Consider the following 72,089-nt stretch of genomic DNA (forward strand, 5'->3'; position numbering starts at 1 on the left):
TGCAAGATAAATTTCCCCAGAGCTTAGTGGATGAGGTGAGGCTCTGCTGACTTCCATCATCTATTCGTGTGCAATCAAAAATATATATTTTTTTATATTTTGCTTACACTTGATTGAGCAAAATTTCATCAGACTTATTAAGCTCTAGGGAAAACGCCCTTCCAAAAGGAACAGTCTTTTTGCCTTTAGTAAACTAACCCCTATTGCCTATTCAAGGGCAAAGTGACAGTCCCGTCTCTCAACATGGTAAACCACCCAACCCATCAACACCTCCTTACCTCCCCGCCACCTCCTGGTTCCATTGGAGCCATCATTGCCCTAGTTATGACCCAACAAGTGACTTCCTTCATGTGATAGTGCTCAGGCTTGAGTCGCCAACTGGCACTCCTGAACAGTCAGTTACGCTACTATCCTGGAGAGGTAAATAAGTATCTAGATGGAGGAATATCAGGTTGGAGTAGGTTATGAGCTAAAGGGTTTTTGTTGAAAACTTGAACTTGTCCTTGAATATAAAAATGAATACAACCAGAACAGAAGCTCTTACCAGAATTAAAATGTAAACCCATTGACAAGCTCCACGTACACTTACTGCGGCAGGGCGGCCGCTCTGTGCCAGATCACATACCTAGTACCTGATCTGACACTTCTGGGTCTGGGGACCCGGCATAGTGCTAATATTTGGGACCCTTATACTGATATCTAATTGCTGCAATTTTTTATGAACTGCAATTTTTTATGTACTGCTATGGATGCAGGCGATTTTCAATTTTAATTTGGTATACTTATGGTAATGTGTTTCTGGTGCAACTTATGCAATATTAGTAGTGGCCTTTCAGTAACTTCCATCCACTGATGCACATTTGTCTGTGTGGTTATGTAGTCTTCATATAGGCAGTTAATTATGTATGGGGCCGTTTGAAGTACATGGGAAGTTTCTTTGTATAGTGCACCTATTGAGGTATAACCTTTAGCTCCCCTAGTGGCTGCTTGTTTATATCCTTCTAATATAGTGCATAGTGCTATATATTCGTACTGATCCTAATATTGCACATAATAGATTCATTATATCAGTGTGGATACACCTATATCACTCATCACATCCCTACACCAACAAACTTTATGGGGAAGTGATTCCATGATATATAATGCTATGTAGACTACCAGAATGCAATGATACCTTCACCCTATAAGGCTATTCCTGCACACGCCTAATATTTGGGTTATTAAGGTAGCGCCAACTATACCCACTATTTAAGATTTGATTTATGATTTACAGAGCACCTAACGTGGGTACTCTGTGTTAGGGTGGCAGCAACCTGTGGTTTCGTGCCATATAGACCTATCCTAAGCGCAGTTTCATATACGTGTTACATGCACGCCGCCAGTGACCCACTCCCACTGTGATTATACACAGCAGGAGCCCAGCGGCAGGTACCATGGACTCAATGTCCTGCCAGTGCCTGCTGATTGGGTTGTTATTCTGTCAGAGTACCAAACAATTGGCGGGTCCCGGCGGACATTGGGTCTGCTGGTCTCACTGTATAAAATCACAACGGGAGCAAGCCGCCGGCGGTGCGCGCTCGCGCCCAAAACCTGGATGTGCAGAATCGGGTATATACACGTGATTCTGCACAGAGCGGCCACCCTGTAGCAGTAAAACTGCTATGGGGCGGTCGAAAAGAGGTTAAATATCGAGAAGAATTATATTGTAACCCCTTCACGCCGACCGTACGCAAATATGTGTTCATGGCTTGAAGGGGTTATACCGTGGTATCGTTTTTTAGAGCCAGCGGTTGGCTTTTTAGTGATAACTGATGTGGCTAAAAGCTGCTTGACTGTTATCCTAAAGGAGCGGGAGGGGACATCCCCCCTCCCGCCGCCTTCCGCCGCTCTTCCCATCCACCAGCTAGGCTGAGACCCGAACAAAGCCGGATTCGGCTCCGAACAGGTATCCGATGTAAAATCCTGGAAGCGACGTCACAACGTCGCAACGTCACAACATCACGACGTTGCATTGTCACGACGTCACTTCCGGTTTACTCGGCTGCCAATGGCGCCGATTTAAAAAAATTGACAGTATTCAGAAATGCAGATTTTGGGGGATCTGAATACTTTGAAGTGCAAAGGAGGGATTTGGCATCTTTTAGACCCCCCGATCCCTCCATAAAGAGTACCTGTCACCACCTATTACTGTCACAAGGGGTTTTCATTCCTTGTGGCAGCAATACAAGTGATTAGATTTGTATTTTATTTTTTAAAGTGACAATGTTAAAAAATAAATAAAATAAAATAAATAACAAAAAAGAAAAACATTTTTTTAAAGCACCCCCCTGACCCTGTGAGCTCGCAAAGCAAAGAAAAGGCACACATAAGTCGCGCCCGCAAATGTAAACGGTGTTCAAATCACAAATGTGAGGTATCGCTGCAATCATCAGAGTGAGAGCAATAATTCTAGCACTCTGTAATTCTAACCTGGTAACCGTAAACAATTTTTAAAGAGAGATTTTTTAAGTTTGTCGCCATTCTACGAGTGTCAAAGCACAAAAAAATTGGGCTAACTTTAAAGTTTTGTTTTTTTTTAAATTCATGAAAGTGTATTTTTTCTCAAAAAATTGGTTTGAAAGACCGCTGCGCAAAAAAAGTGTGACAAAAATTTGCAACAATCGCCATTTTATTCTCTAGGGTCTCTGTTAAAATATATATATATATATATATATATATATATATATATATATATATATATATATCAAAATAATACAGATTTAATACAGGGATAAACAACTATCAAGTTGTGCTCAACATGTTTTGTTTAACCACTTGCCGCCCGCCCTATTACAAAATGACGGCGGCAAAGTGATTTGATATTTCTGACCGGACGTCATATGACGTGATCAGGAATATCGAGCCGCTGCGCGTCCCCGGGGGTTGTCGCGGTGTGTCAGCCTGACACCCTGCAACACCGATCTAGGTAAAGAGTCTCTGACGGAGACTCTTTACCACGTGATCAGCCGTGTCCAATCACGGCTGATCACGATGTAAATAGGAAGAGCCAGTATTCGGCTTTTCCTCACTCGCGTCTGACAGACGCGAGTAGAGGAGAGCCGATCGGCTGCTCTCCTGACAGGGGGGGTCTGTGCTGATTGTTTATCAGCACAGCCCCCCCTCGGATCCTGCCCAGGACCACCAGGGAAGCCATCCACACTGGACCACCAGGTATGCCCCAAGACCCCCAGGGAAATACCACTATGTGCCCAGGCAGCTACCAATCAGTGCCCACTCCAATGCCTACCACTGCCAGTGCCACCAGGGATGCCTATCAGTGCCTCATATCAGTGCCGCGTATCAGTGCCCATCAGTGCCACGTATCAGTGCCCATCAGTGCCCAGCAGTGCCGCCTATCAGTGCCCAGCAGTGCCGCTTATCAGTGCCGCCTATCAGTGCCACCCTATCAGTGCCCATCAGTGCCCAGCAGTGCTGCCTTTCAGTGCCCATCAGTGTCGCCTATCAGTGCCCATTAGTGCCAACCAGTGCCACCCAGTGCCACCCATGAGTGCCCATCAGTGCCGCCTATCAATGCCCATCAGTGCTGCATATCAGTGCCACCCATCAGTGCCGCCTACCAGTGCCCATCAGTGCCGCATATCAGTGCCCATCGTCAGTGCCTGTCAGTGCCCGCTCATTGGTGCCACCTCATCGGTGCCGCCTTATCAGTGCCTGTCAGTGCCGCCTTATCAGTGCCCATCAGTGAAAGAGAAAACTTACTTATTTACAAATTTTTTTAACAGAAACAAAAGCAAAACTTTTATTTTTTTCTAAATTTTTGGTCTTTTTTTATTTGTTTAGCAAAAAAAAAAAAACGCAGAGGTGATCAAATACCACCAAAAGAAAGCTCTATTTATTGGGAACAAAATGAAAAAAATTTAATTTGGCTACAGTGTAGCATGCCCGCGCAATTGTCATTTAAACTGCGACAGCGCTGAAAGCTGAAAATTGGTCTGGGCAGGAAGGTGTCTAAGTGCCATGTATTGAAGTGGTTAAATATAGTTTGTAATAAAGTATTAGGCCATTTTTAATACAATTTAATAGTAAAAGAGATTTTTTTACCTCTTACTCCAAAAGTCACTAGAAAAAAAGGAAAAGAGTGTCGATTAAATGTTGTCATGGTCTTTTTTGTGAAGGTTTTCTCTGTCTCTCTTTATAAATGTGTTTATTCTAATCTTTCTCTCTATAGGGGAGATTTACGAAAACTTGAAAGTGCAAAATCTGGTGCAGCTCTGCATAGAAACCAATCAGCTTCCAGGTTTTATTGTCAAAGCTTAATTGAACAAGCTGAAGTTAGAAGCTGATTGGCTACAATGCACAGCTGTACTGAATTCTGACTTCTCCAGTTTAGGCCAGGTTCACACTGGTACGACGCGACTGTCATCCTACTTTGCCCTAGGACATCGGTCCTACTTCCATTTTTTGTTCCAACTTTGAGATAGCAAGACTTGTCCTTTGACCAGTGAAAACAATCCTAGTGTGACATAAATTTTTACTGCTGCTGTAATCACCATGTTGGATGTCATAAGTCGGATGGTAAGGACAAGGGTCTTACTTTGATCTGACTTCAGTGATATTCAATGGGCTGAAGTAGGATCAAAGTCAGACCAAAGTAGTGCAGGAACCTTTTTTAAAGTTGGACCGACTTGTGTCAGACCAATTAGGATGACTCTCAAAGGGAACCATTGATTTATACACGTCATGAGACTTGAGCTCCCAATGTCAGAGTGTTTGTTGTACCAGTGTGAACCCAGCCGTATACATCCGAGGGATGTTTCCATGGCCACTCTCCATAAGACACACTTGAGGCGACTTTAAGGGACTACCTACTCCATCATCAAGCATGGATCTTTTCCTCTTAGTGATATTTATCCAAAAGAGAAACAGAACATCTCCACATAGTATAAAACTGTAATATTGAGGATTTATTTAAAAAGTCAAAACACTTACATTCAGCTGGTAGAAAAGCACTTATCAAACAGCATCAAACAGCCTAAAAGACGCAATGGCCTGGATAGGACTCGATCTGACATGTTTTGTCTACTTAGACCTCATCTTTTAAAAGGTGGTGGATATCCTTCACCGTGGTGACCTATCTATGATTATTGGGATTGCCAGCCATTACCATTGGATTACTATCTCTGTTAACATCGGGACTTTTCTGCAACACTCCTATGGATTTTTTCAACTCTCTTGTTCTAGTATTGTTTATATAATGATAATTATTTGCAGTATGATATGAGCAAATGAGGATATAGTGTTTAAACAACTTTGTTTGATGGCTTCTTTAATTGCATTTTAATTGCACTTGACACTTTATTCATGCAATTTTTTGGTTATCAAATTTTCTTTTTTATTTAATATTTGTGTGCAGATTTATACAAGTGACTTTGTTACACCATTAAAAGACCTATAAGGGTCCCCATCAGAGGAGATCTCCATATGTCCTCCTTGTCACCTTATTAGAGCTGCACATTTACTATAGGATTTTTAACACAAATGTATTTGTCCTTTTGTAGTGCTAGCAGCTTTTTAGTACTTTCAGACTTGAGCACTGTATTCTTTTATATACAAGTTTTGGCATCCTGCAAAGGGAAGTGACGATAAACATGCTACAGAGATATAAAGAACGATTTGTTTAACAACTTCCCGACCGCCCCATAGCAGATTTACTGCTACAGGGTGGCCATGCTGGGCAGAATCATGTATATAAAAGTGATTCTGCACTTCCCAGTTTTGGGCACTACAATTGTCCTATGGTTGAATATTCTCCACTCATACATTGTCATTATTTAATATAGACGTCCATCCATTTTTGCACATCCCCCATAGCCGCCGTGGGGGAACCCTGGTGGTGCTTTGACTCCGGCTAGGCTTGGGTCCTGGGTAAGTGACATTGCTCTCCTTCTCCCTCCCTCTCTACTTTATTATTGAGTTGTTGAATTTTTTCATATATTGTGATACTGTGATATTTGGTGTTTACTGTCATAATGATTTACTACAGATATTCTCCTGATGAAACGGTATAACTCCACGAAACGTGTTGAGAACAATGATATCCACCATATCCTAATCCTCCTTAACAGGAGACATGAGTGTTGGTGATATACATGGATTGTTAACATGCACTTTTTATGATGTTTTTCAATAAGTATTTGGATATCCTGTTTTTATAGGTTTTTGTATCAAAAAATAATTGAATATTTTTTATCAAATCTTGAGTATACGCAGTGTAAGTTAGTACCGAGATAGTCTTTCAGAATTTCCTTTTTATGGGTGACCGGGTGGGGACCGAGCTCCCAGTCTCTTTCCTTCTAATTGGATGATGGTCCACCATATCTAGTCTATATGTAATCTATACCAATAGAGGCTTTAGCTTCTTAACAACACAATATAATACAATACAATACAATACAATATAATACAATACAATATAATACAATACAATGCAATACAATATAATACAAAACAATGTGAAAATGAATACAGTTGGCACAAAAGCCACTAAAATCTGACATTCCTTCCAAACCTCTGAACTGTACTTTGGCCTTCGAGTGACCAATTAAGCTTGTATTAATCTACTAATGCAAGATGCATGGCATACTGTGAGATTAAAATATAAAATAAATATAATTTACTTACAGACCAACAGCACCAGTAATTCAGGATACATGTTGACTGGAAGGTGAGTATACAAATGATGCCTAACATTTTGAAAGAATAAGATACAATCTTTGCTCTTTCCTGTACATTGCAAGCAGGAAGGTACATCAAACTCTATTGCAATTCCACTGAAATGTATGAAGCATTGGGATTGATTTATTAATGGCAAATAAACTGTTCACTTTGCAAGAGAATTTGCACCCAGAGCTTAGTGAATGAGGTGAAGCCCTGCTGACTTCCATCATCCAATCATGTGCAAGTAAAAAATGTTTTTTTTTTTAATTATTTTTTTTATTTAGATAAAAAAAAAAAAAGAATTGGTCCAGACTTTAAAGGCAAAATGGAAAGGATGATATAAATATGATCCCTATTTTTAATGGTGTACAAATTTCATAAAAAACACATAAAGTGCACATATTAAAAAAAATAGTCACATACAAATGCGTTAAATGGCTAATGTAAGCCCAGTTTGTAAACAGAGATATTGTTACATGTTATCAGGTGAGTAAGCCCTTGTGTGTCAATGCGTTTCGCTGATCCGCTACCTCAGGACACACAAAAAGGGGAAAAGGCAATGATTGCACTGATTGCACTCTCCTGCGTGATAGGATGCATATGACACAGTCTCCCTGAGCGGGTACTGGAATAGAAAGAGAGCAGGCCAGACTTATCCCACACTAGGTGGACCCATGTTAGATGGTGAATAGGCAAGCCACTATGGTGAACCTTGGGTCCCAGCTACAGTCTCCCTGGGATGCTATCACTCAACGCTTTATTGGGATCTTGGGATTCCTGGGACAATTCCATATGGAAGATAAAATGCCTTTCCCTGTGCACTTTTATACTTTGTTTCTTTGTACTGATTATCATTATAACCCTCTCTTTCTATCCAAAATGAAAAAAAAAAGTTTTGCCTATAGTTCTACTTTAACATTCCCTAGTTCGACACTTACCACCTCCTCTACCCTAAGACTTGCCCCTTCCCTTTACACCTCAATACTTACCCCCTCCCCTTCTCGCCTGTACACTTAACCTCATCCTTTCCCACCTCAACACTAACCTCTTTTTCTATCCCCTTCCTACCTCAACACTTACCTCCCCTATCCCTACCTTATAACTTGCCCTCTCCCCTTCCCACCTCAACACTTACCCCCCCTACCCCAAAGCTTGCACCCACCCCTTCCCAGCCCCAACACTTACCCCCTTCCCACGTCAACATGTACCTCCTTTCCTACCCCAAAACTTACCCTCTATCCTTCCTACCTCAATATGCACCTCTCCTACCTTATAACTTATACCCTACCCTTCCCAGCCCCAACACTTACCCCCTTCCCACCTCAACATGTACCTCCTCTCCTAACCCAAAACTTCCCCTCTCCCCTTCCTACCTCAACATGTACCTCTCCTACCTTATAACTTACCCCCTCCCCTTCCCAGCCCCAAAGCTTACCCCCTTCCCACCTCAACATGTACCTCCTCTCCTAACTCAAAACATACCCTCTGCCCTTCCTACCTCAACATGCACTTCTCCTACCCCATAACTTACCCCCTCCCCTTCCCAGCCCCAACACTTACTCCCTTCTCCTACCCCAAAACCTACCTTCTCCCCTTCCTACTTCAACATGTACCTCTCCTACCCTATAACTTACCCCCTCCCCAGCCCCAACACTTACCCCCTTCCCACCTCAACATGTACCTCCTTTCCTAACCCAAAGTGTACCCCCTCCCCTTCCCAGCCCCAACACTTACTCCCTTCTCCTACCCCAAAACCTACCTTCTCCCCTTCCTACTTCAACATGTACCTCTCCTACCCTATAACTTACCCCCTCCCCAGCCCCAACACTTACCCCCTTCCCACCTCAACATGTACCTCCTTTCCTAACCCAAAGTGTACCCCCTCCCCTTCCCAGCCCCAACACTTACCCCCTTCCCACCTCAACATGTACCTCCTCTCCTATCTCAAAACATACCCTCTCCCCTTCCTGCCACAACATGCACCTCTCCTACCCTATAACTTACCCCCTCCCCTTCCCAGCCCCAACAATTACCCCCTTCCCACCTCAACATGTACCTCCTCTCATAATCCAAAACTTACCCCCTCCCCTTCCTAGCCCCAACACTTACCCCCTTCCCACCTCAACCTGTACCTCGTCTCCTACCCCAAAATGTACCCTCTCCCCTTTCTACCACAACATGTACCTCTCCTACCTTATAACTTACCCAAATTCCATTTGGGAGTGCTGTGAGCCTTTATTCCTAACATCTGCTTACAACCAGTACCACTCTTGATATAGCTGAGGCTTTTAAAAACATTGCACTCTGACGACGAAATGCGTTAAGCTGACTCTCCTGTGCAGCAACTTCCAGGCCCGGAGTGTGGAATGCACGCCAGGTAACCGGCAGCATCCATCACTCTTAATAACAAGGGGCTGTTTTGCAATATTTTTGTGGCATTTTTTCATTTTATCTTTGTCCTCATCTATTTTTACTTTTACGAATGTTTGTGAAAAACCTATAAAGAATAAATATCAAAAGGATTTTATACTATGAGGAGCCTTCTCTCCATTTGTTATATACCTGCCTAAACGGCTGTGGAATTCGTGGAACATCATTGGAGGTACTTTGCACCAGTGGGAGCCATCGGAGGACACCACAGTGCAATAGGTCCCCCATAAAAGACCTACAAGCCCAGCAAACTTTCCTTACTGTAAGGTAGGGGAGTCAACAATATCTGGTGAGTGCTGAGTGTTTACATTTTCTCATGTGGTGGACGCACAGTCATCATATTGGGAAACGTGTAGTTACGAGATTACGAGCCAGGTCGTCTCATCCAACATCAGTACCTTACGTCATAATTGGTGGCCAGCTCCATAATGACATTGTTTAACCAGTTTGGTGTAAAGGAACTCAAATGTCCTGCACAGAGCCTTGACCTCAACCCTTCTCAACCCCTTTGGAATGAATTAGAAAATTGTTTATGACCCAGGTTTTCTCACCCAACCTCAATACCTGGCAACATAAGTGGTGGCCAACTCCATAAAGACACGGTTTGACCAGTTTGGTGTGGAGGAACTTGAATGTCCTGTGCAGAGCCCTAACTTCAAACACCTTTGGGATAAACTGAAAGGCCAATTGTGAGCTAGGTCTTCTCACCAACATCACTCCAAAGAGATGCTGGTAGGTTAATTGGCTTCTAAGTTGGCCGTAGTATATGAATGTGAGTTAGGGGCCTTAGATTGTAAGCTCCTTGAGGGTAGGGACCAATGTGAATGTACAATGTATATGTAAAGTGCTGCGTAAATTGACGGCGCTATATAAGTAACTTAAATAATAATAATAATATCAGTACCTGACCTCACCAATCTTCCTTAACTAAATTAGCACACATCACCATAAATAACACTTTAATACCTTGTAGAAAGCCTTCACAGAAGAGTGGATGGTTGTTATAGCTACAAAGGGGGGAAGTCATATCAATGTCTATGGGGTTGGAATGGTATGTTTACCTAGCTCATATAAGTGTGATGGTCAGGTGTCCACAAATGTTTGGTCACTAAGTATATATTATAATTGTGATCATTACTAATACAGAAAAGGGAAAATTAAGCAACCTATCATTTTTTTTTTTTTTAAGAATTAGCTACAGCCTAAGGACTACAAATGTGTTTGACAAAAATAGATATTCATTTTTTTGAAGATGTAAAATAAGATGTAAAAAAGATAAATAAAAATAAAATCTGACAAGCTGTCAAAACAATGTAAGGTGTCTTCCAAAGAAATCACATGGCAAGTTATTACTTCAGTCCATAGAAGTAAAATTGTCATGGTGACTGCATTTATCTGGAAAGGTAATTCAGCTGAAAACTCTTGCTACATATCTTTGTTAGGTACAGAACATTTCAACACATACTGTAAGCAACTGCATGTGGCCAGGTAAATTATACTGTATACGTATTTATTCATTACCTAACAAATTCCCATAATGTGCATTAATACATCATATAGGTAATATTAAAGTTAGAGTACTATTAACCTCCTTGGTGGTATGATTATTTCAGATTTTTGATGTTGAAAGCGCTACAATTATTTTGCATGAAAATTTGGCGTTTTATATTGTAGGCTTGTAATTCTTAGGAATAACTCACTTAAATCTGTCCAAGCAAGAGTCTATTAGACATCCTGGGTATGAGAAAGTTTGAAACACAAAATCATAAATTATAATATAATAAATAACTATAAATAATTATAACAAATAATAATATAATGATAATAAAAATTATTCAATAATGTAATCAAATCAAAAACACTGAAATTTGCTCAGTTGCAGAATTGTCGCTGTCATTACTTTTAGTGTTTGATGACGGATTTCCCCACAAATCACTATCGCTCAATTCTGCAAGTGATTCTAATTTATTATCGCTGTTTTCTAGTTGGTCTAAAACCACTTTTGATGTAAAGGGACGGTTTTGGTTGCTGTGGACAATCTCCAGTTTACAGACAGAAAGAACAGTATTTATAATATAAAACTGTATGCAGGGCACTGGACAAAGCACTAGGGACAAAAGGGATGTGAAATAAACTGATACAGCAATGTAATCTGTAAGATTACAGTGTACTGTATATGTATTGTGTTTTTTACTTTTTGAATTTGACGCCGTTCTCCGTCCCCGTGCATCGCAACGCTTGCAGGGAACAGAGCCCGGCTCTGTGATAGATCGAGCGGAGGACGGCTCGCACACAGAGCGGGGAGGACATCGCAGGATCCTGGGGACAAGGTAAGTTTGCTGTACCTGGATCCTGCGATGCAATCCCGAGTCTGGCTCGGGGTTACTGCTTTTGGTGCTGAAAATCCACCCCGAGCCACACTCAGGAATACCGCCAGGGAGGTTAATATCTAGCCACCAGTAGCCAATTCCTGTTCCACTGACAATGTTCATTGCAATATGGCAGGCGTAGCCAAAAAGTAAGGTTGCAGCTTCTTGAGCTACAAATCCCCACCACACATGCCTGAAGTCTTGCCTAAAATTGTCTCCCCTCCTTCTGAAATGAGAGACTTCCAGAGCTGTAGATGTGCTAGACCTCAGAGGCATGTGAACGTCCATCCAAATTATTAGGTTCAGATGTTTCCACTGAATGGCACTGTTAATGCTACAGCATATAAAGCCATTTGGGACAATTGTGTGCTGTCAGCCTTGTGGGTATAATTTGGGGATGAACCCTTTTCTTTTCCAAGCTGACCGTGCCCCTGTGTACAAAGCCACCTCCAAAAAACTTGGTTTAAGGAGTATAGAGGGGAGGAACTTTGCACAGAGCCCTGACCTCAACCCTACTGAACACCTTTAGAATGAATTGTAACACTGGTCGCGAGCCAGGTCTTCTCACCCAACATTTATACTTGACTTTGTAAATGGTGGCCTGATCTATTTAGACACAGTTTGCCCATTATGATGTGGAGGAACTCAAGTGGCCTGCACAGGGCCCACACAAAATCTTGTGGAAGGCTTTCCCAGAAGAGCAGAGACAAAAGTGGGCTTACTATTAATGTAATGGTTTTGGAATGAGATGAACTATAGGTGTGATGATCCAATAAGGTTTTCTTGGATGAATGAGCTGAATTTGACTGAATAGGCACACTTTTCCAAAGACATGATTTTACCTGTTTGGTGTGGAGGAACTCAGGTGTCCTGCAGGGAGACATGACCTCATCCCTACTGAACACCTTTAAGATAAACCGAAAGACCAATTGTGAGCCAGGTCTTCTCATCCAACATCAGTACCTGACCTCACAAAAGCTTCTTAACTGAAGGGGCACAAATTACCATAACACACTTTAAAACCTTGTGGAAAAAGCCTTCCCAGAAGAGCGGAGGCTGTTGGGGGAACCATATTAATTTCCATAGATTTGGAATGCAATGTTTAGTTAGCTCATATAAGTGTCATGGTCAGGTGTCCACAAACGTTGTTATTATTATGATCAATAAACAGCCCATCTTTGTTTTTTTGTTTTTTTTTTGTTTTTTAAAAATTAGCAAGAGCCTAAGGACTACCAATGTATTTGACAAAATTAGATAATGGTTTTCATAAAGATGTAAAAAAAAAAGATAAATAAAATCTGACAAGCTGTCAAAATAATGTAAGGCATCTTCCAAAGAAATCACATTGCAGGTTATTACTTCAGCCCATAGAAGTAAAATCTTTATAGTGACTAGGGATGAGCTTCGATTTCGAGTTGAATGTGAGTTCGACTTGAACATCGGCTGTTCGATCGTTCGACGAAGATCGAACATTATGGGCCGTTTGTGACAAATTCGAGCGGCGCTTCACAGGCCATAATGCACTGCCTCATCGCAGTTGTTTGCTGGCTGATGATTGGCCAAGCATGCACTATGACCTGCATGCTTTGGCCAATCACAGCGCTGTAAGCAAACAGAGCCATAGTTGGCCACAGGCGGGGTTTTAAGTACACGCCCCACACTATATAAGGCCTATATAAGTGTGTTCCGGCGTTGAGAGAGAGTGTCATTTAATTTCATTTAGATAGATTGAGCAGACAGTTGATTCAGTTAGCTCCAGTATATTTAGTATATATATATAGATTCCAGGCTTTGAATATATATATATATATATCATTCAGTTAGCTTCAGTATATTCAGTATATATATATATATATATATATATATACATCCCAGCTTTGTGCAGCTACATCTCACTGCAGGCCATTCCTGGTGTACCTATTCAAATACATTACAAATACATCAAATACAGTATGTCTGGAAGGCCAACAAGGAGAGGCAGATGCTAAAAGCCACTTAGGCCACTAAAAGAGAGCAAGCAGGCTCTGTGTCTACAGCCAACATTGTTGGTCGTGGACACAGTGCATCCTCAGCACGTGGCCATGGGGCACGTTAGTCCTTTTTTTCGGCAGCTGGCCGTGTTGAGCCACAACATACAGAAGAGTTGGTAGAGTGGATGACCAAGCCGTCCTCATCCTCCTTATCCTCTGTCACCCAGGCTCAGAGTACTTTGGCTGCCAATGCAGCTGCCAAAGTGGCCTCTTCCATCGGCTCAATGTCATCAGTCACTCCTTCCCTAGCCCCACCATCATGCCCTGAGGAGTCCCCCGAACTGTTCGACCACAGTGTTGGGAACATGCTGCAGGAGGATGCGCAGCATTTTGAAGGCTCTGATGATGGCACCCAGATTGAGGAAAGTAGTAACGTGAGCCCAGAGAGGTGCCCAAGAAGGACAACAAACTGGCAGTCATGTTCCCCCAGCTGCAGCATACTGCCAGGTTTGCTCCAGTGACGAGGAGGGAGGGGATGATGAGGTCACTGACTCTATGTGGGTGCCTGATATGAGAGAGGAAGAGGAGGCACATCTCCAACAAGGCAGGATGCCTTCCAGGGGCCAGCTTAAGGTCAGCCAACCAACTGCATCACACCACAGAGCTCCGCATGTGCAGGGAGCTGCTGACTGTGCGTTTTTCCAAAAGTTCTTTGGTGTGGGCCTTTTTTGAGATGTGTGCAGCAGATCGCACTGTTGCTGTTTGCAACATATGTCTGAAGCGTATCAAGTGTGGCCAAAACAGCAGCCGCTTGGGCACCACATGCTTGACCAGACATATGTCAAACTCCCATGCAGTCCGTTGGCAAGCGTACTTAAAAGACCCACACCAAAGAACAAGGCAGAACTGTCCTTGCTCCTCATTAGCTGGATCTCCAACCCCACTATACCTTCAGATCTCTCAGAAACCTGCACTGAGAGGAATGAAGGTGTAGAATTAGGTGTGCCAAGTACTTGCGGGCAATCTGCTATCGCTACACCAACGTCTCATTGTAGCAGGCAAATTTCCCTACCCCAGTTGCTAAACCGGCAAAAGAAATTCTGTCCCAGCCATCCACATGCCCAGCGGCTGAATGCTAGCTTGGCTAAATTGCTAGCACTCCAATTGCTGCCTTTTCAGCTGGTAGACTCTGCCCCCTTGCGTGAATTTGTGGTACCTCAGTGGCAGGTACCATTTTTTTTCACAGAATGCGATTCCGGCTCTCTACCGGCATGTGGAAAGCAATATCTTGGCCTCGCTGGACAGAGCGGTCAGCGGTAAGGTGCATATTACCACGGACTCATGGTCCAGCAGGCATGGACAGGGATGTTACCTATCTTTAAGGGTGCACTGGGTGACCCTGCTGGAAGCTGAGAAGGATGCAGGACAGGGTGCAGTATTGTTGGAGCTTGTTCCCCCACCACGCCTCCAAAATGCTACTAGTGGTGATTATGAAACACCTCTCTCCTCCACCCCCTCCTCTTCTTCCTCCATGGCCTCTTCCTCTATAGATTTGTCCTCGGAACCAGCGGTGCTCCGTAGGCGTTCAAGGGGCTATGCAAGCACTCCATGCTGTGCTTGAGCTGGTGTGCTTAGGGGTCAGGAGCCACACTGGGGTAGAGATTCTGTCAGCTCTAAAGGGGCAGGCTCAGAGGTGGTTAACGCCACTCCAGCTTCAGGCAGGAATGGTAATTTGCGACAATGGCACCAACCTCCTCTCCGCCTCCGACAGGGACACTTCACCCATGTTCCCTGTTTGTCTCACGTCATTCATTTGGTGGTGCAGCGCTTCTTGTGCAGGTACCCGAGCTCTTGGCTTTTTTCGCCACGCCATTGGCTCCTGATCAAGGATGCATGCACTGTCCTGTCACCATTTGAGGAGACCACGAGGATGGTGAGCAGTGACAGTGCATGCATCAGTGATACTGTCCCTCTTGTCTACCTGTCTACCTGTTGGAGCACACGCTCCATGGAATAATGGACAGGGCACTTGAGGAAGAACAGAGGGAGGAAGAGGAGGACTTCCTTACCTCTCAAGGCCCCCTTTATCCAGACAGTGTTCCTGCGGGCCCGCCAATCACACAGGAAAAGGAGGAGGAGGATTGTGTCAGCATGGAGGTGGAGCCTAGCACTCAGCATCAGCAGCAGTCTTCAAGGGATCGTTTACAGTCCCCAGAAACCCATGGACTAGTATGTGGCTGGGAGGAGGTGTCTGCGGTTCAGGTGGTCCTTAGTGACCCAGAGGACTGCAGACTGAATGCCTCATCAAACCTACGCTGCATGGCCTCCCTGTTCCTGCAAAGCCTGCGAAAGGACCCTCGGATTCGTGGTATCAAGGAGAGGGATCATTACTGGCTGGCAACCCTCCTTGATCCACGTTACAAGGGTAAGGTTGCGGAACTTTTCCAGCTGTCACAGAGGGAGCAGAGGATGAAATATCTTCTGGAGGCCTTGCAGAAAGGTTTGTGCAATGCATTTCCAGAGCCTGGGAGGTTACAAATTCCTGGTCCTGGACAACGTATTGCTGAGGCTTCGGTCAGTCACAGAAGGAGCGGTGGAGAAGGTGGCCGTCTGACAGATGCATTCAGACAATTTTTTAGTCCACAGCCCCAAGGTCTGATCAGTTCCAGCAACCATCGCCAGCGTCTGTTTTACATGGCGCAGGAATACCTAGGGGCAAGATCAGACTTGGAGACCTTTCCAACCGAAAATCCTCTGGGTTACTGGGTCTTGAGGATGGATCACTGGCCAGAGCTTGCACAGTATGCAATTGAGATACTGGCCTGTCCTGCATCCAGCGTTCTTTCAGAACATACATTCAGTGCTGCTGGAGGCTTTGTAACCGATCACAGAGTGCACCTGTCCACCGACTCGGTTGATCGGCTCACCTTCATAAAAATGAATCAGTCATGGATCACCAGCTACCAAGCACCTGATGCTGATGAAACCGATTACTTTTTTTATTAATGTGAGATCCCTTGAAGACTGCCTATGCTGATGCTGAGTGACTATCCTATTCCTCCTCAATGATCATGTTGATAGCTTGTAAGAACATTTTTAGTTCTGGGCACCACCACCAGTGGCTAAGACCCAATTTTTCTGCCCCTGTTTAACAGGGGCGTGTGATTACAATTTTTGCTGTAATATTTTGCAGCAGGGCTTGTACCTGTGCTCAACTAGAGTATCTGTGAGGGGTTGCAGTGTTGTGGCACCAGCACCAGTGCCTAAAGCCCAATTTTTCTGCCCCTGTTACAAAAGGGGAGTGTAATTACAATTTTTGCTGTAATATTTTGCAGCAGGGCTTGTTCCTACGCTCAACTAGAGTATCTGTTAGGGGTTGCAGTGTTGTGGCACCAGCACCAGTGCCTAAAGCCCAATTGTTCTGCCCCTGTTACAAAAGGGGCGTGTAATTACAATTTTTGCTGTAATATTTTGCAGCAGGGCTTGTTCCTGCGCTCAACTAGAGTATCTGTGAGGGGTTGTAGTGTTGTGGCACTAGCACCAGTGCCTAAAGCCCAATTTTTCTGCCCCTGTTTAACAGGGGCGTGTATTTACAATTTTTGCTGTAATATTTTGCAGCAGGGCTAGTTCCTGCGCTCAACTAAAGTATCTGTGAGGGTTTGCAGTGTTGTGGCACCAGCACCAGTGCCTAAAGCCCAATTTTTCTGCCCCTGTTCAACAGGGGCATGTAATTACAATTTTTGCTGTAATATTTTGCAGCAGGGCTTGTTCCTGCGCTCAACTAGATTATCTGTGAGGGTTTGCAGTGTTGTGGCACCAGCACCAGTGCCTAAAGCCCAATTTTTCTGCCCCTGTTCAACAGGGGTGTGTAATTACAATTTTTGATCTAATATTTCTCAGCAGGGCCCGTTCCTGCTCCCACCAAGAGTAACTGTGAGGGCTTACAGTGTTCTGGTACCACCAACACCTAAGGCCCAAATTTCTGCAGAGTATATAGGGCAGGCCCCTACTTTCAAACAACCGACTTACAAACAACTCCTACTTACAAATGGAGGGAGACAACAGGAAGGGAGAGGAAATCTACCCCTAGGATAAGAAATTCTCTCCTGTAAGAGTTATGGGAAAAAAGGTGTCTCCTCCACTGATGCTTTATCACCAATCCTTGTTTCCCTAAAAAACACAAATTTTCAAAATCCAATTGTCATTGGGACAGAAAGTGAGGTGAAATCTTCTGAATAGGGGCACAGACAGCAAAACAAATGTTACAGGGGTGATAACCCTTCCCTATGTTTTCCAAAAAGCTTAAAAATAGATTTTTTGGCTGGAGTTACACTTACAAAATGTACCTGTTCCAAATTACAAACAGATTCAACTTAAGAACAAACCTACAGTCCCTGTCCTTCTTGGGACCGCCTGTATACTGCTGTTCAGAGTATGTAGGGCCTGGGGGCCCCACGCCTTTTCTTTTTTTAATTTGGGTACGGGGTTCCCCTTATTATCCATACAAGACCCAAAAGGCCTGGTAATGGGCTGGGGGGTTACCCATGCTGTTTTTCTCAATAATTTTCATCCATATTGCCGGGACCCGACATTACATTAAAGCCGCAAGAAGTTTTAAATGACTTTTATTCCTTTAGAAATGTCATTTTGTTCAGGGACAGTTCTAAACACAGGAAACACGCGCCACTTTACAGGCATACTATAGACACCCCCCAGGTACTATATTTAAAGGAATATTTCACTTTTATTTTTTCACTTTAAGCATCATTAAAATCACTGCTTCCGAAAAAACTGACGTTTTTAATTTTTTTTTGCATTGATACATGTCCCCTGGGGCAAGACCCGGGTCCCCAAACCCTTTTTAGGACAATAACTTGCATATTAGCCTTTAAAATTCGCACTTTTGAATTCTTACGTTCGAGTCCCATAGACTTTAACAGTGTTTGAAAGTTTGCACAAACTTTCGGTCCGTTTGCATGTTCTGGATGCGAACTGTGAAGATATGAAATATATGGGCCATATCTTGTTATGTATCTAGAGTTCCTCTTTTAAAATGAAACTGTATTTCTTATAATTTTGAGTAAAATGTTTCTGAATTCTTTTGGTATTGCAACACATGTGGCTGTCTTAGTTGGCCTCCAGTTGACATTAAATGTTCTGCCAATGACATGACAGTTCTCGGAAAAGATGTTGATATGGAAAGATGTTGATATGGAAAGTCCCTGTTTAAAAGTCAAATTAAATCCCTTTTTGTCAAACTAACTGTCACCTATAAATCAGAAAGGTCAAGATGACCAAAAGTTATGTTGAAATACTTAGTAAAATGCGTACTTTGTGATGTGTAACTTTGGGCTTGTGCCCGCCATAGACTACTGTATAATCATTCTCTATAAAAGCTGTACTGCCCTGTAACCTGTATCACATTCTCCTGAAAGATGTGATCCGCTGTATGTACAGTGTATATTCTGAAGTAAACATACATGAGACGAATGCAGATCTTCTGGCGTTGATGTCTTTTATTTCAAGGCTCTACTTAACAGAACCGAACCGGGGGGTGTTCGGCTCATCTCTAATAGTGACTACATTAGATATGATAGACCTCAGATATCCCTCCAAATGATTAGGTTTATGTGTTTCTACTGAAAGGCACTGTTAACACTATAGCATACAAAGATATTTTGGACAATTGTGCACTTTCAACCTTGTCTTAACAGTTTGGTGAAGATTCCTTTTCTGTTTTAGCTCAAATGTGCCCAGGTACACAAAGCCAGCTCCATTAAAAAAATGGTCCCATAAGTTTAGAGTGGAGTAACTCAGGTGGTCAGCACAGAGCCCTGGTTGCATGTCAGGTCTTCTCACCCAACATCAGTACCCAACCTCATAATGGTGGCCTGATGCATTTAGACATGGATTGACTAGTTTGGTGTGGAGGAACTTAAGAGTCCTACACAGAGCCCTGACCTCAACCCTACTGAACATCTTTGAGATAAAATGGAACACTGACTGAGAGCCAGGTCTTCTCACCCAACATCAGTACTGGACCTCACAAATGTTCTTTTGGATAAATGGGCACAAAATCTTTGTGGAAAGACAAAATAGGGCCAACTCCATATTAATATCCATGGTCCCACGAGTGTGATGGTTCAACAAGGCTTTCTTGGCTGAATGGACTTGAAATTTGACTTGAATGGACACAACTCTAAGATCTTGGAGAAGTAACTGCCATAATCCATACTGTCTGTCTCCATACTCACTTCAGAAGTAATTGTGGGGATTGTGCCTCTGCAATTTCAACTGATCAGCAAGAAATTATATGAATTTAATTTAAAGGAGAGGGTCTATTAAATACATACAGCAGTTTTTGAAAGTAGGTTTAGCATTTTTTGGTGAATATATGCTGAAAAAATGGAGGATTCTTAATTACATTTATTTTTTCATTTATTTTTAATTTAGACCATAAATGTAAAATGTATTGCAGGAAACATGGCAAGGCAACAGCATTAGAGAATGCAATTAAAGAACTAGCAATATAAGATTATGCCATCACTATATACTCAGCTGTGGTAATACAATGAGATCATCCGGTGTGTAATAATCCACCATGATTTATCAGTTATAGAGCAGTTGAATATTCATTCACAACTTCAAGTGATTTTATGAACTTTATGTGATAAAAGATAAAAAGGATAGTAAATATCAGTATATATCCTGATAGTACATGCCGTATCATGATCAGCTCAGGGGCTAAATTCTTTTGTTCTGAATTTTGACCTGAAAATAGATAACATATATTAAGTTGTGAAAAAAAACATATATAACATGCTGTTTCTAAGGGCCCATTCACACCCAAGGGTTTTCAATGGCTCCTCAATGCACTAAAGCAATGCACCTGTAATGCAGTTTATTAAGCCCATTAAGCCACGCATCTAATTGGTTAGGTGTAAATGGGCCCTCACTGTTCTAAGCTGCTCGAACAGCTCTGTTAATTCATGAAATTTCTTGTGTCACTATATACTGCTCTGTTACATCATGTGATGTCCTGTGTCTGTGTATACCATTCTACTATGCAAAACGAAGACCCTGCTGTACCATATAATTGAGACCCTAGAACCATTTTACTGATTTTACTGGTCTGGTCAACCCAGATCTTGGCAGAAAACGCAACCAATCATTGCAACATTTTTGGAATAATTATAAGAAATAAAACCAGAGATTGGGAATTTATTTCCACCCCCACTGGATAAAGTTGAACCATACTTTGTTAGGTGTTTTGCCTTCTTCTAGATCAGTGGTTCTCAACCTGGGGGTTGAATGATGATTTGCCAGGGGTCACCGAATCCTGGGCTGTTCCTGAAGCCCGCACCGCTCTCCCAGCCTCTTTGTATCCTGGGAGCCTGTGGCTTGGAGCCCACTCAGCCTCTTCGCAGCCGCCCATTCAGTTCATGGCATGGCTGTTGAGCAGAGACTAAAGGTCAGCTGACTGGTGTGGAATGTAAAGTTGGAGGGGCTGGAGGAGACCCTATTTCCTGATTGCTGCATAGGTGTCACCGCTACGAGACACCACAAAGTCTGAGACAGTGAGTAACACTACCTGGGATTAAAGTTGCCATTAAAAGTCCCCACTACAGTTCTCAGATCAGCAGATGACCTTGATTAAGAGCACCTAAGATGGCTGATCAGAACTCCCCCCAGCACTGCCACTCATCCCAACTCCCCACCAACATTGCCACTCATCCCATTCCCCCCATCCCCCTACCAAGGAGTAAGAGAAGGAATAAAAATAGAGAATACATGGAAGGGAGAGGAAAAGAGAAGGGAGGGACAGGGGAAAAGGGAGAGAAAGAATAAGAGAACAAGAAAGACGGCTAGAGAGAGGGATGGGGAAAAAAAAGAAATTAGGATAGAGAGAAGATAAAAGGGAAAGAAAGGAGAACAAAGAGAGTGGTACATCCTAAAATGTACTGTACCATAGGCGTTTTTAATACTGTACGAGTGGAAAGGAACCAGGGAGCGCTAAATGTCCATGGGTTAGGGGCGCAAATGACTTGTCTTGCCTTGGGTGCTGACAACCCACGCTACGAAAATAATTTTACTTTTAGGGGTCCCCACAACTAGGGAAATTTTATCAAGGGGTCACGGCATTAGGAAGGTTGAGAACCACTGTTCTAGATCAACTCTGGGTATAGAGTACTGTAGACAAAGGTTTTCTATTTATTTTATTCTTTTTTTTTTCAATTGGTTGAACTGGATGGACCTATGTTTTTTGTTTTTTAACCAAACTATGTAACTACACTATATTGCCAAGAGTATTGGGACACCTGCCTTTACACGCAAATGAATTTTAATGGCATTCCAGTCTTAGTCCGTAGGGTTCAATATTGAGTTGGCCCACCCTTTGCAGCTATAACAGCTTCAACTCTTCTGGGAAGGTTGTCTGCATGGTTTAGTAGTGTGTCTATGGGAATGTTTGACCTTTGTTCCAGAAGTAAATTTGTGAGGTCAGGCACTAATGTTTGATGAGAAGACTTGGCTCGCAGTCTCTGGTCCTAATTCATCCCAAAGGTGTTTTATTGTGTTGAGGTCAGGACTCTGTGCAGGCCAGGCAAGTTCCTCCACCCCAAACCTGCTCATTCACACTATATTGCCAAAAGTATTGGGCCACCCTTCCAAATTATTTGGTGGTGGGGGGATTATGGTGTGGGGTTGTTTTTCAGGGGTTGGGCTTGGCCCCTTAGTTCCTGTGAAGGGAACTCTTGAGGCGTCAGCATACCAAGATATTTTGGACAATTTCATGTTCCCAACATTGTGGGAATAGTTTGGGGTGGAGGAACTTGACTGGCCTGAAGAGAGTCCTGACCTCAACACTGATAGAACAGCTTTGGGATGAATTATACTGGAGACTGCGAACCAGGTCTTCTCGTCCACATCAATGCCTGACCTCACAAATGAGCTTCTGGAAGAATGGTCAAACATTCCTATAAACACACTCCTAAACCTTGTGGACATCCTTCCCAGAAAAGTTGAAGCTGTTATAGCTGCAAAGGGTGGGCCAACTCAATATTGAACCCTACAGACTAATGCCCCGTACACACGGTCGGATTTTCCGACGGAAAATGTGCGATCGGAGCATGTTGTCGGAAATTCCGACCGTGTGTAGGCTCCATCACACATTTTCCATCGGATTTTCCGACACACAAAGTTTGAGAGCAGGATATAACATTTTCCGACAACAAAATCCGTTGTCGGAATTTCCGATCGTGTGTACACAAATCCGAAGCACAAAGTGCCACGCATGCTCAGAATAAATAAAGAGATGAAAGCTATTGGCTACTGCCCCATTTATAGTCCCGACATACGCGTTTTACGTCACCGCGTTCAGAATGATCGGATTTTCTGACAACTTTGTGTGACCGTGTGTATGCAAGACAAGTTTGAGCCAACATATGTCGGAAAAAATCCTAGGATTTTGTTGTCGGAATGTCCGATCAATGTCCGACCGTGTGTACAGGGCATAAGACTGGGATGCCATTAAAGTTCATGTTCGTGTAAAGGCAGGCGTCCCAATACTTTTGGCAATATAGTGTATATAACTGGTAGTAGGCAAACCATAGCTCTGGTTAGCTAGTATGAATAAAAATAATTCCCAAACAGAGGGCGAAAGAAAAAAGTAGGGGCTTATTGAATGACTGTGAACACATACTGAATAATATAAAAAATAAACATTTTATTGAATAAATATAAAAAAATGCAGCCAATATGGGTGGACTAGGTCTTGTGTCATAGATCTGGGTCATGTTATCTACATCAGAAATGTATTTCCCCTCTTAAGGCAGATTTGGGTAGCCTTATCCAACTTTTTCATGGGCTGAGAAAGGTGGTTCAAACACAAAATTTACTGGATTTCCAACCTGGAAATGATAAGCTAATTATTTGCATGTCCCCAAACAACTATTTGCAGTACAGGATTTCCCACATTTCCAAGAGCATTTTGAAATCTATTGAGTTAGCTTGGCAGTATTTTTTTTCTTGGGGGGGGGGGAGGGTATTTACTAAAACTGGTGCAGACAAAATCTGTAGCAGCTGTGCATAGTAACCAACTGGTCGGAGTCCAGGCTGAGGCTGCCCTTCACCTTTCCACACACGGGTCTGCCATTAATGTGCAGCACATGGACTTCTTTACTTGATATTACCAAAAATGTACTTGTTACCATATTAGACTAAGTTGGTATATTTTGAAAGTCACGGAAAGCCAGCATAATCTAAAGCTAAGTCCTCTGTTACCACAACCTGCACCACTTCTACCCACCTCGTATCGGGACGTATAATTTTTTGCTCCTCTTTGTTAAATTTCTGGTTGACATTTCCACCTCACAGAAATAATTGCCAGAATCCTTCACCTCCGCATGGCTGACTATGTATTGTTTGGATAAACTGAGATTCTGAACATTCCGGACATCCTTGAAGAAAGCAAATTGCAGGTCTTGTTGTGTGCCTGGGATAAATCTTGTGTTACAAGTCAATGTCATCTCGTCTCCTTCTATCATTAGAGGCAGTTCTGGTTTTATTATTGGTTCAGTGAAGACCTCTGATAGAGAGAACAACAGATGTAAGATACATTGCTGGTTCCATATGTCCTGAAATAACGTATTTTGCATAGTCACAAATACATGATGAATATGTATTATTATGGTTCAAACCTCATTTTTTGATGATATGTTCATTTGGCTATGTGCCTGGTTCCAGTGGCGGTGCCAGGTGGGTGCTTGGGTGTGCTGAAGCTCCCCCAAAAAATCTTCAAGCACCCTCATAGCACCCCCAAAATTTCCACAGAGGTATTACAGTACAGTCACAGGATTTTATACAAATTATTTGGTACTTGCTGTGAATCCTGTCTGCAAGAAGCTAGGGACTCTTTTGTAAAGTGGAGGGATACAGCCGAATAAGCTGCTAATAATCAGTTAGACCCGGCAGGGGTTGGGTGGTGAGGAGCCTGCATCAGTGGCGGATTGATACAGTGCTGGTCTCCTGCTTTTGCCGCCAAAAGAAGAATTTGGATGGAAGCAGCAGAGAGAGCCCAGCCCTGTGCAGTGCCCCAGGAACCTGGAGGAAGCCGGTATTCTAAGGAGAGAGGAGGAGAGAAGCTGTGTTTACATATATGGTGGGGGGAGGAGTGAGGGAGGAGAACGGAGCTGCTGCACTCAGTGCATTGCAGTCCGCAGGGCTTACTGAGCCTGTCAGTGTCAGAGGACAAGAGGGGTGTGTGTCACATGGTGTGTGTGTGTCACATGGTGTGTGTGTCACATGGTGTGCTCCGAGGGGGAAGGCCTAGGAGGAGCGAGGCTGATCACTGCTGCAGGCATCCTTCTGTTTTTAATGTAGCTGCTGAGCCTGGAAGGGAGGGGGGCTTTCCAGTCCTCTGATCTATAGCAGTGCTGCATTACACTGATTGAGGGGCCTGATCTGGACTGAGCAGTGGACACTCTGAGGGAAATCCTCTGATATCAGCCCTCTCATTGGGCTTGGAGACATGTACTGCAATCATTAGAATGCCACGCAGATCAGGAGTGCCTGTGCCTGCTACTTACAGTGCCCAAATGATGATCAGGTGTCCCCATAACAGTGCACCATTGGACTATGGGGTCACTCTCCTGCTGTGGGCACTGTGTATGGGGTCACCCTCCTGCTGTGGGCACTGTGTATGGGGTCACTCTCCTGCTGTGGGCACTGTGTATAGGGTCACTCTCCTGCTGTGGGCACTGTGTATGGGGTCACCCTCCTGATGTGGGCACTGTGTATGGGGTCACTCTCCTGCTGTGGGCACTGTGTATAGGGTCACTCTCCTGCTGTGGGCACTGTGTATGGGGTCACCCTCCTGATGTGGGCACTGTGTATGGGGTCACTATCCTGCTGTGGGCACTGTGTATGGGGTCACCCTCCTGCTGTGGGCACTGTGTATGGGGTCACCCTCCTGCTGTAGGCACTGTGTATGGGGTCACCCTCCTGCTGTGGGCACTGTGTATGGGGTCACTCTCCTGCTGTGGGCACTGTGTATGTGGTAACTGTCGTGTTGTGGACACTTTGTACGGGGTCACCCTCCTGCTGTGGGCACTGTGTATGGAGTCAGCATCCTGCTATGGGCACTGTGTATGGGGTCACTGTTTTGTTGTGGGCACTGTGTATGGGGTCACCCTCCTGCTGTGGGCACTGTGTATGGGATCACCGTTGTGCTGTGGGCACTGTGTATGGGGTCACCGTCTTGCTGTGGGCACTGTGTATGGGGTCACCCTCCTGCTGTGGGCACTGTGTATGGGGTCACCCTCCTGCTGTGGGCACTGTGTATGGGGTCACCCTCCTGCTGTGGGCACTGTGTATGGGGTCACTCTCCTGCTGTGGGCACTGTGTATGGGGTCTCCGTCGTGCTGTGGGCACTGTGTATGGGGTCACTCTCCTGCTGTGGGCACTGTGTATGGGGTCACTCTCCTGCTGTGGGCACTGTGTATGGGGTCTCCGTCGTGCTGTGGGCACTGTGTATGGGGTCACTCTCCTGCTGTGGGCACTGGGTATGGGGTCACCCTCCTGCTTTGGGCACTGTGTATGGGGTCACCGTTGTGCTGTGGGCCCTCTAAAGGGGGCAGTCTCCTGCTCTGGGCCTCTAAAAGGGGGCACTCTCTTTCTCTTTGCACTCTAAGGGCTCACTCCTAATCTGGGAACTCTAAGGGGTCACTCCTGCTCTGCACTGTATGCTGTGTACTGCTCACTTTTGTGCTGTGCTGGGTGTTCTGGCTGGCCCTAACATGTACTAGGGGTTGTCATTGCTGGCCTTTATACATGTTGCGGTTTATCATCGCTGGTTCCATTTGGGCTTGTTTTACTCCCACAATCAATTATGTGTGCCTTAAGGTCCTCTTTTATCTATACAATGGGAGAGACAATGAAAAAACACCCACTTTTGGCCACACCCACTTTTGACCATGCCCACAAGAGGGCGACGCGTGCCGCATTAGCACCACCACTTATACTTTCAGCACCCACACAGCACCACCCAAAAAAAATGTCTGGAGCCGCCCCTGACCTGGTGACATTCATTTGCTCTTTACGTATTTCTTGAGCCATGATTGTTCTTCATTCCTCCTATCTTATCACAAGTCTTTCACTCCTATAGTGAAAACAAATGTGTCCCTGAACAAAACCATAGGACAGAAGGTGGAAATGTGACACATCGGAGACCAGTCACTCTTCTGTAGACTTGTGCGGTTTGTTTCGTTCCGAATTGCCGAAGGCCTGGCTCGCAGTCTCCGCTCAAATTCATCCCAAAGGTGTTCTATCGGGTTGTGGTCGGGACTCTGCGAAGGCCAGTCAAGTTCCTCCACCCCAAACTCACTCATCCATGTCTTTATGGACCTTGCTTTGTGCACTGGTGCTCAGTCACATTGGAACAGGAAGGGGCCATCCCCAAACTGTTCCCACAAAGTTGGGAGCATGAAATTGTCCAAAATGTCTTGGTATGCTGACACCTTAAGAGTTCCCTTCACTGGAACTAAGGGGTCAAGCCCAACCCCTGAAAAACAACCCCACACCATAATCCCCCCCTCCACCAAATGATTTGGACCAGTGCACAAAGTAAGGTCCATAAAGACATGGATGAGGGAGTTTGGGGTGGAGGAAATTGACTGACCTGCACAGAGTCCTGACCTCAACCCGATAAAACACCTTTGGGATGAATTAGAGTGGAAACTGCGAGCCAAGCCTGACTTCACAAATGCGCTTTTGTAAGAATGGTCAAACATTCCCATAGACACACTCCTAAACCTTGTAGACAGCCTCCCCAGAAGAGTTGAAGCTGTTATAGCTGCAAAGGGTGGGCCAACTCAATATTGAACCCTACGGACTAAGACTAAGTTCTTGTGCATTTACAGGCATGCGTCCCAATACTTTTGGTAATATAGTATATGTTAATAGTAATATATATATATGGATGACCGCCGGCATCCGCTGAGCAGCGAGGAGGAAGACAGAACACAGCTCTGTCAATGCAAACAATACAGATCTGTGTCCTGTCAGCGGGGATATACCGGGCTTTGTTTCCCTGCGAAGCAGGGGATAAAAATCGGCACATCCCTTAGTAAAAGCACCTCACAGTACACACATAAACACTGGTTAGGCACACATTTAACCCTGTGATCGCCCTGCATGTTAACCCCTTTCCAGCCAGTGACATCAGTACAGTGACAGTGTATATTTTTAGCACTGATCACTGTCTTAGTGTCACTGGTTCCTAGGGATGGGCGAACAGTTCGATCCGAGCATGAGTTTAGGCAAAACATTTGCCTGTTCGTCGGTTCGCTGAACACCCGAATTTGCAGAAAAAAGTGGGGCAGATCACAAGTTAACAATCACTGATATAGATATTGTACCTATCTAAATATTTTTTTTCTATTTATTTAGCAAAAAATAGTTTTGTGTGAAAAAAATGATAATCATTTCATTTGGGTACAGTGTTGCATGACTACGCAGTTGTCATTCAAAGTGCGACAGCGCTGAAAGCTGAAAACTGTCCTGGGAAGAAAGAGGGTGAAAGTGCCCAGTATTGAAGTGGTTAAGAATAAATACTTAGATATAATTGTTTTTTTTTGTTGTCAATTTAAAGTATCTCCAAACTCAAGAACAAATATGTAATGTACTGCAGTTTACTGGTTCTTAGATGTGGTGATTTTCATTTTTTAGCCTAAGAACATTTTCGACAAGCAGGGCTGGATCTAACCTATGTGATCTGGGGGTGCATTAAAAAAGGTCAGGAGGCACAATGTCAACACTGTGTGATTTAACAGAAACTGTGCCCCCTTATATCATATGTTTCTATCAGAGTCCCCCCTTACATAAAGGGTCCTTATCAGAGTCCCTCTTGACATCATGAGTACTCAGAAGAGTGCCCCTTACATCAGGGTCTCCATCAGAGTCCCCTTACTTTAGGGTCCCCATCCGAGTGTCCTCTTACATTAACTGTCTCCACCAGAGTCCCCCCTTACATTAGGTGTCCCCATCAGAGTGCCCCCTTACATCAGGTGTCCCCATCAGAGTGCCCCCTTACATCAGGTGTCCCCATCTGAGTGCCCCCTTACATTAACTGTCCCCATCAGAGTGCCCCCTTACATTAACTGTCCCCATCAGAGTGCCCCGTTACATCAGGTGTCCTCTTACTTCAGGTGTCCCCATCAGAGTCCCTCTTATTTTAGGGTCCCCATCTGAGTGCCCCCTTACATCAGGTGTCCCCATCAGAGTCCCCCTTACTTTAGGGTCCCCATCTAAATGCCCCCTTACATTAACTGTCCCCATCAGAGTGCCCCCTTACATCAGGTGTCCCCATCAGAGTGCCCCCTTACATTAACTGTCCCCATCAGAATGCCCCCTTACATCAGCTGTCCTTTTTAGAGTGTTTTTTTATGCCAGGTGTCCCCATCAGAGTGCCCCCTTACATCAGGTGTCCCCATCTGAGTGCCCCCTTACATTAACTGTCCCCATCAGAGTGCCCCCCTTACATCAGGCGTCCTCTTTAGAGTGCCTTTTTACACCAGGTGTCCCCATCAGAGTGCCTCCTTACATCAGGTGTCCCCATCTGAGTGCCCCCTTACATTAACTGTCCCCATCAGAGTGCCCCCTTACATCAGGTGTCCTCTTATGTCAGGTGTCCCCATCAGAGTCCCTCTTACTTTAGGGTCCCCATCTGAGTGCCCCCTTACATTAACTGTCCCCATCAGAGTGCCCCCTTACATCAGGTGTCCCCATCAGAGTGCCCCCTTACATCAGGTGTCCCCATCAGAGTGCCCCCTTACATCAGGTGTCCCCATCAGAGTGCCCCCTTACATCAGGTGTCCCCATCAGAATGCCCCCTTACATCAGGTGTCCTCTTTAGAGTGCCTTTTTAAGCCAGGTGTCCCCATCAGAGTGACCCCTTACATCAGGTGTTCCCATCAGAGTCCCATATTACATCAACTCCCCATCAGAGTGCCCCTTTACATCAGGTGTCCCCATCAGAGTGTCCCTTTACATCAGGTGTCCCAATCAGCGTGACCCTTATGCTAGGTGTCCCCATCAGAGTGTCCCCTTACTTCAGGAGTCTCCATCAGAGTTCCCCCTTACATCAGGTGTCCCCATCAGAATCGCCCTTTACATCAGGTGTCCCCATCAGAGTGCCCCCTTACATCTGGTATCCCCATCAGAGTCTCCAATACATCAACTGTCCCCATCAGAATGCCCCCTTACATCAGGTGCCCCCATCAGAATCCTCCTTATGTCAGGGGTCCCCATCAGACTGCTCCCTTACATCAGGTGCCCCCATCAGAATCCCCCTTATGTCAGGGGTCCCCATCAGACTGCTCCCTTACATCAGGTGCCCCCATCAGAATCCCCCTTACATCTGGTATTCCCATCAGAGTCCTGTATTGCATCAACTCCCCATCAGAATGCCCCTTTACATCTGGTGCCCCCATCAGAATGCCCCCTTATGTCTGGTGCCCCCATCAGAGTGGCCCCTTACATTAACAGTCCCCACCAAAGTTCCCCTTTACATCAGGTGTCCCCATCAGAGTCCCCCCTTACATCAGGTGTCTGCAACTGAAACTTGGGGGAACGGCCCACCCCAACACTTCCCTAGATCCAGCCCTGTCAGCAACTGCAGAAAATACCTGTTGATCCTGCCAGAATTGCAGTATCCCTGTCACCTCCTGTGTTGGAAAACACAATGTTATGTTTCTTCCAATCTTTCTTCTATAAACTATAGAGTCCCCTATCCCCACTATGTACTGTAATTGAGAGGAAGACATGTTTGTAGTCTGAATTGGGGGGAGGAGCCTAGTGTGACAACCATGAATCCAGTAATGTACAGTAAGTAAGTGTAGTCACCCTGGGACAGGAAGTGTGTTACTAAGGGCTGGAAAACTGCAGCATATCACATTTTTGAGGCTTTCATTTATACTTACTGTTTATTTCAATACTAAGTACTTTGCTTCTTTTTCTCACTCTGCCACCTGTTACTTCACAGGAAATATTCTTAAAATCCTCCAGCTGATCGGTCTGACCATAATAGCGGTCTAATTCACTGAATTGTTTAATTGTCTCTCCATCATTGTAGAAAGCATACCGCAGGTCCGTAAGCTGCCCAGAAAGACCATAACTTGTTTTACAATGTAGAGTCAACGCATCCCCTTCTAATACCGGAAATGGGGACACTGAAATTTCCGGGACAGTGAACAACTCTAAAAGGGAAAAATGATCAATAATTAATGAGTAAACATGAACTACGTTGTCTTTAATAAAGCCATTTAACACTTTTGCTGTCACTGACGAATGGCTTGACAAGTGGATGTTCTTAGTCCCGAAACGCGTAGCCATGCCCACCACACTAGCCTAGTGACATCATCGCCGAAGACAGCCGAGTAGAGCCGAACCGATCCTGGAAGCCACCTAGCCACATCGAATGGAGCTTGCACTCTAGCTTAACAGCAATCATCTTTTCTTTTCCAGGAGCTTCCTGATGCAGCTCTGCCTTCACCAGCCGCCTTCTTGCTGATCTCTGCAGATAAGGTTCGCTGCACAATCTTGAGTTAATTGATATGCTGACCTATTAATTATGCAGTGAGTCCAATCTTGCATCTTTATTATTATTTTTAATAAAGAGTTTACACTTAGACGGTGGAGCCCTTTTCTGCTTGTTCTTAATTGTTGCCACCGACATATGGCATCAAGCTATCTGTCAGCTGTCAGATGAAAGCAATCGAGAAACTATACTATCACCAGAGCTTTTCCACACACCCTGGGGACATATTGCCCCACCCTGCTGCACAGGGCCGGGACAAGGGGTGGGTAGGAGAGGCGGTTGCTCTGGGCACAATGGTTTACTAGGTGTAGGCAGTAGTGTATTTAGGTTTGGTGCTGCCCTAGGCCTGACTAAACTCGTGCACCCCCTAATTTAAATATGACCCACCCCTTCCTGTCAAGGCCACACCCCTTGCTGTTTAAGACCTGCCCTGAAATTTTCGAGTGGGGACACTTCCTGTTTGGCTATGGGGCAGGAAGTGAAGGGAAATCTCTGCAATGGGACAGGGATAGTAAAAAATAAACTGACAGGGGTTATAACCCTCCCTTATTTTATTCTATCCAAAATTAAAAAAAAAAAGTGTTGCCTATAGTTCTACTTTAAGCACAAATTTCTGATAATTTCATGGAGAGGACTATGAAGATAACCATGCCAATGGTGCAGCAGAAAACACAAAATTAGAAGTGGCGCCCCCCACAGTTGTAGAATGCCATCCGCCCGCATACCGGAAGCAGTGCGGCTGCTTTATGTGGACGCTAGACTAATTTGCCTCTCAACCCAGTCTGCCCCTGGAGGGCAGGTGAGAAATCAGGAGTCCAATAGTCCCCCAATTTCTACTTAAACAGATTTTTTTCACAAAAACATATCATAGTGGGCCTTTTTGTCCCCTATGCATTTGATAATAAAGTTTAGTGGAAAGGGGCTTTTAAAGCATTGCCTATGGAAAATTTTAAAGTTCCAAAGTTTCATGGTTGCACTCAATGTTAAAAATTGACATGTTGGGTATCTATTAAATCAGCACAACCTCATTGTTTGTATTATACCGTAAAATTGAGTGATTTCAGGGTACTTTTTTTTAGCAGGAACGCGGGGGGTGGACGCACCTCAAGCACAGACTGTATGTAATGACAAGGGGTACTGGGATGTACTTCATGGTCTATTGATGCTGGCTGCTGGGGGATTTATTCTAGCTGGAGGGGATCTATTTTTTGCAGTGGGGTCTATTGTTGTTGAGGAGGTCTATTGTTTCTGATGGGGAACCTACTGTTGCTGGGGGTGGGTCTTATATTGCTGGGGGGGGGACTGTTGTTGCTTGGAGAGAACTACAGTTGAGGGAGGGATCTATTGAGGGTGGTGATAAATGGGGAGTACTCTGAAAGGTCAGGGGTGGGTAGTGGGGTCCCCCAGGGTTCTGTGCTGGGACCAATCCTGTTCATAAATGACCTGGAGGATGGGGTAAACAGTTCAATCTCTGTATTTGCGGATGCTACTAAGCTAAGCAGGGCAATAACTTCTCCGCAGGATGTGGAAACCTTGCAAAAAGATCTGAACAAATGAATGGGGTGGGCAACTACATGGCAAATGAGGTTTAATGTAAAAAAATGTAAAATAATGCATTTGGGTGGCAAAAATATGAATGCAATTGATACTCTGGGGGGAGAACCTCTGGGGGAATCTAGGATGGAGAAGGACCTGGGGGTCGTAGTAGATGATAGGCTCAGCAATGGCAAGCTGCTGCTAACTAAGCAAAAAAAATACTGGCATGCATTAAAAAGTATTTTTAACTCCAGAGATAAAACGATAATTCTCCCGCTCTACAAGACTCTGGTCCGGCCGCACCTGGAGTATGCTGTCCAGTTCTGGGCACCAGTCCTCAGGAAGGATGTACTGGAAATGGAGCGAGTACAAAGAAGGGCAACAAAGGTAATAAAGGGTCTGGAGGATATTAGTTATAAGGAAAGGTTGTGAGCACTAAACTTATTCTCTCTGGAGAAGAGACGCTTGAGAGCAGTGGCGTCTCCAGCTTTCATATTTAGGGGGGGCACATGGGGGGACAGGGACAAAAGTAGGGGGGCAAATATAAAATGCAATTTTATATATATATATATATATATATATATATATATATATATATATATATTGGGGCCCTTTACTACGATCCCACAACGGCCCTTTCACATGTTCTGCAGTGAGCTCCCTTCCTACTGTATTGGGACCCCCAGGGTGGCAGAAAACAAGCGATATATGTCACCACCAGCATACCAAGAAAATATAAGCGTCCAAAGCAGTGGGAGAACTATCAGGGTTGCAAAGCTTGTCTTGCCACCGGGCCCTGGTGTTCTGCCACTGTGGGCTTCCCCAGCCTCCTCTTGCTGTCCTGCCCCTGCTATTGACAGCGCTGGTCTGGCATCTCTTGGAATTTACAGGCTGGTTCTCCTGTCCTAAGGACGGGAGAAATCAGTCTGTTTTTTTAGTAACTGAGAGTTCTGGTGGAGTCTTTCCTGCAACTCGTTCTTCTCCCTGCCAATGAGGATGCAGGGGAAGGAGCAGATTGGGCGGCCGTGGTTGTGTGAGCGCTCACATTATGCAGTGTCAGACAGCAGAGGGAGGGGGGAGGAATCACCCGCAGGAGCTGACTGGGGACGCTCTCCCTCTCAATAGAGACTGTGTTACTCCAGTGGCAGCCCGAGTAAGATGCGGCGCATCCGCTACAAATGCAAACAAAAAGACATTGCCTTTTTGTAAATAAAAAAAATATATATATTTTTTTTAATTGGTGGGGCACATGGTGGGGCACAGCATATTGTTGGGGGGGGGGGGGGGTCAGGGCCCCCTCTGCCCCCCCTAGTGACGCCATTTCTTGAGAGGGGATATGATTTCAATATACAAATACCGTACTGGTGACCCCACAATAGGGATAAAACTTTTTTGCGGAAGGGAGTTTAATAAGACACGTGGCCACTCATTAAAATTAGAAGAAAAGAGGTTTAACCTTAAAATACGTAGAGGGTTCTTTACTGTAAGAGGGGCAAGGATGTGGAATTCCCTTCCAAAGGCGGTGGTCTCAGCGGGGGGGGCAACAATAGTTTTAAGAAACTGATAGATAAGCACCCGAACGACAGCAAGATACAGGGATATACAATGTAATACTGACATATAATCACACACATGGGTTGGACTTGATGGACTTGTGTCTTTTTTCGACCTCACCTACTATGTAACTATGTAACTATGTAACTATTGATGTTGGCAGTGGGGAAATCTGTTGTTGCTGCCGGTAGTCTATTGTTGTGGGTTGTCCATCGTTAGGGGGATATATTGTTACTAGCTGCAGGGAATCTATTTTACTACTTTTCTTGTTATCATTGCCAAATTCCATGCAAATTACTGGTCGCCACAAAATGATACTTGGTTCTGTATTCTCTAAAAAGGCCAGTACTGGGAGGTAGGTAGGGGGTGGGACCAAGGAATGATGCTCGGAGGTGGGTAGGGGTGGAGAAATGGGGTGACTCAGAAAGGGGAACTTCCTTCACCTATTCTCTGAGAAAAAAAAAGCCCTGGGTGATATATTTTGCTTGTGTGCACTAAAACTAACTTAGTGTTTTTTTTTTTTTTTTTTTACTCAACCTGTGCTCATATCAAAAAAGTGGAGCTAGCCATGTATTCTTTTAGAGCATACTATGTTCTATGGGGACATACTGTGTTACCGTTTTCTCCATATGAAATCTTTGTGTGTTATAAAGCATCCTGAAAACTAAGATAGCTTTTAACTTTGGTCAGTCAGAAGTTAAAACTAAATGAATAAATAAATGAATAAAATATATACACATGCAGGTGCACCTTTGCAAATAAAAGAAAAAACATGAAAGTGTGGCACTTACAGTGCCTTGAAAAAGTATTCATACCCCTTGAAATTTTCCAAATTTTGTCATGTTACAACTAAAAATGTAAATGTATTTTATTGGGATTTTATGTGATAGACCAACACAAAATGGCACATAATTGTGAAGTGGAAGGAAAATAATAAATGGTTTTCAATTTTTTTTTTACAAATAAATCTGTAATTAGTGTGGCGTGCATTTGTATTCAGCCCCCCTGAGTCAATACTTTGTAGAATCACCTTTCACTGCAATTACAGCTGCAAGTCTTTTTGGGGATGTCTCTACCAGTTTTGCACATCTAGGGAGGGACATTTTTGCCCATTCTTCTTTGCAAAATATCTCAAGCTCTGTCAGATTGGATGGAGAGCGTCTGTGAACAGCAATTTTCAAGTCTTGCCACAGATTCTCAATTGGATTTAGGTCTGGACTTTGACTGGGCCATTCTAACACATGAATATACTTTGATCTAAACCATTCCATTGTAGCTCTGGCTGTATGTTCAGGGTCATTGTCCTGCTGGAAGGTGAACCTCCGCCCCAGTCTCAAGACTTTTGTAGACTCTAACAGGTTTTCTTCTAAGATTGCCCTGTATTTGGCTCCATCCATCTTCCCATCAACTCTGACCAGCTTCCCTGTCCCTGCTGAAGAAAAGCATCCCCACAACATGATGCTGCCACCGCCATGTTTCATGGTGGGGATGGTGTGTTTAGGGTGATGTGCAGTGTTTTCCCCCACACGTTTTAATTTTAGGCCTAAAAGTTCAATTTTGGTCTCATCTGACCAGAGCACTTTCTTCCACATGTTTGCTGTGTCCCTCACATGGCTTCTCGCAAACTGCAAACGGAACTTCTTATGGTTTTCTTTCAATAATGTCTTTCTTCTTGCCACTCTTCCATAAAGGCTGGATTTGTGGAGTGTAGACTAATAGTTGTCCTGTGGACAGATTCTCCCACCTGAGCTGTGGATCTCTGCAGCTCCTCCAGAGTTACCATGGGCCTCTTGGCTCTTCTCTGATGAATGCTCTCCTTGCCTGGCCTGTCAGTTTAGGTGGATGGCCATGTCTTGGTAGGTTTGCAGTTGTGCCATACTCTTTCCATTTTCGGGTGATGGATTGAACAGAGCTCCGTGAGATGCACAAAACGTGGGATATTTTCTTATAACCTAACCCTGCTTTAAACTTCTCCACAATGTTATCCCTGACCTGTCTGGTGTGTTCCTTGGCCTTCATGATGCTGTTTGCTCATAAAAGTTCTCTTACAAACCTCTGAGGGCTTCATAGAACAGCTGAATTTATACTGAGATTAAATTACACACAGGTGGACTCTATTTACTAATTAGGTGACTTCTGAAGGCAATTGGTTCCTCTAGATTTAGTTAGTGGATAGCACTTTCGCCTAGCAGTAAGAAGGGTTGCTGGTTCGAATACCAACCATGACACTACCTGCCTGGAGTTTGCATGTTCTCCCTGTGCCTGCGTGGGTTTCCTCCGGGTACTCCGGTTTCCTCCCACACTCCAAAGACATGCTGGTAGGTTAATTGGATCCTGTCTAAATTGTCCCTAGTATGTATGAATGTGAGTTAGGGACCTTAGATTGTAAGCTCCTTGAGGGTAGGGACTGATGTGAATGTACAATGTATATGTAAAGCGCTGCGTAAATTGACGGCGCTATATAAGTACCTGAAATAAATAAATAAATTAAGGGGTCTGAATACAAATGCAGACTAATTATGCGAAGGTCTTGCGAGCCACAAATGGATTAATGCCTCTGGGGGGGGGGTAAATCAAATATAGACAAGCTGCAAACACTGACCACGTTTCATTCCGTGCATATTCCAAAATTATATAAGAAATTGTGTCTGCGCTAAAAATTATATCCAACAATTGCAACAAATATATCCCAATTGCTATAAAGTGCATATATAATATAGAACTGTGCTGCCGAAATTCAATATATTAAAATCAAAAAAGTGCCAATACTACATAGAGTAAATATAATCCTTTTGTGAAAATATCCCATAAAGTGCAGCATGCAAAAAAGGAAAACAATATATGCATATGATTATAAGTATAAAATCAAGTGCTAATAATGTAGCAATCAAGTGTCCACATCCAAAGAAGTTCAGTTCATTGATAACAAAACGTAAAGTGCAGGTATATAGTGTCCATAAAAAACAGTGTTCATCATGCTCCTCCTTAATGGTGTTCACAATCCAGCATGCTCCAGTGCTCTCCTGTGACCCCCCACTTGTGCTTGCGCTCACCTCTAAGCGTGTGACACGGTAATTAAACGGTGTCTAAACACGCATTGGAGCCACTCCTGGGCTCATATAGGGTATGCTGGTGTGAACTCCAACCCTCTCAGATGACATCCAATGGAATATTGGGGAGGGGTAGGACGGAGCTGTCAGCAATAGGAGCAGATGAGATACAACACACCGCACGCCATACGAGCGTTTGTTTTATACACCACACTCTGGAAAGACTGGTGCACTCACGCACCTGTATATTGTGAGTACCCTTCTGGAGGGAAGTTTTAATATACTTTTAATAAATCCTGAACTGCATCACACTATGGAGCTTGTTCTTTCTTTTATGTGAAACCATTGGATGTCATCTGAGAGGGTTGGAGTTCCACCAGCATACCCTATATGAGCCCAGGAGTGGCTCCAATGCGTGTTTAGACGCTGTTTAATTACCGTGTCACACGCTTAGAGGTGAGCGCAAGCACAAGTGGGGGGTCACAGGAGAGCACTGGAGCATGCTGTATTGTGAACACCATTAAGGAGGAGCATGATGAACACTGTTTTTTATGGACACTATATACCTGCACTTTACGTTTTGTTATCAATGAACTGAACTTCTTTGGATGTGGACACTTGATTGCTACATTATTAGCACTTGATTTTATACTTATAATCATATGCATATATTGTTTTCCTTTTTTGCATGCTGCACTTTATGGGATATTTTCACAAAAGGATTATATTTACTCTATGTAGTATTGGCACTTTTTTTATTTTAATATATTGAATTTCGGCAGCACAGTTCTATATTATATATGCACTTTATAGCAATTGGGATATATTTGTTGCAATTGTTGGATATAATTTTTAGCGCAGACACAATTTCTTATATAATTTTGAATACAAATGCACGCCACACTTTTCAGATCTTTATTTGTAAAAAAAATTTGAAAACCATTTATCATTTTGCTTCCACTTCACAATCATGTGCCACTTTGTGTTGGTCTATCACATAAAATCCCAATAAAATACATTTACGTTTTTGGTTGTAACATGACAAAATGTGAAAAATATCAAGGGGTATAAATACTTTTTCAAGGCACTGTAATTTGGCTAACAAGGGGGCAAAACAAGTTGAAAGGAGCTCCTGTAACCCACCTTAGTTTCACTTTCCCCATTGACTCCAATGCCTTTTGCCAAAATGGCCCTCAAGTTCACTCATCCCCAAAAGGACACACACAAAATACAAAAATGTACAAAAACTTGTAGACTAAGGGAAGCCATAGATGATTTGATTTTCTTTCCCTCTACCACGGGTGGAAGGAAAGAAAATCACTTAATTCCTCCATCAATCCCTCCCACAGCACTATTGTATTCTGCTAGCGGGGAGCCTTCCTGGTCAGCAGAACACAATGATTACTGCTAGCAGCTATAGCTCATGACAGTAATTGAATGTAAAATGATAAAAGATTTTTGTAGAGCTCTACAAAAATCAAGCATAATAAATAAATTACATGATATATCTGTGAAATTCAACGTAAAACAGTCAAAATGTGGTACTATCCCAACACCGAGTTGTGATACAATATTCTTCATCAAAGTGACTCTTCTAGTAAGAAAATCCTGGCGTCTTCACCACTTGCTCAAAAGTATAAATGCACACTCACCAGAGGTGTCTGACCTCTTTTTACAGGCAGGTCAAGTGGTGAGGCGACCTGCAAGTCATGCCGCCCCTGTGTGAACCGGCACTAAGTGTTCTTATCACTTAAAAATAATCTTCATATCTTCATCCAGTTTGGTGGCATATCCCTCATATAGCAACCAGGCAGGAGACACCATATAAAAGCATCAAGACATAAAGCTGGACTTGGCATTACACAATTTCAGATAAGGTAGAGGGAGATCTTTGGGAATAATTTAGGACTTACCTTTGACGGAAATAGAAGCTTCTCCAATATGCTGATTATATCGTGAATTATAAAGGACCTCTTTTATGCATTTATATCTACCAGATATTTCAAGGCTTACATTTTCATAAGATAACACAGCTTCAGGTCCCCAATCTCTTATTACAGTATCATCCATATAGAATTTAGTTAGGTTTGCTAAATAACCAAAATAATGGTGGCATCTCAGTTTCAGGTCATCACCTTCATGAATATATGGTGGGGCTTGTAAGATCACCTGCCCAGGCTGCCCTGAAACACAGAAATATATACATAGCATGTTAAAGTATGGTCACTTTAAGGGCATTCCTTTTTGCTCCAACTGTCAATATAACCCCCCTTCACCAAGGATGGATCGCTTGTAAATCCACTCCTTCTCCATGATCTGACATCAAGTGTGCTGCCAGGCTGACATATAGCGCCCCATTCTTAGAGAGAGGAAGTCTGGAGGTCCGTATGTAAAATGCATTGGGAAAACATTACACACTCACTAAAATCTAGACAAATTTCCCTCCAGGATTGTTCTAGTAGCACTCAATGAGCGGGTATGAGACTTAACCCTATTCCTCTGTAAACACAGACCAGTTTTCACTAAATGGAATCAGTACTCATCTTAGAAGGCCTCGTACATCATCCTCCAGTAATTCTCTACATTATGACTCCTCACTTGGGGCACCAATCCTAAATTGTGTACTCTACATTCTGACTTCTCACTGGGGACATCAGTCCTAAGAGGCATACTGTCCTCCTTTAGTGTAGCCATGTTTGCTGCACACCATGCTTCTAGTCCATCTTTCCTTCAACAAGCACTAACTTCACTTCTCACAGTTTAGCTCCACCACTGGAGACAAGAAACATGCATGCCATTTTATGCTGAAGAACCTTTACTGAAAACTCCTCATCCTAGAATCCTCATCTTTAAAATAAATGCTCATTTTAACACAAGCAAGGTTACTCAACTTTGGTTGATGCATCTTGTTCTTTCTTTATTTCAATTTCCCATGACATTGGGAATCCCAGGGGAACATGATCCCATGCAAGCGTTTTCCCCAGGACAGGGAAATTCCATCAAATGATCATACGGTAGGCCTGAGTGTTTCTCCCTACACTGAAAATAGTATTACTTTAGCAACTGCTTCCACAGAATGACCTACTCCAACCAGCAACTGGTGCACTTTCTCTTGATTGGAGGAAAACTTCTTCCAGCCAGAGAACAGAACCTCTTTTGCTAACATACGGTGGGAGGATTTGGATCAAACTATGGAAGCATGTCTTAAGCGAGAAGATAAAGTAGATATTTGCCAGCACACCAAGGATCGGCACAAAGTGGTGTCCAAATGGGTAGTTTTTTGCATGATCACAACACAAGAAAGGTGCAACGTTTCAGAATCACGCAGGACCCCTTCGTCAGGCATGTGAAGGGGTCCTGCATGACTCCAAAACATTGCACTCCGAAACACTGCACCTTTCTTGTGTTGTGATCATGCAATAAACTACCCGTTTGGGCGCCCCTTTGTGCCGATCCTTGGTGTGCTGGCAAATATCTACTTTACCGCTTGAACCAGTATCCAGCTGGTTGTTGCTGCAGCACCCAAATCTTGAGCTTATACCAGGAACGTGTGCGATGGGAATATGAAGTATTCACCACTTCAATACAGGGCACTTAGACACCTTCCCGCCCAGGCCAATTTTCGCCTTTCAGCGCTGTCGCAATTTGAATGACAATTGCACCGTCATGCTACACTGTACCCAAAAAAATTTTTTATCATTTTGTTCCCACAAATAGAGTTTTCTTTTGGTATTTGATCACCTCTGGGATTTTTATTTTTTGCGCAACAAATAAAAAAAAGACCAAAAATTTTGAAAAAAAACAAGTTTTTCTTTGTTTGTTAAAATTTTTTATAAATAAGTAAGTTTTCTCCTTCAATGATGGGCACAGATATGGCTGCACTGACGGGCACTGATAAGGCGGCACTGATGGGCACCGATGAGGTGGCACCAATGAGGTAGCACTGATGAGGTGGCACTGACGGGCACTGATGATGGCACTGATAGGTGGCACTGATTGGCACTGATAGATGGCACTGGTATGCGGCACTGATGGGCACTTGTAGGTGGCACTGATGGGTACTTATGGGTGGCACTGATGGGTACTTATGGGTGGCACTGATAGGTGGCACGGATGGGCACTGATGGGCACTGATAAGTGGGCACTGATAGGCATGGATGGGCACTGACAGGTGGCACTGATGGGTTGCACTGATGTCTCTGATGGGTGGCACTGATGATACTGATGGGTGGCATTGCTGGGCATCACTGATGTTTTGGTACATACTGGTGCCAATCAGTGCCCATTTGTGGGCACTGTTTGGCACAGATTGGGCATTCATTTGAACAAGTTGATGGCCATGGGGTACATACCTGGCCATCCACATGTTGCCCCTTCCCTGGTGGTCCTAGTGGCGTCCCTGGTGATCCAGTATGGCCATCTGAGGGGGGGCTGCGCTGATAAACAATCAGCGCAGACCCCCCCCTGTCAGGAGAGCCGCTGATCGGCTCTCCTCTACTCGGGTCTGTCAGACGCGAGTGAGGAGAAGCCGATCAATGGCTTTTCCTATTTACATCGTGATCAGCCGTGATTGGACACGGCTGATCACGTGGTGAAGAGCCTCCGCCGGAGGCTCTTTATCAAGATCGGTGGAGCGGTGTGTCAGAGTGACACACCGCTCCACCGATCGCCGCGAAGAGCGCCCCCACGGGCGCGGCGGCTGTTATCCTGAAGGACGTCATATGACGCCCAGTCAGGATAACTGAACCACCGCCTGGCCGTCATTTTGCTATAGGCCAGGCGGGAAGTGGTTAAGCAAGGAGATAGATACCAAGGCAGCAGAATAGCAGATACAGAGGTACTCTATGAATGAATGAATGAATGAATGATTTGTATAGCGCTGCACATGCGAACTGAATCGCCTCAAGGCGCTAGATCTCTCCTGTGTTGTCCAGCTCCTTAGAAGAGGTATGTCTTGACTTTCTTCCTAAAGGCCTGATGGTTTTCTTCCATGCGGATGTGGGTAGGTCGAGCGTTCCATAGCCGTGGTCCTTGGACTGCGAATCTTCTTTCTCCTTTTGTTTTGTAGCGGGTTTTTGGAACAAGGAGGAGGTTTTGGTTTGAAGATCGAAGACTGCGATTGGGTGTATAGTGCTTTATTTTCTCGCATAGGTATTGAGGAGCATTTCCTTGTATACATTTGTGGGTGAGGCAGAGGGTCTTGAATTTGATTTGGTTCTTTACGGATAGCCAATGTAGGCTCCTCAGGGAAGGGGAGATGGATTACCAGGGTTTTTTTCCTGTTAACAGTCTTGCCGCTGTGTTTTGGATGAGTTGCAAGCGCGCAAGCTGATATTGGGGTAGTCCTATGTAGAGGGAGTTTGCGTAGTCAAGTCTGGAATTGATGATTGTTCCAACTACTGCTGCTTTGTCCTCTTCTGGGACGAAGGGGATGAGTCTACGTAGCAGGCGGAGGAGATGATGAGATTGGCTGACTACTGATCCTATTTGTGCATCCACTGACATTTCTGAGTCCAAAATGACTCCGAGACTCTTGGCTTTGGTGCTTGGAGAGATGGTCTGTCCGAAGATGGTGGGTGGTGTCCATGGGGTCTTAGTTTTGGAATTTTGATTTGCGTGTAGGAGAAGAAGCTCTGTTTTTGATCCGTTGAGTTTAAGAGAGCTAGTGGTCATCCAGTCGTCTATCAAAGTGAGGCATTTTTCTAGTTGCTGATGATGGTCTTTTTCTTCAGGGATGTGGAGGTAGAGTTGGGTATCATCAGCGTATGAGTGGAAGCAGAGGTCCGATTTTCTGATGATTTTGAGGAGTGGGCGGATGTAGATGTTAAACTCTACAATTCTATTTGTGGCGGAACTACAAGGGTTGCAAAGGCTGCACTTGCGACTGGGCCCTGGCATTCTGCCAACTTGGGGGGGGCAGGACAGGAAGGGGGCCGCTGCAGAACATGTGAAAGGGTCCCACTGTAAGAGTCGGTTCACACTGCTGTGACCCCAAAGTCGTGCGACTTGGTTACTATGCACAGCTGCACGAGATTCTGTGTGCACCAGTTTTAGTAAATCTCCCCCATAAAGTCGCATGACAAGTCAAAACACATTCATTTCAATGGGTGACAAAAAAGGTTCCTGCACTACTTTTCTGTGATTTTGGTGCGATTTTGACTGCAATCTCCCCCTATGTGTCGCAGGTCGCATGATAAGTCGCAGCAGTGTGAGCTGGGGCTTATTAAAGGCCCCACAATGGGAGTAAAGGGCTCTGGGGCCAGAAGAAAGGGACCCGGGATATTTGCAAAGGGCCCTGGCGGTCAGGGGGCTCTTCATGGTTTCTTGCACCGGGGTTCTGAAGGTTTTATTTACGCCTCTAAATTCTATACAGTAAATTTTTCCTCAAACAAAACAACAAAAGAAGAGAAGGACACACCAGTACTCGTGCATTATGCCAAGCACCATTTAATGATAAAAAAAAATGTGTAAAAATACTCACAAAAGCTGTAAGTACATGGAAATGGAATGAACCCTAAATCATGGTCTCCTGAGTTTCCAGGACCTGGATGACCAATGTGAAAGTCCCCATGACTCAATACATTGTGTGGGCCAAGTCTAATGCCGCGTACACACGAGCGGACTTTACGGCAGACTTTGCCCGGCGGACGGGATTTCGTCGGACAATTCGATCGTGTGTGGGCTCCAGCGGACTTTGTTTGCTCAAAAGTTGGACGGACTTAGATTTGAAACATGTTTTAAATCAATCCATTGAAATCGAGTCTGGTCGAAAAGTCCGCTCGTCTGTATGCTAGTTCGACGGACAAAAAGCCACGCTAGGGCAGCTATTGGCTACTGGCTATGAACTTCCTTATTTTAGTCCGGTCGTACGTCATCACATACGAATTCGACAGACTTTGGTGGATTGTGTGTAGGCAAGTCCGTTCATTCAGAAAGTCCGTCGTAAAGTACGTTGAAAAGTCCGCCGGGCAAAGTCTGCCGTGAAGTCCAACCGTGTGTACGCGGCATAAGCCTGAGAAATCACAGACTGCAGTGAGATTTCAGATAACCGGGAGAAGAGGGTAAGATATAGGTGATTCCCAAAAAAAGGATGATTTTACAGCTTTTGGATGAGCTATTTTGATATTGTTTAATACTCTCTCCTCTCTCTAATTAGGTTTTTACTTTTATTTGAATCTAGCCTGTGTTCACCCTTTCAGCTATTGGCTTTTTTGTGTCTAATTAAGAGGTTTCACATTCACCAACTAGCACTGGCACATTGTCCAAAGTTAGGGTGACTATGTTAGTCTCACCATCTGTTTCTGCATATATCCTTCTGACTTGGGTTGGCTTTGGCTTTGGATCTTGTCTCAGCATCTTCTTCCTGGATCCTGTTGCAACTTGTTAGTTGTGTAGCTCCATATCTACACTTGTCTGTTGCCTGTTTTGACCTTTGGCCTGAACCTGACTACAATTATGCCTCAGGACTGGAACTCCCCCTGATAAATTCTGTACTCCTAGATGATCTGTTACAACAATCCTAAGGGCCACAGATTGGGACTTGTGATAGCCAAACCCATCCACACCACAGGCAATGGTCATGAAGGTAAAGCACTGCAAGAGCCTAAGCTTTGGAGAGTCTTCCATCACAGGATAGCGACACAGAGAATCTCTGCCTGTCTGTACTGATTCTAAGAATGCTTTCCAGTTCTAGCTTAGCTACACTCATCCCTGATCTCCACACCATTCCTGGCACTAACCCTAGGTTCACACCTATGCATTTTTTTAGTGTGTTTTGCAGTTTGCAGAAACGCACTACAATCCATTCAACATGGTTTCCTATGGTACAAGTTCACATCTATGCGTTTTTATTAGCCGGTAAATTTTTGGAAAAGGTCAGGGACTTTTTTCCTGCAGCAGATTGCGTTTTGCGTGTAATAGACTTCAATGGACCCACACCGAAAACGCAAGCGTTTTTACATGTGGTTTCCTTTTTTTTTTTCTTTTTTTGGGTGGTCGTGATTGACGATGGATCTACACCAGGGGACATTTTTTAAATTTTATTAAAGGACTTGTCAAAAACTCATGTTGTGTCTTTACTCAGTTTATACACTTTTTTGGTGAATGGGTAGGGGTACTATGTACCCCATACTCATTCACATGGGGGGGCGAGATCTGGGGGCCCCCTTGTTAAAAACAGATTCCAGATTCCGATAAGCCCACAGCCCGCAGAACCCCACAACCACCGGCCAGGGTTGTGGGCAAGAGGCCTTTGTCCCAAAGCACCCTACCCATGTTGAGGCCATGTGGCCTTTCTGACCTGCTGGGCTGCATGCTCGGATAAGGGTCTGGTGTGGATTTTGGGGGGGAACCTCACACCATTTTATTTTGGCTTTCCGGCCCGCTCCCTAACAACCAGCTAATCACAGTTTGTTAAAAAGAAAAAAAATGCAAGACGAGGGTTTAAAAATGCAAAACGCACCACAAAATGTGGTGAAAAAAGGAAAACCAATCAACCGCAGGCAGATGTGAAACTAGGGTAACTGGTCTTCAAGAAACTGTTGTGCTCTTAGCTGAAACATCAATTTCATGTGAATAGACATTAAAACTACAGGGTTAAAGCTGTTGGCTTACTCACAATTGCTGACATGCAGTCTGACTGGGTCACTTAAACCAGTATACCCGAGTGTACACTGGTACTTCCCATCATCTGTTGTTTCTGCAAACTTAATTAACAAGGTATTTTCACTAAGTTTTTGTTGAATCTCTTTACCATCCTTGTACCAGGTATAGGTTGCGACTGCTGATGTAGGCCGTCTATAAGCACAGATCAATCTTATATTCTCTCCCGAGAAGATGGGGCTCCAGTTTGGTATGAAGGTCACCACAGGTCTAATTTCAGGTCCTAAAAAAAGTAACAAATTTTACAATATTAAGTGAAGTTCCAGCTAAGAAATAAAGCTTATTGTGATCTATAAAGGTCATTATTATTATACAGGATTTATATAGCGCCAACAGTTTGCGCATCACTTTACAAAATGAAGGCAGACATTACAGCAATGTTAAAAGAATACAGTCAGCGCAAAAAACAACTAACACAAAATAAAACAAGCTGCTGTACACTGAAGGTAAACATATAAAACCTCAGAAAACGTATGATAAAGCAAAGCAGTGCAGCGCTAAAACTAAAAGTCCAAGTAATGTCCCTTTAGAATAGAATCAAATATAAATAAGAGAAAAAAATAAATAAATAAATAATCTCCTCTGTGATGATAAGGGTGCTCAAGATATCCCATGCAGTGTTACATGTCCGTGACACCACCACCGGTCAACCAAACCGCTCACCTCAGCATAGGGACCCCTGAATTAACAGATAGGTCAAAACAGCATTTACCACACTTGGTGGAAGGAGATGAAGACTTGTCTGGGAAGATGGTCCCACGGTAATGGAGATGGCACTCAAAAATTGCAGGTCATATCACATGTAATAGAAATGAAAATACATAGTGTACACTGCGTGACTAAAACAAATATCATTTATTAAAATTAAGGTACTCACAAGCACAGCACTAAGCCCTAGTGCTGGGATACAGATAAAATGTCATCAAAGAGTAACGTAGGTTGGATGGTGGCTGCAGTGATTTCCAGAAACTCCCGCACGCGTATCGTCCTACTCGGGACTTCATCAGCGATAATTTTATCACTGATGAAGTCCCGAGTAGGACGATACGCGTGCGGGAGTTTCTGGACATCACTGCATCCACCATCCAACCTACGTTACTCTTTGATGACATTTTATCTGTATCCCAGCACTAGGGCTTAGTGCTGTGCTTGTGAGTACCTTAATTTTAATAAATGATATTTGTTTTAGCCACGCAGTGTGCACTATGTATTTTCATTTCTATTACATGTGATATGACCTGCAATTTTTGAGTGCCATCTCCATTACCGTGGGACCATCTTCCCAGACAAGTCTTCATCTCCTTCCACCAAGTGTGGTAAATGCTGTTTTGACCTATCTGTTAATTCAGGGGTCCCTATGCTGAGGTGAGCGGTTTGGTTGACCGGTGGTGGTGTCACGGACATGTAACACTGCATGGGATATCTTGAGCACCCTTATCATCACAGAGGAGGTTTTTTTTTTTCTCTTATTTATATTTGATTCTATTCTAAAGGGACATTACTTGGACTTTTAGTTTTAGCGCTGCACTGCTTTGCTTTATCAGACATTACAGCAACAATCATTTCGTTTTGTCACATTCGTTAAGTTAGAATGATTTGTTTTCAGAATTTGTTTAGTATATTTGGATTTGTTTCATATATTCAGATTCGTTTCGTATAGTCAAAATTGTTTCATTTATTTTGGAAGATTGGCTTTATTATCTAAGGACCAGACCTATTTTTTAAACTTGTTGTTTACGAGTTAAAATCAGTTTTTTTTTGTTGCTAGAAAATTACTTAGAACCCACAAACATTACATAAAAAAAAAATTTTTTCAGACATCCTAGGGAATAAAATGGCGGTTGTTGCAATACTTTCTGTCACACTGTATTTGTGCAGCGGTCTTACAAGCGCATTTTTTTTTTTTGAATGAAAAAATAAGACAACAGTAAAGTTAGCCCAGTTTTTTTTTATATTGTGAAAGATAATGTTACTCCGAGTAAATTGATACCCTACATGTGACGCTTCAAAATTGCGCGCACTCGTGGAATGGCGACAAACTTTGACGCTTAAAAATCTCCATAGGCGACGTTTAGAAATGTCTACAGGTTACCAGTTTTAAGTTACAGAGGAGGTCTTTTGCTAGAATTATTGCTCTTGCTCTAGCAATCGCGGCGATACCTCACATGTGGAGTTTGAACACCGTTTTCATATGCGGGTGCGATTTACGTAAGCGTTCACTTCTACGTGCTAGCTCAGCGGGACGGGGCGCTTTCAATTTTATTTTATTTTCTTATCTATTTAACTTTTTATTTTTTTATTTTGACACTGTCTTTTTAAAATAAAAAAATTGGGTCACTTTTATTCCTATTACAAGGAATGTAAGCATCTCTTGTAATAGAAAAAAAACATGACAGGACCTCTTAAATATGAGATCTGGGGTCAAAAAGACCTCAGATCTCACATTTACACTTAAAAGCAAAAAAATAGATAAATAAATAAACAAATAAATGTCATTTTTTTTTTTTCAATAAAAAAAAAAAATTTCCCCTTTAAGACCATTGGGCTGAAGTGACGTTTGACATCGCTTCTGTCATCCAATGGTATGGAGCCGAGTGGGGCCATCTTTCCCTCACTCTACTCCATGTCTCTCAGGGGAGAGGACCCGATCGTCTCCAACACTACCGACGGCTCCGGTAAGCAGTGGAGACCACCGGGGAGCGGCGGGAGGGAGGGGCACCTCTCCCGTTGCCGATAAAAGTGATCTCGCGGCAAATCTGCAGCAGAGACCACTTTTATCTGAAAACAGATCGCATGCTGTTTAACCATGTCCGGGCCTCCCAACGTCGTTTTACGCCGCTTCTTTGAAGAGGGATATTGTTGTTATGGCAGCAGCTAACTACCATAATCCCGGTATCCTCTTCAAGTGCGGGCGGTCCGCTTTCTGATAAAAGTGGTCCCTACAGTGGATTTGCCGTAAGATCACTTTTATCGGCGGCAGGAGAGGGGCCCCCTCCCGCCGCGCCTTGGTGCTCTTCGTCGCTTTCCGGAGCCGTCGGCAGCAGCGGAGGTGATCGGGTCCTGTGTCCTGTTAGACATGGAGATGAGTGAGGGGAAGATGGCCCCCACCCATCTCCATACCATTGCAGGGTGAAGTGACGTCAAAATGTCACTTCCACCCATAGCCCTTAAAGGGACATTTTTTTTTTTTTTTAAATGACATTTAATTTTATTTATTTTTTGATTGCATTTTAGTGTAAATATGAGATGTGAGGTCTTTTTGACCCCAGATCTCATATTTAGGAGGTCCTGTCATGCTTTTTTTCTATTACAAGGGATGTTTACATTCCTTGTAATAGGAATAAAAGTGACACCGTTTTTTTTTTTTTTTTTTAAAAAGACAGTGTCAAATTAAAAAAATAGAAAGTAAAATATATATTTTTTTAAAGAACAGTGTAAAGATAAAAAATAAAAGGTAAAATAAATAAGAAAAAAAAAATTTAAACAAGCCCCGTCCCGCTGAGCTCACGTGCAGAAGCGAGCGCATACATGAGCAGCGCCCGCATACGAAAACGGTGTTCAAACCACACATGTGAGGTATCGCCGCGATCGTTAGAGCGAGTGCAATCATTCTAGCCACAGATCTCCTCTGTAACTCAAAACATGCAACCTGTAGAATTTCTTAAACGTCACCTATGGAGATTTTTAAGGGTAAAAATTTGTCGCCATTCCACAAGCGGGCACAATTTTGAAGCGTGACATGTTGGGTATCAATTTACTCGGCGTAACATTATCTCTCACAATATAAAAAAAAATGGGCTAACTTTACTGTTGTCTTATTTTTGTATTCAAAAAAGTGTATTTTTTTTTCAAAAAAAGTGCGCTTGTAAGACCGCTGAGCAAATACGGTGTGACAGAAAGTATTGCAATGACCGCCATTTTATTCCCTAGGGTGTTAGAAAAGAAAAAAAAAAAAAAATATATATATATATATATATATATATATATATATATATATATATATATATATATATATATATATATATATATATATATATATATATATATATATATATATATATATATATATATAATGTTTGGGGGTTCTTGGTAATTTTCTAGCAAAAAAAAAGTTTTTAACAACACATCTCAGAAAGAAGCTCGGTCCATAAGTGGTTAAAAAGATACCGGGGTTATGGCAGCTATCTGCCGCCATAACAACGGTATTCAACATCAAACAGCCGACGTAAATGCTTAATTAGCTGATTGGGAGGTATTGACTGGAGTAACAAAAGTAACAAACGAAACAAAATGAATTTCGTTTTCATTTGTTATGTTGTGATTCGGAGATTCTGATGGCTCCACCTCCATCCAACCCAAAAACAATAAATAGGAAAAATTATCTTATTTTCACTTTTATACCTTACTGTAATTTATTTCCATTTCATATGTGGTGCATTTTTTTTTTTTATAATATTGAAAAATGTTAATGCAATATAAAAACAAAATAGATCCGAATCAATCCGGATCGTTCGTTAGGTCGTTCCGTTATTTCGGATGCTTCAAACATTAGCAAAAAGGCCCAAACTATTGCATCATGTCATCTGAATAAAACAAATGAATACAAATAAATTTTTATAATTATTTCGGATTTTGCAGAAATGTACTATTATTATTAATACTATTGTTATTTGGAGGTTCGTATACAACCGAATCTCTGAAAAAATTAAAATGTTGTCCGAACTTGGATTCATCACAAAATGAATCACACATATCTAGATTCTTGTGTTGTGGAGGAAACTTAATTTGTAACTTGCTGTAACGTGAAGGATTACAGGTCATAAAGGGCAAAAAATCTTCTGTACAAAAAGTCTCTATTCAAATATTATATAATATCGTCAAGTACATTTCTAAGTAAGGAATTTTCACTTACCTTGTATTTGTGTCACAGAGACCACTAGAACATACAAAAGAGAGTATTAATACAAAAATTTATTTTTTTTTAATTATTTTTAAAAAGTTTTTTTTTTTTAATTCTTTTTTTGTCCAAATGACTGTCAGTTGACTTAGCTCCAGGGTGCTAAAAAATGTGTCACTTGGGTTAGATAAACCCAAATGAGTCACGCCTAATTTTGGGGTTCTGTATTCCTCACCATTAATTAATATTACAAAATATGAACCTGACATATCTTATAAAACATCATTCCTATTCCTGTGATAATGTTATACTCATTGCTTATTACCTTTTTTATGATGCTTGTGAGATTTCACAATTTTGTATGGTTTTTATATAGAGTTACTTCACTTACTTACTCTATGTATGCAGTCTCAGTTTTACAAATAAATATTTGTGCAGAGTGTACTTATAATTTTAGTATGTATATTCATTATATACTAAGTCACTCTGAGAGGTACAAAGTATGTTTGGTTTATGTTTTTGTTTGTTTTTTTATTGGACTTTTTACTTTATGATATGGACTAATTTGTTATATTTGTTTATATGTTTTTTTCAACAAAAAATAAAAAAAAAGTATTTGATTTAAAAAAATAAATAAATAAATATTTGATAAATGACAAAGGATCCCCAAAGTGCTGCGGATAAGCATAAGCATAGGCGGTACAGCAGATGCAGCCTACCTCAAAGCTGGCTTTGTCTGATTGGATTCTCAAAGGGAACCATCTAAAAAGGGAGGAGTCACTGCTCTGGCTCATTCATTTGCATGTATACATTTCAGCTTGAGCTACTGAGCTTGGTAAACAACACTTCTGCCCATAGTAACAAAAATGAAAAAAAAAAAATAACATGAAACATTGCTTTAATTCTACAGATCCAGCTCTTCCAATGCTCAGTGTGCAAATACCTAGTTGGAGCTCAGGCGCACACATAATTCCACACAATATAATTCCAGTTTCTATCAGTGAAAGGTGCAGGAGCGTGCCACAGTTCTAATTTCATATGTCCCATATTTTCAATTTTGCAAGTTCTTCGCCCCATGCTTTTATCTCCACCTCCGTGAACTCCCCCCTGTACCTATTAAAAAATAAATAAATAAACAAATCCTGCAGTCTTCTTCCCAGGCCATTGATGTCACAGATCTTTCTTTTTTTTTTTTTTTTTGGTTGGTGGTCCTTATTCCTGCACTAAATGGTGCTTGTGAAAGGAAGTATGAGCACCCTATAGACAGTGCCGGGACAAGGTCATCAAGCGCCCAGGGCGAAGATGCCAAACGGACGCCCCCTCCAAAATGTATTAACATTATCTGTCAACAACCCCCCCCTACAAAAAAAATTGAGTACTATGGGGGGGTATAGAGGGCTATAAGATCAGTCTTAGTGCAGTCCTGGGGCCCTGCACTAGATGTGCCAATGGCTGTCAGATTGTCACTGTGCAGTGTTTGCTTACCTGCTCCCTACCCGTGTTCTTTGCTGGAATGAGATGGGGAAAGATGAAGAAACTCTGCACAGTGGCAGTCCGGCTGTCCCGATCCAAGAGAGAGGCAGTGTATGGAGACAAATCTGGAGGGGAGAGAGAGCACAATCCACCCCTCCTCCATTCACTACTCCTGTCAGCTCGTAGGTAGGAACTCTCTATTCAGTGCCCCCCACAGAACATGATACCACCACGCCCAAGGCATGCCTATTAAGTATAAAGGCCCTAGGTCGGTGTGGTGACACCACCACCCCTAGGGTTTGGCCTTGACCACCTTGGCTTGCAGGCTTACAGAAATATGGTTGAATTAGTCTGGCTGTCAATGAACCCGGAAGACTAATGCCCCGTACACATGATCGGACTTTCCGAAAACAAAACCGTGGAATTTTGTTCGAAGGTTGTTGACTCCAACTTGTCTTGCATACACACGGTTACACAAATGTTGGCCAACAATTACGAATGTAGTGACTTACTGTAGTGTAGTGGGCAGTTTAGTGTGTAGTATAGTGGGCAGTTTAGTGTGTAGTGTAGTGTGCAGTTTAGTGTGTAGTGTAGTGTAGTGGACAGTGTAGAGTGTAGTATAGTGGTCAATGTAGGAATCAGGTAGGTCAGTGCAGTGGTCAGTGTAGGAATCAGGTTGGTCAGTACTATTGGAGGAAGGGAAGGGACTCAGGGAGTGCTAAAAGTCTGTAGGTTAGTGGGCTCAAATTACTTGCCTTGCCCCAGGCGCTGACAACCCACACTATGCCACTGGCTGGGGGGCCCCATGAGTTGTCAGTCCGCCCCCGGACGTACAAGACGTACGGCGAACCAATAAAAAGGAAGTTCAATAGTCATGTGATATCTCCATTACGAACGCTAGTTTTAGACCGAGTGCTTCCGGCTCGTACTTGATTCCGAGCATTCGTGGACTTTTGTGCGACGGACTTGTGTACACACGATCGGAAAGTCTGACAACAAAAATTTGTTGGGGGGAAATTTGAGAACCTGCTAGCCAACATTTGAGAACCTGCTAGCTAACATTTGTTGGCGGAAAGTCCGACAACAAATGTTCGATGGAGCAGACACACGGTCGGACTTTCCGCCAACAAACTCACATCCAACATTTGTTGTCAGAAAATCCGATGGTGTGTACGGGGTGTAACTCCATATAGAGTGGACTTTCTGTCTGGGATAACGTCATCCTGAAGCCACCAAAGCTCAATTCAAAATGAGTGGGGTCAGAACCAAAAAAAAATAAAAAGCTAGGAGGAGAATCTTGTTACGTGACCTGTCAAAGTTACATGACCAGCTCTCCTCCAGTTATTGATCCAAAGAGAACTCCATAGTGCTCCACACCATAACCCACATTTTATGAATGGGCCATAAAACGTGGGCAGCAGTTATCATAGCCCAACTGAGTATAATAGAAAGTGATATCCCCTCTCCATTATAAATCAACCCCTAAATCTTAATCGATGTACATAACAAAACACAGCGAATAGGCATAGAGCTCACTAAAACTTATTGCTTCGCTTGTCCTATACAAAATAAAGTTCATTTTTTACCACAAATTTTCAAAATTTTTTAATAGTTCTAAAACAAAAGTAGATGCACATCTACTGCACCATGATTTTCTCAAAGAAATTCGCATTTGGGGGGGAAATATACCACATGCAAAAATATTAGTACTTTTTCAAATGACAGGCAGTTAGTAATAATCATGTAAAAACATTGATTAAACCATATTTTGTTGTACGTATTCATTGAGTTGGGATCATGCTAATAGAAACTCTCAGACAGTGCACAAAGACAACATCCGGCCGTACAGTATAGTCATCCATAATAACCAATCAGATGTCAACTTTTTAGGTTTAGCACTATTAGAGGAATGAAAGATGGCTGCTGACTGGTTGGTATGGGCTAGTGTGGATTGTAGTTTGGTTTTTAATTGACTAATAGGGGTTGATTTACTAAAACTGGAGAGTGCAAAATCTGGTGCAGCTGTGCACGGTAGCCAATCAGCTTCTAACTTCAGCTTGTTCAGTTAACCACTTCCGGACCGCCGAATGCCGATATACGTCATTATTTTGAGGGCGGATATCGTTGTTATGGCAGCAGCTAGCTGCCATAACCCCGATATCCTCGCGTTCGGCCGACGGTCTGCTACAAGATAAAATTGGTCTCTGTGGCGGATTCGCTGCGAGATCACTTTTATCGGTGGCGGGAGAGGGGCACCCCTCCCGCCGCGCTCCGGTGCCCTCCGCCGCTTACCAAAGCCGTCGGCAGCGGCGGAGGCGATCCAGTCCATCTCCTGGCTAGACATGAAGACGAGTGAGGGAAAGATGGCCCCCACCCGTGTCCATGACATTGCAGGGCGGAAGCGACATCAAAACGTCACTTCCGCCCATAGCTCTTAAAGAGTCATTTTTTTTTTAAATAATTTTTTTTAAATGACAATTTTTTGTTCTTTTTTTTTATTGCATTCAAGTGTAAATATGAGATTTGAGGTCTTTTTGACCCCAGATCTCATATTTAAGAGGTCCTGTCATGCTTTTTTTCTATTACAAGGGATGTTTACATTCCTTGTAATAGGAATAAAAGTGACACAATTTTATTTTTTTTTTAAAACAGTGTAAAAAAATAAAATAAAAGGTAAAATAAATAAGAAATTTTTTTTTTAAATGCGCCCCATCCTGCCGAGCTCAAGCGCAGAAGCGAACGTATACGTAAGTAGCACCCGCATATGAAAGCGTGTTCAAACCACACATGTGAGGTATCGCCACAATCGGTAGAGCGAGAGCAATAATTCTAGCCCTAGACCTCCTCTGTAACTCAAAACATGCAACCTGTAGAATTTTTTAAACATGGCCTATAGAGATTTTTAAGGGTAAAAGTTTGTCGCCATTCCAAGAGCGGGCGCAATTTTGAAGCGTGACATGTTGGGTATCGATTTACTCGGCAAAACATTATCTTTCACAATATAAAAAAAATTGGGCTAACTTTACTGTTGTCTTATTTTTTAATTCAAAAAAGTGTATTTTTTCCCCAAAAAGTGCGCTTGTAAGACCGCTGCGCAAATACGGTGTGGCAGAAAGTATTGCAAAGACCGCTATTTTATTCTCTAGGGTGTTAGAAAAAAATATATAATGTTTGGGGGTTCTAAGTAATTTTCTAGCAAAAAAAAAACAAAACAGTTTTTAACTTGTAAACAACAAATCTAAAAAAGAGGCTCGGTCCTTAAGTGGTTAAGCGTTGACAACCTGCAAGCTGATTGGTTTCTGCACCAGAGCTGCACCAGATTTCACACCCACCAGTTTTAGTAAATCAACCCCATAGAGTCTGTTGGTCGATATTATTACAAACGTTGCTGTAAATGTATAATAAAAAAAAAAAAAAGGTCCTCTTCCGCTGGTACTGAGTCAGGGTCCATATTGCCAAATCGAATCCGTCATACAATGACAGATGTTTCTGGGGTTTGCGGCCAGCGTGGAGATGAAATCTATATTTGGTGGTCCTGCCTCTGCCTGGTGGGGTTCTGGTCAAGGGTCATCAGACTCTTGTATACTCTTTTTCATATACCTATCTGCAAGGTTGCCAAATTAGCCATGCTTCATTGTCCGATCCTGGGCCTGTTTTCCTACCAACAGGAATTGGCCACCTACCTATTTATTACAGCCATTGCTAGAGCCTGGAAAAAGCCTGCTGTCTCGTTTGCAGAGGTGAAGAGCATCCTGACGACCCTCATGGTTAATGAGAAAGATGACCAGTATCCCCCACGATTCCCACGCTAAATCTCTTAAGGGGTGGTCCCTGTGGTGGTCTTATGCTCTTACAACCCTTCATCCGACCAGCTTGGGCCTTCCCATCTGATGCCATCCTCTCCCCAGCCTGGGGAAACTCTCTCTTCTCTTGCCTCTTCTCTCTTCTCTTCTTTTTTTTCTTCACCTCCCCCTCCTTCATAAATATTTTTTTATTGTTATTTATTTATTTGTCTTGTTTGTCCCCCCTTTTCAGTGGACCTGTCCACCCCCTGCACCCATCCTAACCCCTGGACCTAAGGGACCAGGCACCCTGTGTTGTCCCCCAGCCTTGATCGGGAGGACATTGTAGTTTGATATAATACACCTATTATGAGCATGTTCTGTTTGTAGCCTTCTATGGCTGTTAATCGTGCTTACTGTTTATATCCCCTGCGTGGGATTTCTATGACTGTCTATTCGCTTCAATAAAAAATATTGTACCAGAAAATAAATCAAAATTCAGATTACTTACAGAACAGCATGAATAATTCCAGGTACATGTTGACTCGTCAATGAGCATACAAAAAAAGCAAAGCATCTTAAATGGACGAGATAAAATCTTGGTAACTTCCTTTCTTTAACAAGAAGGAGTGAGGTAAAGAAAACTTCTATTGCAATACCATGGACCTGTATGAGAAAGCTGTTGCAATCTGCAGGTTGAATATTTTGCCTGCTATTGTATGTGGGTTTTTCCCCTAAAAAATTATGGATAATACTCTCTCAAATGCTGCCCCTATCCACTGTGCTCACTATATTATTGTGAGTATTATATTATATTAATTATGGCTGCAGCGTGGGCCTTAATTGCCGGGAGGGCGTTCATGGACGTCCTCCCGAGCAAGCGTTGCGGGTCGTGCACGGCACGCCCTGTGATCACCGACTCTATGAGACTCGGCTGATCACAGATCTGAGTAAGGGGTCGATCCCGGCCCCTTATCACATGATCATCTGTCAGCCAATGATGGCTGATCGTGTGATGTAAACAGAAGCTCGGTAATTGGTATTTTTTTGAGGGGAAAAAAAAAGCTGATCACTGGCTTCTGTCGGAGGGACATCAGTCCCTCACCCAGAAAGCCGTGGCTGCATTTTCTGTGCCCACCAGTGTCAGCTGCCAGTGCCCACTGTGCCACCTACCAGTGCCACCTATCAGTACCCACCAGTGCCACCTACCAGTGCCCAGAGTGCCACCTACCAGTGCCCACAGTGCCACCCATCAATGCCCACCAGTGGTGCTAATCAATGCCCATCAGTGTCTCATAATCAGTGCCACAGATCAGTGCTGCCTATCAGTGTCATCTACCAGTGCCTACCAGTGCCCATCAGTGCCACCCATCAGTGATCACCAGTGCCCATAAGTGCCACCTATCAGTGGCACTTATCAGTGTCACCTATCAGTGCTCTTTAGTGCCATCTATCAGTGCCCTTCAGTGCCACCCATCTGTGCCAACCATCAGTGCCCATCAGTGCCACCACTCAGTGCTTATCAGTGCCACCTCTCAGTGCCCATTAGTCCTGCCTTATCAGTGCTTATCAGTGCCCATCAGTGCTGCCTATTAGTGCCCATCAGTGTCACCTATCAGTGCCCATCAGTTTCACCTATCAGTGCCCATCAGTGTCACCTATCAGTGCCCATCAGTGTCACCTATCAGTGCCCATCAGCGCAGCCTCATCAGCACAAATCCGTGAAGGAGAAAAATTACCTGTTTTCAAAATTTTATAACAAACTAAGAAACAGTTTTTTTTTTTTCTTCAAACTTTTCGACCTTTTTTGTTTTATTTAGCAAAAAATAAAAAACCCAGCAGCAATTAAATACCACCAAAATAAAGCTCTATCTGTGTGAAAAAAATGATAAAAATGTTATTTGGGTAAACTGTAGCATCACCGCGCAATTGTCATTCAAAGAGTGACAGCGCTGAAAGCTGAAAATTGGTCTGGGCAGGAAGGGGGTTTAAGTGCCCAGTAAGTAAGTGGTTAAGTGAGTTAAAATGACATTGAATAAAATTCTTATTCTCAAAAAAAAATCCGTACATATCCACTATTTAACGGGCTACTATTTAAAGTGGAACTTCAGCCAAAAGGAGTTCCGCTTTAAGGCCTCCTCCCCTGCTCCTCTTTAACTCTTTTTTTTTCAGACACCCTAGAGAATAAAATGGCGGTCATTGCAATACTTGATGTCACATCGTATTTGTGCAGCGGTCTTACAAGAGTGATTTTTTTGGAAAAAATACACTTTTTTGAATTAAAAAATAAGACAACAGTAAAGTTGGCCCAATTTCTTTCTATATTGTGAAAGATAATTTTACGCAGAGTAAATTGATACCCAACATACTTCAAAACTGCGCCCGCTCTTGGAATGGCGAAAAACTTTGGCACTTAAAAACCTCCATTGGCGACATTTAAAAATGTCTACAGGTTACCAGTTTTGAGTTACAGAGGAGGTCTAGGGCTAGAATTATTGCTCTCGCTCTAATGATCGCGGTGATACCTCAAATGTGTGGTTTGAACACCGTTTTCATATGAGGGCGCGACTTACGTATGAGTTCGCTTCTGCGTGCGAGCTCGGCGGGACGGGGCGCTTTCATTTTTTTTTTTCTTATTTATTTTCCTTTTTATTTTTTATTTTGACAAAATAAAAAAAAATCCCTTGTAATAGAATAAAAGCATGACAGGACCTCTTAAATGTGAGATCTGGAGACAAAAAGACCTCAGATCTCATATTTACACTAAAATGCAATAAAGAAAAAAAAAAAAAAAAAAAAAAGGAAATGTAATTTTTTGGAAATGATTGCTCTTGCTCTAACGATCGCGGTGATACCCCACATGTGTGGTTTGAACAGCGTTTTCATATGCAGGCGCGACTTATGCGTATGCGTTCGTTTCTGTGTGCGAGCTCGGCAGGACGGGACGCTTTAATTTTTTTTTTTTTCTTATTTATTTTCCTTTTTAGTTTTTATCTTGACACTGTCCTTTTTCAAAAAAAAAATCCCTTGCAATAGAAAAAAAGCATGACAGGACCTCTTAAATGTGAGATCTGGGGACAAAAGGACCTCAGATGTCATGTTTACACTAAAATGCAATAAAATAAAAAAATGTTTTAAAAAAAAGTAAATGTAATTTTTTATTTTTTTTTTGCAAACTATTAAGCTCGCTCAAACGATTGCGGTGATAACCCACATGTGTGGTTTGAACACCGTTTTCATATGCAGGCACGACTTACGTATGCTTTCGTTTCTGCGTGCGAGCTCAGCGGGACGGGGAGCTTTACAAATTTTTTTTATTTTTCTTATTTATTTTACTTTTTATTTTTTATTTTTACACTGTCCTTAAAAAAAAAAGAAATTTGGGTCACTTTTATTCCTATTACAAGTAATGTAAACATCCCTCGTAATAGAAAAAAAGCATGACAGGACCTCTTTAATGTGAGATCTGGGGTAAAAAAGATCTCAGATCTCACATTTAGACTTAAATGCAATAAAAAAAATGAATAATGAATAAATGTCTTTTGAAAAAAAAAAAGAAAAATTTCCCCTTTAAAGAGCATTGGGCGTAAGGGACGTTTGACATCGCTTCTGTCATCTAATGGTATGTAGCCGAGTGGGAGCCAAACACCCCACAAAATCACAGATGTACAGTAATCAGCAAGTGTAAGCCCTAGACAGGACTGGAGGCCGTAAGGAGTGGGCCTGTACTCAGGAGGGGCCGGCTGTTGTCTTTTTGTCCCTTATGGAGGTGGGGGGGATTGCAAATGGCCTTTGAGACCAGGCCATTAGATCCCTGTGTGAGGCTGCATTCCTGGAGGGTCCTGGGAAAGGTGTACCTAGCGAGGAGGTGACCTCAGAGAGCACAGTCCTGTGAGTACTCAGGACCCACTGTAGAGGAGAGACTGTAAGGGAGATGACTGCTAAAGGTGCTGCAAATGCTTTCACATGGGACTGCTGTGGGCCGTTCACTAAATGTAATTGATTCTGTATGTGAGTGACCCCAGAATGTCTTGTATGTCCTAGTGATGTGATTATTAAGCCATTTTCTGGATTCCACCAGTAAAGTGCTACTTTATGTGGACATTCCTTCCTTTGGGGATGTAAAGGTCAGTGGCTGGGAATGCTGTGTGGAGGGCTCTGGCATGGAGTGGTGCACAAGATGGCGGAAGGTTTGGCCTCAGCAGGAAGGATAGTGTTCTAGCAGGACAGGAGCGGGAGTGGGGACTTGCTTGTGGCTTCAAATCTAGCCAACCATGAAGCCCCTCTTACAAACACATAATAGGCTTAACAATTTTTTAAATTTTGAATAACCCCAGGGGCGGACTGACCATTCGGGTACCCGGGCACTGCCCGAGGGCCCCATGCCACTAAGGGGCCCCATCAGGGTTGCCAGCCTCAATAAAACCAGGGACAGCATGTAAAAATCTGTGTTTTTTAAAAAATCCCAAGATTATAGCTGCCCCACCTCTCCAGTACCTTTTCAGTGTGTGTATGTGTATTCTGTGTGTGTATACTGTGTGTGTATAATGTGTGTCTGTGTGTGTATACTGTATATGTGTGTGTATACTATGTGGCCCCATAATCTCCATAATCTATTGCCTGGGGGCCCCATAATCTCCTATTGCCTGGGGGCCCCATAATCTTCTCCTATTGCTGGGGGCCCCATAATCTCCTATTGCCCGGGGGCCCCATGAAATGTCAGTCCGTCCCTGAATAACCCTCAGGCCATTGGTGTTGAAGCAGAATCCATGTATGATACCAAAGTGAGGATTGTAAAATTTATTTTGTCAAGGAAACCAATTAAATTTTTCCTTCAAATTTTATATTTTAACATGCTTACTAAACCACAAATGCAATCTCTTGTCATGACTTTCTTGTCCACGTAAAATACATATTTCTTAAATAAGCCAGGTACATGAAAAAAAAGTACTTTGATCAAATTTTTATTATTTTCACAGATACAATATACAATCATATATAAACTTGATAGGGAGTGGTCTAACAGAGTGTAAAATATAGATGCAAAGAATGCATAAAAAGCATAAAAATATAATTATTGTGGTCACAGTAGTAGCAGATATATATTCTCATTTCAATGTCCAGAAAGTCCCACTGATACAGGTCCCTGCTGATTATTCCCATTCAGGGCATAGGTTGCCCTTAAAGCTTCATTGCTCTCCACCACTTTGACTGATGGAGCCCTCAGAGATAAATGGTCTTTTTGGGTTTGGAAAAGAATGTGACCTTTTTCTAGGATGCAGTGCTCATTTTCGACCACCAGTCACTAGTCCCAAATACCTTCATGTGGGGGAGCAGGTTATTATGAACCCTATGTATGGCCTAACACTGACCATCACAGAACTTACACAGGGTTTATGATGTTTAAACAGATGAATGGAGCAAAAGAGGTTAGCGAAGGTATCAGTGGGGGTGGTGGGATTGAGTTTTTAATAGGCCTTTGCCCATCCAGGACAAAAGTGACAAAGTCTCCTGAAATGCATTGGATACATTTGATGCTCTTAACCATTTAATGTTTCAAAAAGTCCTTTAAGTTAGATGAACTTTTTTACCAAGCGCTCCTCAGTACACATCCAAGAATTTACCTTTTAGGGAATGCTTTATTTGTTGCCATCAGAGAGGAAGCACCTAGGACCACAACAGGGTCCACCCACACTATATTTTTATAATGGATTTCCTTCTTTAACCACTTCTTGACCGCTCTATAGACGAAAGACTGCTACAGCGTGGTGATCCAGATCTGGGCGGGTGTCCATGGATGCCCCCGCAGAACCACGCCCCCTGTGCGCTCCCTGGGGCTGATCACAGATTGGGGTAAAGGGCCAATCACAGTGGCACTTTACCATGTGATCAGCTGTGTCCAATCACAGCTGATCACATGTAAATAAACTTGCCGGTTATCAGGCATTCCTTTCCCCATGTGCTGTCAAAGCAGGATGAAATGAGAGCTGGTAACCAGCAAGTGTGACAGGGGACATTTACACTGATAATCAGGGTACTGCTCATCAGTGTCCGGATGATCAGTACAGCCCCAACAGTGCCAATCAGTGCCCATCAGTGCTGCTTATGAGTGCCCATTAGTGCCACCTATCAGTGCTCATCAGTGCTGCGTATTGGTGCCTCCTCATCAGTGCCCATCAGTGCCTCTTAATCAGTTTCACCTATCAATGCCTTCTCATTAGTGCCGTCTATCAGTGCCCATCAGTGCTGCCTATCAGTTCCGCCTATCAGTACTGCTATGTTACCTCATCAGAGCTGCCTCATCATTGTCCATCAGTGCAGCCTCATCAATGCACATCAGTGATGGAGAAAAATTACTTTATTAATTTGCAAAATTAGAATCTATTTTCACTTCTATTGGTCTAGTGCTATCACACACACATCAGGCGTGTAAAGTAGACATGGAATACTTCTTCTGCTGCCTATACCACAGACTCTGTAATGGTAGAGAGAAAACACCAGCTGAAGTGTCTGCAGAATATGACACTTCCAGGAGTGTCGGATGCCTCATCTGCCTCTGCACACTGTGGTTCCTCTCTCCAGTCCCTACCTCACTACAGGACAGAGTGGTGGAATAGGGAATGGTGGATCAAAGCTCTGAACACAGCAGAGGACCAGGAACTCAAGGAGGTGTCAGATTCTGCAGGATGCTTGGTCATTGATGACCATTTCTTGTCTTGTCTTCTTGTTTGGACAAGGCAAGACCTCTTCCAGGTTAATCAGATAACAGGTTATTACTTCATCTGTACAAGAAACCTCTCATGGTGGCCTAACTTCTTAGGAAAATTGACTCAAGTCCTTGCTACATACCCTTACCGAGAACAGCACAAAAGCATTGGAGAGGAACCAAGTCCATTTAAAGGGCGAAGATCCGCTTTAAAGCTGAAGTTTATTTGGCTTATATTTTTGCTTCCCTAGTTCCTCTCTCTCCCCTCATTGAAATGCTGATGACATGTTTAAATAAAATGTTTCCATTTTCATTTTGTACCTTATTTTAAACCCAAGCTGGAGTTTAGCTATAAGGTCAAATTTGGGGTCCTTACAATTTCTCATTGCATAAGTCAAGGAGGCATAAGGTAAGAATAAAAAATTGTGTATGACACTAAAGAAACTTTCAAACAGCAGCCAGCACAGAAATAAACAAATGCAAATCAAACTAGAAATAAAAAATATGTGCAGCGCTTAAAGATTCCGTACAGCTACAAAATCATGTATATAAAAAGCAATATGAACCAATGTGAATGAGCACAAAATAATATATTAAACTCTGAATGAGCCCATATAGTCTCCTATAATTATTAATAAGTCCGTAGATGAATAATGGTGAAAAGAAATGAACTGGATCAAGAAAAGAAAAAAATGTGTTCCTCGTGACATCAGTGTTGAGTGAATATACAATACGACCAACACCGGTTGTGAAAAAGGCTTACCGGAGTGAATGGACTCAAATGGGCGTACGCTCAATGAGTCAACAAGGCTTATGGTGTAAACACCAGTATATGAGACATCCACGCCTGTACTTCTGACCAAAGTGGAAGATGATCCCTCCATCCAATGGATGGCTCAGATAGACATTTTGCAGATGTAGCCAGCAAGATGAGCAGAGTCTTTCTCATGTAGTCAAGCAGTGTGACCAAAAAAGAAACAAATACCCACATAGTGTGAAGCCGTAAAAATAACTAAAATTTAATAAAATTGGGAGCACTCACATTTGAATAGATGAACAAGCCCTTGTAATGGACAGTATAAGCAATGCAATGACATCAGCAGGGTTTGTATCGACGCGTTTCGTCTAAGGAGACATATGATGTCTTTATGGACCTTGCTTTGTGCTGTGCAATTCATTTGGTGGAGGAGAGGTTATAGTGTGGGGTTGTTTTTCAGGGGTTGGGCTTTGCCCCCTAGTTCCAGTGAAGGGAACTCTTAAGGCGTCAGCATACCAAGACATTTTGGACAATTTCATGCTCCCAACTTTGTGGGAACAGTTTGGGGACGGCCCCTTCCTGTTCCAACATGACTGCGAGCCAGTGCACAAAGCAAGGTCCATAAAGACCTGGATAAGCAAGTTTGGGGTGGAGGAACGCGACTGGCCTGCACCTGAAAGAACACCTTTGGGATGAATTAGAGTGGAGACTGTGAGCCAGGCCTTCTCGTCCAACATCCGTGGCCACATTCTGGAAGAATGGTCGAACATTCCCATAGACACACTCCTAAACCTTGTGGACAGCCTTCGCAGAAGAGTTGAAGCTGTTATAGCTGCAAAGGGTGGGCCAACTCAATATTGAACCCTATGGACTAAAAATGGGATGCCATTAAAGTTCATGTGCGTGTAAAGGCAGGTGTCCCAATAGTATATGTAGATAATATATTCCCAGCAGGATAGGCAAACTGAAACACCATTAGGTAATAAGCAATCACGTTTCATCACAGGTTTTCATTTATAGATTCAAGAAATTTTATAAGCTTTATGTGATAGCTGATATAGTCCCAGTAGGATAGGCAATCCGATAAACCAGCAGGTAATAGGTCACTATGTTTTATTACAACTGTGCATTCATGGGCTCTTCATTTACAAGAGATTTAATAAACTTTATGTGGTAATAGATGAAAATGAAAGAAATTATCAATATACATCCTGCTAGTATTAGCCGAACAATGGCTTCCATTGTTGCCTGCCGACCTGAAAAGAGAAAACACATTTGCAGTTACTCAACATTTTTTGTGTCTACTCGTATCCCATATGAAGTCCTGTATCATCATACAAGATATACTGCTCTGTTGTATCATTTGATGACCTGTATGCATAGGAGTTAATTTACTAAAGGCAAATTGACTGTGCACTTCGGAAGTGAAGTTGCACCAATTTTCCCCAGAGGTTCGTAAATGTGGTAAAGCTCTTCTGATTTCCATCAACCAAAAATGTGCAACCAAAAATGCACTTAAAATTAACTATAACGTGAAGCTTCACCACATTCACTAAACTCTGGAGAAAAAGAGTGCAATTGGACCTGCACAGTGCACAGTCTATTTGCCTTTAGTAAATCAACCCCTTAGAGTAGTAAATTGATAGCACTAGAACCTTAGGTAAGTGATGCCTTAGTCCTTGAAATGTATTATATCAATTCTTGCTGATGGTATCCATATGGGGGCTTCTGGGTGATATGTGGGCTGTTTCCATGCACTGAGGGACTAACACAGGAACCTTGTGATATGAAGATAATATTTGAATCTAAAAGTCAAAGCACCACACCAACGTATGGGAATCCAAAGAAAAGATTTATTTCAAACATATATTGGGTACGATGGCCAACGCGGTTTGGGGGCCACACATTGCCCCCTTCATTAGGGATTTTGGAAATATAAGATCCAGTAATATGTATTCAGACTGTGATTTATACTTTGGATTTGACTTTATATCAAAATGAACTTTGTACCATACAGCAGTTAGTTGGAGAAGCCCAAAACCAGCTGCTGAATGGTATCACATTTATTTTGGCATCAAATTCAAACTATAAATCACAAACTATAAATCACAAACTATAAATCACAAACAATCCATATTTCCATAAGCCCCAATAAAGAGGCGATGTATGGCCCCTGAAACATGTTGAATGTTGCATCCAATATATGTTTGGAATAAAACATTTCTTTGGACTCTTATACAATGGTGTGGTGATGGCGATTTTTGTGATGACAAGTATCAATGTATATTGCTTTGCTGTATAACAGGGGGTATGGGCTGTGTACCCTATGACAAAGACCCTAAAGAGATTTTACTGATTTCCAGAGGTTAGTCAGGTGGTATCTAAACAGGCAACTTGGCAAATCTTTACAACTGTTGTTTCCTAAGAATCCTCCAAGCATGTGGAAAGAGCCTTATCTTGAAAGGAAATCTCTGGATATTCCAACCATTTTTGCAGTAAGCAAACTACAGTTCTGTGGCCAGTACATGTAGTTTAGGTCACAGATCTGGGTCATGTTATCGCCTACAATAATTTATCCCCTCCCTTGTGTGACAAATTGATTCTGGTCCAGATTTTTCCTTGGTGCTAGTAAAAGTTGCCTCCAAGCCCATTGTACTGTCTATACAATAAAAACAGCATGTATATAGTAAACAATTAAGGAGGATTTATTCAAAATGTTCTTCTATACAGGGTCCTGTGTAATGCTCAGCGCCATTAATCCATAGTATTTTGATCCTTCACAAACCTCTATGGAAGAGTATGGGACAGGGCCAGCTACCTTCTGGTGGTTGGAGGTCTGACCTTTGCAGACACTTTTATTTTCCTAGGCATATTGTAGGCAGATTGCCTACTTTAGTTAGTGAGCAGTGGCTGACCCAGGCAAGGGGAAGGGGCTAAACTGTCAATCAATGACTTATAGCAGGACTGCGACATTGCGGCGGATATTTGGGCACTGACACTTTTAACACTCTGTGGAAACCAGTGACACTAATACAGTGATCAGTGCTAAAAAATATACACTGTCACTGTACTAATGACACTGGCTGGGAAGGGGTTAGCATCAGGGGCGATCAAAGGGTTAAATGTGTGCCTAGCCAGTGTCATTCTCAACTGTGGGAGGTGCTTTTATTCGGGGAAGACATGGATCCTAGCCCCAGCTTTGCAGAGATACAGGGTACATGCCTTCCCTCCAGTCTGAACAATGATCTGCCTTGTTTACATAGGCAGATTGCCGTTGAGCCTATGCGCTGGATGATCGGTGGGTGCCGGTGGACATCAAGTCCGCAGTAGCCACCGATGGGCTCTCCCTGTGTGTGATCGCAGCAGAAGAAAGCCGCTGGTGGCACACATGTGCGCGCCCTACCCGGAAGGATCAGATCACGTTTATATGAGATCAGGTGTAGAGGTGCGCCCTGTAGCAGTAAAACTGCTATAGGGCGGCTCTTCCTGATTTTCAGCCTATGGTCATCTTGCTCCACATCCTGACAGACCCATACACCTATAGTCATTGGAGATGTATCATCCATGTGCCTTCCAGTGAAGTTTGCCTAGCCTGTTCAAGTTCTATCGGATAGGTGCATGTGATAATGCCTGAAAGCCTAAAGCCTCTGACTTTTTTCCTGAAGGGCATTGGCCAGGAACTTGTCTTGCATACTAACGGTAAGGAATTGTCGGCTAACAAGCACGAATGTAGTGACATACTACGTGGTTTTTCAGCTCTTTAGTGCCACCCTTTGGGCTCCTTCTGCTAATTTAGTGTTAGTAGAAGTTTGGTGAGTGTCGATTCGCGCTTTTCATTTCACGCTTTTCAGTTCGCGATTTTCAGTTGGTTTCTGAACGGCCGTTCGTCAACCAGCCATGTTGGGGAATCAGAGGAGAAAACGTGTTATTTATTATTGGCCTTGGAGTTATTGCTTTGACCCAAGTCCAGTCCAGGAACAGGAGGAGGATTTCTTGGACCAATTGGTTGCTTTATTATTCGTGACCAATAATGTCATATGTCTTTGCTGCGGGAGCTCCAGGAGAATAATCCAGATGATTTTTGGAATTATCTCCGGATGACGGATCCCTGCTTTCACCAACTCTTGGCATTGTTGACCCCTTATATTAAGAAGCAGGACACATGCATGAGGCTTTTATTTTATTTTTTGGTTGAATAATGATTTGATTGGGTATATTTTCTATATTTTTGGATGCATAGAATGCATTTTTTGGTTAAGTTCTATTGGCAGATAGCATGTCTAATTTTATTTGTTTTCTTTTTTTAATGCACAATAAAACAATTGTGTAGAATAATACTTGGCTATGTGTTTTACTTCAAATGACAGTTTGGGAGTAGGCAGTTACATTTTAAAAAATACATAGTTGTATCTTTCATCTTAAAAACTACGGGATAGCTGAGGAGAATGGCCGCTTAACTCTCTAGCTCCCGCTGACAGAGACGATTTACCGGCTTGCACGGAGGTAAATCACACGGTCATCTTACCAAAAAATGATGGGAATATCTTCCTGCGCCTCCTTCGCCTCACCGTCCCGTTCTCCCCACGATCGCTCACGGCCATGGTGTGAGAGTAATAATAAATAAAATTTAAATATAACAGACCCATCACATCAAGTCCACACACCCTGTTAGGATAGATGCCACCTGCAGCCAAGTTGTTTTTTAGTTTTTGATGAAAAGTTGTCTTTTGAAACATGAAACTGGAGTTCTTACACAAACAGTGTGATAGAAAACAAGCCATTGTAATATATTTATGCAAGCTGGACCCAGTAATGAAGGGTTCATCCCGATATATCAAAGCTGTAGCTTTTATGCAAAGGTGCTATTAGACAAAGTTAGATATTGTTTTGGTCAAACATTTAATTTTTAATGGTCCGACATTCTGGGCAGCAAATATACAGCTAACTAAATGTTTGTCTAATGAAAGGTTTAAAATATGAGTTTGTTTATGTACAAATCTAACAATGAAAAACGTGTACATTTATTCAAAAGAAAGGAAAAACCACTTGTTAAATTGATGGTGTAGGAATCAGCTGCTGTGAGCCCAGTGCAGGACACACTCCCTGAAGACCCAGATATTTAATTTTTTGTAGATTTGAGTATGCAGTTTATCACCCAGAAGGATACTCTGTATTCAAAGTCATTGGATCCTTTTTCCCCAGCTCAAGAAGCAGAGCTCCATATTTTAGCAAAGCCTGTGAGCTATAAAAAGAGTGTATATTTATATAGATAGTCGAGATATCGAGAGCTTTTGGTTCCATTTGAAGGGTCAGAAGTTTGTTTTTACCATTGACCCTATGTTCTTCTCAGACCATAACCCGATATCCGTACTTTTCCAGATACCCCAACGAGATCTTTCATATGGCGCCTAGATCCCACCCTTCTCACAGATAACAAAATCACACTAGACATTAAGGAAAAATTACTCCAATTCTTCTGAGACAATAATTCTTCTGAAATACCACCAATGCTTAGATAGGAAGCCCACAAATGTACCATATGAGGTGATTTAATAGCAATTTCTGTGAAGCGCAAAAGAGAACGACAGGCGTACATTAAAAAACTGATGACACGTATACATATTTTAGAATGGGCACATAAATCTACATTGGCAACGTCTTCCCTAAACAAACTTATCCAAGCTAGAACAGAATTATTGGAAGAACTGGGTAAAAGAACTAAACAAAACTAAATGCTGACACAAAAAAATTTCTATGAATTTGGAAATCCGGAACATTGTTAGCTAATGCCCTTCGAAACAAGAAAGCGTCTACAACAATTATTCTCTAAACAATTCTACAGGACGTAAAATTGTTACCAATGACAAAACAGCGAATGAATTTGTTAACTACTATACTCATTTATATAACCTAAACCCCACAAACACACCACCAGCAAACTCTAACCCCATACAAATGATCAAGGAATTTCTTGCAAAACATACTCCCAAACGATTATCTGAACAAGAAGCAAGAGCTCTAGAACATCCTATCTCTCCTGAAGAAGTTAACACAGCTCTTAAACAATTCAAATCGGGGAAAAGTCCTGGCCCTGATGGCTTAACTACGGGATATTATAAAATTTTTTGTGATACGCTTCAACCACATTTTCTAAAAGCTTTCAATTCTATTACGCCCGATCACCCTCCACCTCGCAACCTTCTTACAGCACACATAACAGTAATCCCAAAACCAAATAAAGATCCTTCTTTAGTCACCAATTATAGGCCAATTTCTTTATTGAACGTAGACCTCAAACTCTATGCCAAAATCCTAGTCAATTGTCTTCTGCCATTACTACCCAAACTCATTTCATTAGATCAAGCGGGTTTCATACCAGGTAGAGAAACCAGAGATAATACAATTAAGGCTATTAATATACATAGATGGTTAACCTCTACACAACACCATGGTTTTTTCCTATCTCTAGATGCGGAGAAGGCATTCGATAGAGTGGCCTGGGATTACATGTTGGAAACCCTTAAAATTATTGGCATACTACCCCGTATGTTGCAATTTATTTTGGCTTTATATTCCTCCCCTACAGCTCAGGTTAGAGTTAATGGCCACCTATCGAAAGCTTTCCCAATATCGAATGGAACCCGCCAGGGCTGCCCTTTATCTCCTTTAATATTTGTTCTCACCCTGGAACCTTTATTACAACGCCTTAGATCTAATCCAGATATCAAAGGAATCACAATTGCTAAGACTACCTACAAGCTAGCGGCTTTCGCTGATGACATTCTTTTATTCTTCACAGAACCTTACATTACATTACCTAACATACTCAAAGATTTTGATATATTCAAAAAGCTGACTAATCTCCAAATAAATTTTGTGAAATCAGAAGCATTGAATATATCGTTAGAGAAAGACACGATTTTAAATTGTCAATCTAACTTTCCCTGCAAATGGAGTGTTAACTCGATCACTTACCTAGGAATCCAATTACCTGCTCACCTCTCTGACCTATACTCTACAAAATACATACCGATTCTCCCCAAATTCAAAAAGATTTGAAATCATGGTCCTCCAGGCTATTCTCATGGTTTGGCAGAGCCTCCACAGTCAAAATGAACATTCTTCCAAGAATATTATATGTTCTGCAAGCAATACCCATAAAACTTCCACAAGCCTTTTTTACCTCTATTCGTATAGCTTGCTCTAGATTTATATGGGGTACTGCACAACCAAGAATAAGCTTCGAAAGACTTACATTAGCCAAATTAAAAGGAAGCATAGGACTTCCGAAAATAACCAAATATTACTGGGCCTGCCAACTGGCAAGAATTATAGATTGGAATGTTCATTCTACTACCAAAGCTTGGGTAAACATTGAACAGGTATTCTCTAACTTACCACTGAACCAATTACCATGGACAGCCAATACTCATATACCACTAACGTGTAAACAACATCCTCTAGTTGGTAATACTCTATAATTATTCCAAAAAACATGTAACACTTTAAACATTTTTTCTACTCCAGGCCCACTTACTCCTATCCGTAACAACCCAGACTTCCCACCAGGCCTTACAAACTCTTTTCTCTCAGGGATTTGGTCCCACACCTCCATAAGAGCTTTACAATTTTTTCAAGGAAACACCTTTCTCACATTAGAAACTCTGAACTCACAATCACCGGATCGCCCATTTCCATTTTTGTCATATATGCAACTTAGACATTTTCTAAACAATCCTCTTACACACAACGCTCACGCTAGACAATATACTCTCTTTGAAATTTTTTGCATGAAAACTAAACCACAAAGACATATAATTTCAAACATGTATTCCCTTCTGTTCTCAAACCATAGTCCCAAATCCAATATAGCATGTCAACACTGGAAAAGGGATCTTGCTAGTGACCTCTCAGAAGAAGAATGGGAAAATATCTATTCTTACATCCACAAAGGTTCAACCAATGTTTCCGCACAAGAAAATGGATTCAAAATTTTCTCTAGATGGTATAAAACACCTCTCAGACTAAATAAAATCTCCCCTACCATTTCCCCTAACTGTTGGAGATGCGCAGATGATGATGGATCACTGCTGCATTTACTATGGTCATGTCCACAAATTCAACCCTTCTGGATGGAAGTCCACCGCCTTACTTCTTTAATAACTATGTACCCACTGGACTTTTCCCCAGTCCAATTGCTTTTACATCACTCTACCACTCACAAAACACGGTATCACAAATCCCTTACTTTACATCTCATAAATGCAGCAAAAATGTGTATTCCAGCACGATGGAAAACAACCACCCCCCCCCAACCATTGTAGATTGGTTCAAACAAATTAATAGAATAGCGGATATGGAAGAACTAATTTATCAATCCAGAGATACACTTACTAAATTCCAGAAAACCGGGGGCGTGGCTTGGCGCATGGAGCTGTAGGACGCACATCGCGGCAGCTCCCGGTCCTGACGATCTCCACGGGGCCCTATCTCCTCTACCATCACCCATCCAGCTACCAAGACTGCCCAGATGGGTAAAGGAAAGCCCAGGGACCACCCGAAGCCCGCCGGTGACCGGACACAGAGCGATT

General features: G+C 42.8%; 1 protein-coding gene across 1 annotated transcript; it reads right to left on the reverse strand.

Annotated features, from left to right (window-relative positions):
- Positions 1 to 19,967: 19,967 nt before the first annotated feature.
- On the reverse strand, positions 19,968 to 56,677 carry LOC141117805 (Fc receptor-like protein 5). The gene is made up of 7 exons (XM_073610835.1): positions 56,547 to 56,677; positions 50,796 to 50,819; positions 45,840 to 46,106; positions 39,136 to 39,405; positions 30,466 to 30,741; positions 23,796 to 24,074; positions 19,968 to 20,260 (listed from the first exon to the last, which is right to left on the reverse strand). Exons 1-7 carry the CDS (start codon positions 56,572 to 56,574, stop codon positions 20,103 to 20,105), a joined length of 1,302 nt encoding a protein of 433 aa, XP_073466936.1. The 5' UTR covers positions 56,575 to 56,677; the 3' UTR covers positions 19,968 to 20,102.
- Positions 56,678 to 72,089: the final 15,412 nt, after the last annotated feature.

Source organism: Aquarana catesbeiana, linkage group LG13 (genome assembly GCF_042186555.1).
Source record: "Aquarana catesbeiana isolate 2022-GZ linkage group LG13, ASM4218655v1, whole genome shotgun sequence".
In the NCBI taxonomy this organism is placed as follows: domain Eukaryota; kingdom Metazoa; phylum Chordata; class Amphibia; order Anura; family Ranidae; genus Aquarana; species Aquarana catesbeiana.

Bases quoted from the DNA above. Each gene is read 5' to 3' on its own strand.
- LOC141117805 (XM_073610835.1), bottom strand. From the start codon at position 56,574: ATGTACCTGGAATTATTCATGCTGTTCT. The intron at 24,075-30,465 runs GTAAGTATAAAT...TCTCTCTATCAG, and splicing joins ACTTAGTATTGAAATAAACA to AGGTCTTCACTGAACCAATA. The intron at 20,261-23,795 runs GTGGGTAGAAGT...ATCTATTTTCAG, and splicing joins ATTATACGTCCCGATACGAG to GTCAAAATTCAGAACAAAAG.